This window comes from Brachionichthys hirsutus, chromosome 4, assembly GCF_040956055.1.
Source record: "Brachionichthys hirsutus isolate HB-005 chromosome 4, CSIRO-AGI_Bhir_v1, whole genome shotgun sequence".
Lineage (NCBI taxonomy): Eukaryota > Metazoa > Chordata > Actinopteri > Lophiiformes > Brachionichthyidae > Brachionichthys > Brachionichthys hirsutus.
In genome coordinates, this window is record NC_090900.1 from 14,373,086 (window position 1) to 14,444,887 (window position 71,802).

General features: G+C 45.1%; 2 protein-coding genes across 3 annotated transcripts in view; both read right to left on the reverse strand.

Moving 5' to 3' along the window:
* Positions 1–971: 971 nt before the first annotated feature.
* Positions 972–25,547, reverse strand: tncb (tenascin Cb). 2 transcript variants are annotated; one of them, XM_068760842.1, is made up of 22 exons: positions 25,061–25,547; positions 22,003–23,223; positions 21,459–21,722; positions 20,238–20,353; positions 19,663–19,816; positions 19,025–19,294; positions 18,513–18,698; positions 17,517–17,606; positions 16,736–16,999; positions 14,961–15,236; positions 11,616–11,888; positions 10,374–10,496; positions 9,050–9,193; positions 8,205–8,324; positions 7,454–7,597; positions 7,155–7,285; positions 6,413–6,545; positions 4,735–4,886; positions 3,861–3,957; positions 2,451–2,612; positions 1,636–1,799; positions 972–1,082 (listed from the first exon to the last, which is right to left on the reverse strand). In XM_068760842.1, the coding sequence occupies exons 1-22, from the start codon at positions 25,545–25,547 to the stop codon at positions 972–974; spliced, it is 5,082 nt and encodes a 1,693-aa protein (XP_068616943.1). The 2 variants fall into 2 exon arrangements, with proteins under 2 accessions (XP_068616943.1, XP_068616944.1); XM_068760843.1 differs by lacking the exon at positions 11,616–11,888.
* A 42,889-nt stretch (positions 25,548–68,436) lies between these two features.
* Positions 68,437–71,802, reverse strand: part of LOC137918223 (TNF receptor-associated factor 2-like) — an 11,412-nt gene continuing 8,046 nt past the window's right edge. Inside the window, exons 7-10 of the mRNA XM_068760985.1 lie at positions 70,462–70,944; positions 69,842–70,019; positions 69,138–69,286; positions 68,437–68,655 (exon numbers count right to left, since the gene is read on the reverse strand). Coding sequence (XP_068617086.1) covers positions 68,437–68,655; positions 69,138–69,286; positions 69,842–70,019; positions 70,462–70,944 — 1,029 coding nt within the window. The remainder of the gene's footprint in view (positions 68,656–69,137; positions 69,287–69,841; positions 70,020–70,461; positions 70,945–71,802) is intronic.

Here is a 71,802-nt window from a genome sequence, read left to right on the forward strand (position 1 = left end):
CTTCCAGATGTAATTTATTCACTTTCCAGATGCTTCCAGATGTAATTTATTCACCTTCCAGATGCTTCCAGATGTGATTTATTCACCTTCCAGATGCCTCCAGATGTAATTTATTCACCTTCCAGATGCTTCCAGATGTAATTTATTCACCTTCCAGATGCTTCCAGATGTAATTTATTCACCTTCCAGATGTCTGATTCCAGAAATTCTCTCCTGGAGGTACCTGGATGACGTCTGTCCGGCCTTGTGGTGCATGCCTGTCTTCTTTTCCGTGTTGTTGAAAGTTTTATAACACAATACTGTGCATGATGCCATTACAAGTTCACATAATTACACATTGTGCCCCCCCCCCACACACACACAATCCCATAGACATATGTTCCTGTTAGAGAAAAAGGAAGGAACCTGGGGAGGACAGAGTGGCTGATAAACAAGCCAAGCAAAGACAAGAAAGTTAGACAGAAGTAACATATCTTTTTGTGCTTACACAGACATGTTCCCACCATGCGTGTTATTTCTGGGATAATCCACGATGATCTCTGTATGAATATTGTTTCATAAACAGCCTGTTCTTTCTGTAAATGTAACTTGGATTTGAAACAGGAAGTTGTACACATTGACCAAGCTGCACAAATCCTGCAACACACACAAAAAAAGAGTTTTTCTTTTTTGTGTTACTCTCTTTGGCGTGTGAGTAGAATCTGTGTTGAATCTGCTTGATTTCAGTCCAGTTCAGAACGAGCATGTTGACACAGGCAGCCTTTTTACATCCGAATGAGGGCAAGATGGAGTCGAGGCTACTCTGCGAGCAAATGATGGGAGGGTTGGTGTGGTGGCTTTGCAAGGAGGCAGCAGGGCTCCTGGTCGAGGCTTTGGTTTCTGCGTGGATGTAGGAGACGAGGTGGTCTGTGGGGAGTCCAGATGGGGCAGCAGTGACGTTGCTGTTGTTGCTTCTGATGCTGGCAGATCATTTATGACCGTTTCCTCCTCCCCTCCAGGTTTCTAAAATTGGTTGGCCTGATCTTCATCTCAGCAAATGCAATTGAGTGTTCATGGCCTTTCCAGTGGAACCAGTTCACCCCCTGGAGAAAAGATGGAAACATGAAGTTAGTCGCAATAGCAGTGGTTCAGTGGAGGGTCAAATAAAAATGTTAAAAAGACATTCTGAATTCTGACCGGTGCCAGCGTTTCCGGGCTAGAAGAGTTTACCCCCCCAGATGATTTAATGCTACCTGTAGCACAGGAAGTTATATCTGACCTCTCATTTGTTGGTTGATAACGAGGGTCAACACATGGAAAGACAAACGGACACATTCCACCTGTTCCTCAGGTGGATTTGAACCCACAACCAACTTTACTGTGACTCAGAGCGACCCGCAATTTATCAATCATAATTAAGTCAGCAAAACGGAAACTGTAAATATATGCAACTAAATCCAGATCCATAACCTTTATATTTATCCGATCTGTTAATCTATTATGCGTTTGCTATTTCCTTATTAAGCACAAATCAAATTAGCATCTTCATTCCACAATAAGGTCGAATGCGTTTCTAATGACTTCACACCCTGGTTGTGTGAGAGTGCAACCTCCGGGCGCTGAACGTTCTGACCGACGCCGAGGGCGTCGCCGTACCTTGCTGTGACTGTTGTCGCCGTATCGTCCCATCAGGTTGACACGGTGACAGTTCTTATACCAGAATGCTCCCTTGTAGGACAGGGCACAGTTTGTGACAGCGATGTCGTTGTCGTGGTCGTAGGTGGAGAACGGCCGGCCGTGGTGGTAGGTCATCGAGTCGCCTGCGAAGACGCACAACAGGGAAAGGGTCGGCGAAATATTCCACAGCTTGTGAATCGCCACAGGAAGTCACTGTGGATTCAAACTCCGGTATGCACTCCCACTGCAAAAGGGGGGGGGGGGGGGGGGGTTCTGGCTGGAGTGTTGTTGTTAGTGTCCAAACGATGCAGTTGTCATCTTCATATTTGCTCTTATATGTTGTATAAGCAGCAAATACACTCATGTGGGCGTGGCCAGCTGCCCTGCTGGGGCACCAGAACGCACGTGAACCCTTTACTAGCAAACACTAGACTGCTTCACAATTCATGAGTAATACGACATGAGCAGCTTGTACTTATCAAAGATGAAATACTTATTTCTTTATTGCTTTCGCCACCTACTTTGCATAAATGAAGACAGTATTTTGGGGGACTGGGGCTGAAGGAGTCGCCTGACATCAGTCACGTAACACACCTCATCCTACAGTCGCTAATAAGATCCACTTCTGCAGCAAATGTTCCGACAAAAATAACATAGTATATAGAAAATGACATCTTTTTCTTGAAAATATTTCAACATGTATTTGTTCAATACTATCTAATGGACGAGGCTAAGTGACCTGGATGTCAGGGAGTGCTGTGAGAGAACCGAAGCATGTTGTCGAACAGTTTTACCTGCCGTTCCGCCGTATCCTCCGACATGGACTTTGTAGCGCGTCCGTGGTTCAGAGACGGAGAACTTGTCATAGTGAGCATAAGCCGTTTCTCCCTTATCTCGTAAGTCCACTCGCAGCTCACACTGACCACCAGCTGTGATCTTGTGCAGGTTAGAAAGCCCTGAGTGAGACAATGAATGCACATTGTTCAGTTCAAATAATGAATCGATATAGAAAGCTTATGATCCTTTCATGAATGGATGCCGTGTTTTTCCTGGTCGAGTTGTTGATTGGAATACTTCCTGTATGAGTACAGATACAATTCATTTCATAATGAATCAAATCTGCTAATAGCTTAAAAGATGAATGGATTTCACTTCAGCATAAAGACTGCAGTTCTGTCGGGTTGCTTCCGGTCATAAATCCTTCCTTAGTTGAACAATGTGCAGAATGCTTTAAAGAACATTTGAAGAACTTCTATATGTTTTTGTTTCCCTGTTGGTATATAATTCCCAGTGGCTGTGGTGTCGGGAAAGCTTTATGCTCCTGGTCGGGCCTCCCATTGCAAACAGGTCCTAGTTGATGGTCAGACTAAGAGCAGTTCAAAGGCTCCTATGAACGAATCAGAAATAAGGACCGTGATGTCACGAACCCGGGTCCCCACCTTGGAACTGGTCGCTGGGCCTCTGCCCAAGAGGCTCCGTCGGTCTCAGACCTCCAGTGTCATAATAATGCGTTGGTTTTATACAGCACTTTTCTGACACACAAAGGCGCTTTAAATTGTGCATTCACTCCATACTTGGTGGTGGTGAACTACTATTGTAGCCTCAGCTGCCCTGGGGTAGATACAGCTGCCCTGGGGTAGATACAGCAGCCCTGAGGCAGATACAGCTGCCCTGAGGCAGATACAGCAGCCCTGAGGCAGATACAGCAGCCCTGGGGCAGATACAGCTGCCCTGAGGCAGATACAGCAGCCCTGAGGCAGATACAGCAGCCCTGGGGCAGATACAGCTGCCCTGAGGCAGATACAGCAGCCCTGAGGCAGATACAGCAGCCCTGGGGCAGATACAGCAGGGTAATACGGTAGAGGGTGGGTTGATGACAGGGCAGGGCGGGGTCATAAAGGTACAAATACACGGAAAATAAGAACACCTTCATGGAACGTCACACCTGCGATAAACGAGGGACGGCTTTGTATTTCATGCAACCTCTTGACCGTTCAGTTGTGTATCGTTTGTAGTCTGCTTTACTCTAACTATATTATATTCAAGTTTTTCTGCTCAACCAAGGAGCGGCCATATACTGGTATCAAGTGCTGAGGTGTCTGAATACGTCTATGAGTACAAGTACGAGTACACAAGCCAGTATTGTACCTGATACCTGACACCGATATTGGTAATGCTGTGATCTGATGTTTGCTAGAAATTACCGAGCCAGAATTCATCATTCATGTCACCGAACCCAGATGTGTAGTTCTTCCAGTTCCGGAAAAACTCCAGTTTACCACTCTGACGTCTCAGGAAAACCTGCAAGAGGAAAATATCATCAGACAAGAGTAATGCGGATTCCACATGACATTTTTATTTATGGTAATTCTGTGACATAATTTTATCCTGACATTTTGTTCATTGAGTTTGAGACAAAGAGCGGCAGGTTCCACTAGCTTTATTTAAACAGGTTTAAAGTCGAGTACTCTTAAACCCAGGATTTTAAATGGCAATCTAGTAGATGGTGCTTGTAGTAGTGAGTAAATTAAAATACAATATGGATTTACTAATCAGTTAATGTAACTTTGGATTCTCTGCAACATCATCAACATCATCTGGTTCACCATGACTTTAATTCTAATCTAGAGCTTTAAAATGTTTAATTACACACATCTGATCATTTGGTTTTTGCAGCCATCATTGAGATATCTGAGAGCCAACATGAGGCTCATTGCTTTTAATTCAGTAGCTGCTTGCCTATCCCTGAGCTAAATTTAGTATCTCCTCCTCTCTGCTTGTGTATCTGTACGTGTTTCTGACTCCCTTCGGTGCTGTGAACATCGCTTCTCACGTCCGCCACTGCTTTATGTTCTACAGTGTTCTCACGCTCTCCATTATCTCAGTGTAAGGTGGTGAGTTTAGGAAACATCCGCCTGCTGTGACTGAAAACAAGGCAGATGAATGCAACTAAAACATTTGAGTTATGTGCCGTAAAACCGAAAGAGGCTGAAAGTGCAGATCTGATGGAACCTGCAGAGGCGCTCATCTCGATTTGACTTTGATTATTCTGTTCCGCTCTGCTAACCGGGGACTTACAATCCACCCTCCCCCATCGGTGCTCATGTCGCAGTAGACCTGGAGTGGCTGGTTTTCATCTCCACTCAGGTAGATGGTGTACGGGCCTGAAGAGGTGTTTCCATTCAGCAGAGCCTGGGAGCAGTCCCTGGGGTGTCTGTACAGCACGCCAACTATCACACACACACACACACACACACGCACACACGCACGCACACACACAAAATAGATTGCATGAATCATTAAGAAACCTGCACCAATAGGAGGGATCGTGTGTCGGACTGCTTGCACACATGGCTGCAAATGCTGTTTCTGATTTTGAGAATTACACCAACACGGACATTTCACCACATCTCTGCTGGTGCTCCAGAAGATATTTAATCAGGATAATTATTGATTGATGCATATTGGGCACAAACTGTGGACATGTTTCCACTGCAGGGAACATTATTGAGTTATGAATGAGAAAAGTAATGTGGTATTAGATTTTTAAGTTTTATCTTGAGGCTTTTCCATGCACTGGCTTCTCCTGCCTTCCAGATGCTCCTCCTGCAATCAGCTCATTCCTGTCACCTGTGCTCACCTGCAGCTCATCTCTCATGGGCCCGGACTCAGCTCAGACGCCACACCCTCCCATTCCAGCACTCGAAATCCTCATCCTGATTCATGTGTACCTGCCCTGCCTGTATCGACGCTGTGTCGCTCAATGCTGCCACCTGCTGGATCTCGGAAATCATTACAAGCAACCCAATGACACTCAACTGACATACTGCTTTAATGACCTATAGTTAGTATAGGCTATAAAATAATAGAGCTGGCACATGGTTGCTCCTGAATCCGAGGTTCAACTCTTGGTCGACTCTTCCTCTCCGGCACCCTGGAATAGACCTTCCCCGGGCGGTTGGCAGCTCTTCCCCTCTCTTCACCCGAGAGTCCAAGATACGTGACCGGAGGTCCGATGAAACAACAACAAAGTCGATCATCGCCCTCCGGCCTCGGGTGTCCTGGTGCCACGTGCACTTATGGACATCCCTGTGCTCAAACAAGGTGTTCGTTATGAACAAACTGTGACTAGCACAGAAGTCCTTGATCCCAGTCTCCCCCCGTCTCTCTCCAGGTCTCACTGTGGGCATAGAAGTCACCCAGAAGAACAGTTGAGTCCCTAGTCGGATAACTGTCCAGCCCCCCTCCCAAAGACTCCAAGAAGGCCGGGTACTCTGCACTACTGTTGTGTCTGTAAGCCGAAATAATGAAACATAATTTTAATAAATCTCCCTTTTCAAAATGAATGAAATGAAGCTACACTTCCTCTGTGAGAAATTAGATGAGAAGGGAAAAAAGGAAGCGGATATTTCGATAGCAGGGTTAAACTTGAGGTGTAATTCGCTGAACGAACAGACACGGTGGGTTTCGCTGCTGGCGTTGAGGAAATCATTTCATTTGTGTCTTTAGTGGTGGACAGGTGGAAACTGTCTCAGGTGTGTTTTATATATATTAGCCATAAGATTTAATCATACGGGGAAGTAGAGCTCATCCACATGAATGTAAACCATTTCCTTTCACCTCTTATAGGCTCATAATGTTATGAATGAGACACATATAGTATTTGTATTAAAATACACTACTTAAAGCTACAGGGTGCTTTTGAGATATTTGAGATATATCAGACACACACAGCTGTAAATGCGAGTCTACTCACTAGTGGTGAAGACGGTAGTGATCACTCTGCTTCTCTTCGGACCAGCAATTGCCTGCAACTTGACTGAATACTCTGTGGAGGCGCTGAGCTGCTGCGTGTTGTATGAGACGGCAGTGCGACTCAGGACCACCTCCTGAAGGAAGAGAGCGTTTTCATCCAAGGTGGAACGATAGATTTAAAGGTCACACATTCTACCCTTTTCCCACAAGTTAACGCTCTGAGACACTTCTATGAAATATCTGTGACAGTCTTTGGTCAAAATAGCAAACAGATGCTGCAGGACAGCGTCCCTCATTTCTGTCTCAAGCAGATGCTGCAGGACAGCGTCCCTCATTTCTGTCTCAAACAGATGCTGCAGGACAGCGTCCCTCATTTCTGTCTCAAACAGATGCAGCAGGATAGCGTCCCTCATTTCTGTCTCAAACAGATGCTGCAGGACAGCGTCCCTCATTTCTGTCTCAAACCGCTCTGTCAGAAAAGCCTCTGAAAACGAAAACGAAACTATGTTCATTGCGTGCGCGAATGTGCACACACACATCTTGTGCACGTTCTAACAATGTGACGTAACATAAACGAGGATTTCTTCCAGACGCATTTCAGTAGGTGATTACAGAACTCCGCGGGATTGACTGGATGGTTTATTGAGCTGTTTGAAAGTGAGTGTTTCATAATATGGGACCTTTAATGTTGCCTCCTGCTGACCAGCGCTACCAGAATCCGTGGCTTTGTGATGTCTACTCACCCGGATGGTGCCGTCTGCAGATTCAAAGCTGAGGATGTACCCAGTGATGTCAGCACGAGGCGGCTTCCACGTCAGCATCCCGCTGTCTGTTTGGATATTACTTGTTGCCAAGTCATGAGGAGCGTCCACATCTAGAAACACAGCAGCAGGTTCAAGTATCGCAGTTTTTGCTCTTTGCCTCAGCTGTTTCAGATAAATGTGGAGTCATTTATGCTTTGGGTCATTTGTGATTCCGGCTGGACAGACGGACGGAGGATAATATAATGTAAACGGTTGAGTTTGTTGGAAGGAACCTTTACCAGTTGTAAACTCAGTTGTGGTGGCTGCGCTCTTGGCCAGGTCTCTCACAGCATAGACCTTCACGGTGTAGCGTGTTGCTGGAGTCAGAGAGCTCATCTTAAGCTCCACGGTGTTTCCCGACACGCGCTCCATCGCTGGAGACACTGGAAGGACACAAACGGCAAGCATTCATTCAACACGGCAGTGACGTCTGATGTCTGACTTGCTGAAGAAGACGATCTGCAGCAACAGAGGCCAGCTGATGACCCGTGGGTTATGACTAGAGTGCATGTCTTCTCCATACAAGCAGTTAGTGTGTGAACACCTCACAGGAGTGTAAATGCCCCAAAACGCCCCACTTTCACCAGACAGACGGCGCTGAAGGAGCGATGACAGATCCTCACACCTTAAAAAGAAGTCCAAGGGTATATTTTTGCGTTTGAATTTTGATCAGCTTAAAGGCTCATCGGGATCAATGACATGCAATCACTAGAACGACTGCTTCATTTGGAGAGCCATAAACATGAAGTCATGATTACATTGTGTATTTTACTTCATACTTATTCCAACATTTGGAATTCTGGAGAAAACAAAACGTGATCATTAGAAATCTCAGTTGATTCATTCAATTCACATATTTTTCCTGCATCAAGTCCGGTATCATCAGTGTTTTCGGCACCTCAATCATTATACAACCATTGATTATGGATGAGCTCGGCTGTGTAGTGTGTTGTGTGGTACGGTGCACATGCACATGCATCCGCTGGATACCTGAGTCTGCACTACAGCTGATGACGTAGCCGTCTACAGTCGCGACGGCGGGCTGCCAGAGGAGCAGAGCTTCAGTGTCTGTGATGTTGACTGCAGACAGACTGCGGGGCTTATCCAGAGCTGTAACACACAGACAAACAAGTTCGCTACTGGACTGATAACACTTCAGCACTGCCCAAGAAGGCGTAAAAGCGCCTTTACTTTCTCCGGGAGCTCAGAAAAGTCCCCCCCCCCCCCCCATCTTCCACACCTGCCTCACCCGCAGAGCCCCCAGCGTTGCTAATGGCCCCTCTCACCTCTTACTCCCCCACTTCAGTCTCTTGCCGTCACAAAACAAAGTTCACAGTTCCAAAGCCTCTGGGCCAGGTCCTACAGCCCACCCCCTCCCATTACCCATGAACTCTACCTCAGCGCTGGTTTGCAAAAATAGGAGATCGCTTTCCTTTTAGAAAGAGAGAGAGAGAGAGAGATGGGTTTTAAATTTCCCCTGTATTCATTCATTTATCTTTTTTTACCGCCTTTGTCCGTTACCGGGTGGCGGGTCGAGCCTGTCCCAGCAGTCAACGGGCGAGAGGCGGGGCACACCCTGGACAAGCCGCCAGTTCATCGCAGGACCACACACAGACGGACAACTAAGTGTAACCAATTCTCCTAATTTACATGTATGTGGTGTCAGAGAGAACCGGCGCAGATAACATGCTAACTCCTCACAGTAAGGTTCGGATTCGAACCTTTGACCTTCTCTCTGTGAGGCAACAGCGCCACATCAGCTCGTCAGAGTTGATCAGGCCTTTGTCTTACATGCGATCCTGCTGAACATTGAGTTCTATATTATGCCGTCTTACCCGTGGTGACGCTGTCAGATCCGGGCTCACTCTCCCTTTGACCCTTGATGGCGATGACGGCGACCTCGTAGACGGTGCCAGGGGTCAAGTGTGGCAGCACAGTTTGTGACTCCGAGCCATCGACTGTCAATGTCTGAGCAGTACCTGGAGTCAAACAGCGATAAACTTCAGAAATTAAACCCACTAGTTGTTTCGATCAGTAGTTCTCAAACTGGTCCTTGTAGAAGTTCCCGGGGGGGGGGGGGGGACATTGTTTACACCCTGTTAAATGTTAATCGAGTCACTTTTCATTGACGAGGTTCTTCTCAAGAAGATGTGACTCTATTCCTCAATAACTTGACATGGCAGTGTTTTCTTTGTTCTTGGGATCTTTCCTGATTCTTTGGATTCTTGGTCATCAGTGAATTTTGTTGTCTGTATTTGGCTAAGCTATTCCTGTTTCTTTCACAGATGCGACGTTTGCATTGTAACTAGTTTTGCAGGGTCGAGGTGTAGTTGTGTCTGCGCTACAGACGGGGCGATGCATCTCCTTGTCCAGCAGCGATCACTACCTGACCCTTCCTTTTCCCTTCTTTCTGCTGCACTGCTGAACCTTTTCTACTGCTTTGGATTCAGGAAGGAAATGACTGAAAAACACCTTCAACACACTAATTGGCCGCTTTAAATATTTGGTAATGAGCACTGGATTGTACTGCAGACACTGGGGTCACTGCAGTCCTCTCCCAATGTCCTGCCACTGACCAGAAACTCCAACCGTGGCGTTTTCTTTAATTGCCTTTCACCTGCACAATGCAATTATGATGGCGATAAACATGAACTTTTTCTGAGGCCAATAAGAAGGCAGCTTAGCTACGGAGCTCTGTGCAACAGTGTCCATCTATCCATCCGTCTTCTAACCGCTTATCCGGGGCCGGGTCACGGGGGCAGCGGCCTAAGCAGGGAAGCCCAGACTTCCCTCTCCCTGGCCACTTCTTCCAGCTCTTCCGGGGGGGCGGGGGGTTCCGAGGCGTTCCCAGGCCAGCCGAGAGACATAGTCTTATGCAGCTAACCCTTTGTCGTTGTGTCCTTAGGCAAGACACTTAACCCACATTGCCCGGGCGCGTGCACACGCCGCGACCAGCAGCAGCTCAAACTGCTGTAAGCCAAATTTCCCTCCACGGGACAGATTAATAAAGTATTGTATTGTATTGTACAACCTTAGTGGTGAACCAAGGAGACTAATATACTTACAATTACAATTTTAAGCAGGCAGGAATGTTGTTGAGGCTGAAACCATCAGAGCTCCAAGTTTTTGCCTGACCTGAATTTGTAATAAAATACTTACCTCCATGAGCAGGCACATAAGTGACCCTGTAGCTGTCCACGCGGGCTCTCGGTACCGACCAGTGGACAGTGGTAGACGTGTCGGTGACATCAGAGAATCGGATACCCTTGGGTGACCCCAGAGCTGTCACAAAAAACAGACAGGTAAAATAAGTTATATTCACTATGTGAACTTCCTTCTTAGACTAATGAGCCACTGGAAATCAATAAATGCAGTAGAGTCGATGTACATTTGTGAGTCAGACAAGACAAACGTGTAGCCGGGGCTGATTTACTCTTGAAAGCACGAGGCAGACATACAAAGGAGGCGCCGAAGAGGCTCCGCCTCTTACAGAACGCTCCCCAGCGGAACAGAGAGCTGTGCAACAGAGCTGAGGAGATTGCCCCGTTACCGTGCCAAGACAAAAGTGAATCATGCACCAAGAGGAAAACCTCACCCCCACGGAGGACCTGGGGAAACCGCCAGCTCCGTGTGACACAGATCACTGACCCGAGCCCTCCCCACCGCCACGACGAATGAACCATGACGTTTGGGACGACCACCGGATGAAAGGTGTAGAATAATGAGCTGTGGGGCGGGGGGTGAGGTCATATTTGAGAGATTCTTTTAATGAAAATGTGTTTTTATAAAGATAATTTAAAACAAATCTTGAATCACATTTCCTCAATAGCGATTTTCAGAATTCCTAGTTTATGAATAAACATCCTCCTGCGTCCTGTTTGCTGGATCAACATGTCTACAGATGTTTAGTGTCTAAATGTAAAGAGCGCGTTCAATTCATCAGGGAAAGGTTGATATTTATCCCCTTATCTATCGATCCTTGCTCTTTGTACAAATTCAAGAAAGATCCTCCCACAAGTTATTGGGTCATTTTCCAACTAAATGTAAAATTGCCACTAAATGATCAATCAGTCGTTGGGGAGAGGTTGAGCGCCTTGGAGATAAACTATACAGAGTATCGGGATCACAATGAGAAACGCTCGCACAGACTGACACAAGCTACACAAAGCAACCAGAACTAGACATCATCCCAGGAATGTGTCCTCTACAAACATTGTGTCTCATTAGAAAACAGCACGATTTGTCAGACAAAACAAATGTTAGCACAGGAAACCGTGTTTTCATGCTGTCACCAGAAAATAAATATTCATGTGAAGGACACATCATTCCACACTGACGACGCTGACAAGGCCAGACTTTCAGGTCACAGCTCCCAATCCAAGTATCGCCTGGCCGTGTTACCTGTCCTCACCACCTCCAGGACAGACTTGGAGCGTCGCCCCAAAACGAGACCGAAGATTTCAATTGTGTACTTGCTATCTTCTGTGAGATCTCTGATGGCTGCACTTCGCTCTTCACCAAGCAGCACCAGCTCTGTCGGGTGGCTGAGGCTTTCAGACTGGCTGGTCATGATCACAAATGTGTCAAAGGCGTCCTCTTCAGCCGTCCAGGCCAGCCTAAGGCTCTCGGGGGTCACGTCGGAGATTAGGAGAGTCTGGACCTCTGGTTCAGCCTCTGATTGAAAGGGGAGAGTCAATTTTCCTCATCTGAGGGAAGACTGCGTTCACACTTGAGGGACATGGAATGACAGAGAGGATGAGTCTTCGTGCACATGCCAGAAGTGGTTGCAGGAAAGCACGGTTTGCAGACTAGAAAGAAAAGAGTTTTTTGCAGCAGGTGTTGCACAAAGAAGAAGGAACATTATTTTCAGGATTAGTTAACTCGATCTAGCAAAATCACTGCGGCTGGTAAAATGCACTGATTGAAATTAACTGCCAGGAGAGTGCATTGATCTGATGTAAGGTAGCTACTGTGTGTAGTTATTAAAGTATTATACAATGTTCACTGCATTAATATACTTATACTAGCGTATAAGCCGACAGAAGTGAAGTACAGAACATTCATGGACACAACACAGTGTCCCAGTGGCTTTATTGGAACCTGACAGGGTCGACAAGTCGCATTTGGACCCCAAAAAAATCCACGACATAACTCAACCAGCAGCAAATCTGTGGTCTGAGCAGATAAAGAAGCATATATCACTACTTAGTAAGCCCTCACTTAAAAACATCCTGGATCTGTCACTCCACATATGTAATATATATTAGGTATCACGAAACAAGCATAAAGTCCTACTCTTGTTGGCATAACAAATAATCCACCATCACAAAGCTACTTTTCACTGAAATGGTCCCCCAGAGCAGAACAGTGCAGCCCCGCAATGCAGAGCCTCAGTATAACGCAGAAGCTGCCGTCCGCCCGGTCATCTCCAACAGCTGATGGTGGGTTTGAGATGACATGAAGCTCAAATGCATCGTAAATTTAAAGCCAGAGGGGGAAAAAAAACATTCTTTATCCACCTGGTGAATCTGCTGAAGCTAATTAGCAGGATAAACTTCTGCTTGCTACACAGATGGAACCAGACGGACCTTTTGGAGCAGCCTTGATTTTTTAAAAAAAAGCGCATTTAAGTGGTCTCAGAAAGCCGAAATAAAGCCCATCAGTGATGCTGGTTAAAGCACGACACCGAAGGTGAGGGTCTCAGTGGTCCTTGAACTAGTCTGAAACTCTGTTCTTATTGTGAAGAGAGACCCATTGAGATATTTGTTGTGACAAGAGGCAGTGGAGATGAGAAGCGGAGCAGGAAGATCCAAGGGAGCTGTCACTCTTCATTAGTCGCCAGGCAGATTTAGCTGGGCAAAGGAGGAGAGGGGGGGGTCACATCCATCAGCCAATGTGTGCGACCGATTTCACCCTCCCACCAGCACCACGTCAGTCCCATATTCTTCTATACACCCCCCATGACCTGAGCTAATGCAATTCCTACTCACGAAAGGCAGCCTGCTATTGGAGGTACCAGCGCCAGACGCGACCAAAATAAGTTCTGCCTGAAACTAAAAGAGAGTCGCTTCACGCCTGTGTTGGATGCTCTCCACCAGTCTAAGTGGCTCCGCCATCTGTGTTGGATGAAAGGCCTCTCCAAGAACAAATGCTTCTTCACTCCCTTTTAAGAGGGGCCTTATTTTCCTTTCTTAGGTAGACTACTGATGAGCGCTATGGATGAGACGTTTCAATTTGTCATTCAAATGTCATTGTTTTGAGTAAAATTCAAATTGTGGAGATGGTTTCTCCAGCTATTAGCATGGAGACAATGGGCAATGTTGAGCGCATGCCATATTCGGCGTGGCCCCAGAAACCCCTGGCACTCAAGCCCCAGAGCCCCACAGGGGCAATCGCCTGAGAATGCAGACCAGTGCAGGCCCGGAGAAACTGGACATGCATACAGAATAGAGGCCTCACACAAAGCGGCAAAAGTGCCTGAGGGTTTGTTTTTCCTCCTCTGTCAGTGCCTCCATCTTTCTTCCACTAGGCCAGGGATCTCAAACTCGCATTAAGGATAATGCGGCCTGCGAGTTTTGTATGATTTTTTGTGCTTTTTTATTCAATGAATGAATATCTCAAGAATGTCTTTTGAGTTTTCGATTGTTAAAACAGCTGTGTAAGAGTGTAATATATATAAAAAATTCTCAACGCCACTTTTTTTTGTGGAATACCTGATGTGGCCCAACCTCACCCAGACTTTGCCTCCTGCGGCCCCCCCCAGGGAATTTGAGATTGAGACCCCTGCCCTAGGCTGATCCTCATCAGTGAAATGCTCCATGATAATAACAGTAGATAATGACATTAAAATGTCAATTTCCATTTTCGATTTCAGCGATTATTATTTTAACTGTCTTTTCTGGGCCACGTGATGGTGAAGTTGTTAGATGTAAAAGTTACAGTTTTCATTGTATTGTTGTTTTGGCTGTCCTATTTATGTGCTTAAAGTAAGTAAACACAAACAGTGTGCATCATCTCATATCCAGGATGCCCAGGTTTATTGAGGGGGGGCTCAGCACCTTAATCGAACAAGTTGTTTCTAAAATGTCTGGATGAATAAATGAACATGCTTCCAGTTGCTAGAGACCAGTCTCTGAAATCACTATGTTTGACTTTTGGCTTTTTTATATAGATGGATTTACTCTTCTAAAGTGGATTGTAAAAAATGAAGTGATGTAAAATGTTGTTTGGTCATCTGTGCCGTTTCATAGCAAGCGGTGGAAATTGCACTATTTAAAAGTGAAAGCCTGACTGAAAATAATAGAAATCTGAAAAACGTTGAATCAAGTGGCTTTTTTTTTTTTTACTTAACTTCAATAGTGTGTGGTTCGTCAATAATGCAGTATAAGTGTAGTGGTGTCAACAGAGGAGGAAAAGTATTTGATAAATAAATTATTAATGACCCTATTCCCATTTTGAACGTCTCTCTACAGTGAACAGATGACAGGTGGGTAATTCATTCATCTCCTTGTGTTAAATATACTGTGTCTGTTTCCCCCATTCTCATTGAGCTGGACCCCAGCAGACACTGGATCAACCGGGAAAGGGTGTCAATAACAGGTACGAACAGACTCAACAGGCCAAACAGAGCGATAGAGTGCAAATGCATAGTGAAAAGACAAGCAGCATGTTCACCGATTATTGTGAAAGCAGAAGAAAGGCAGGATTAAAAAAGAAAGAGCGGTCCCAGTTGTGATGCATTGATACCTGTGATGGTGTCAGCAAAGACCGGATCTAAGAGGCCCCCTTTGTACAGGCCATACAGACGGGCTGTATACCAGGTGGTGGGGGAGAGGCCAGAGATGACAATGCTTCGAGCCTCACTGGAAGTCGTCTGGTTTTGCCACTCTGCACCGATCTCCTCATTGCTAACCTCGATCAAAAAGGCCTGGAACACTCCGTCCTCAGCAGACCAGGACAGGAGGAAGCTGTCCCACGACACGTCGCTGATAGTTACGTTCGTCACCACAGGCGTCGCCTCCTCTGAATGACAAATACATTGTCATTGTATTGTCACGACATTGTTATTACACTGTCATACGTTGTCATTACACTGTCTCTACATGTGTCTCTACAAATCAGCAAATTACTCACAGGACCGGGACATCCAGAGCAAAATCCAAAAGTAAGACGGTAACCATATATATATTTTTTCCCTTTACTGGAACTCAACTGAGTAAACTGGATCCAAACCCACAACACGCAAAAACAACAACAACACATTGATGCACAATCTCTGAGCTATTTAGATCACGATGGCAAGAATATACACAATAAAACAAACAAGACAGACAGAAAGACAAATATATATATATATATATTCTTTATTTTAAAAGCGCGGGATTGATTCTTTTCTGTTAAGTTTAATGCAAACCCCCAATCTCCATCAAAGCCAACGCCCACTTTCCTCAGACCCCTCCTGTAAAGTGTTCGGTGACTTGCGTTTGTCCTGTGCGTCTACAAATGATAACGCCTGCAGATCGGCTCCGCTGGGGATTAGAGGTCAGATTATTTTGAGACAATGTTTTTACAGGAGTCCCAGCATGTGGTCTTTTATCTGACAGTCCAACAGTTCATTGTGGTCAAACTGCACAAAAGCAAAGGGGAGTGGGGCTCACGACAACAATTAGCACATGAATGAACCTGGTGGAGGGCGCACATATGTCCAAATCCCTGCCCTCACACACCCAAACGCACGCATGTGCACACACACTCATGCACTTGGACACAAACAAAAGCCTCGTGCTGTACGCTAGAAAAACTGTGTATCTATCTTTCAAATCGTCCCATTGAACAACCAGGTCAGACGTATTTCTGAATGGACTCGAGCCAGACTTAGGCACAGAATTGAAATACCTTGAAGTTGCTCTAGATCCAACACTTTAAAAATCATGTAAAAAAAAAAAAAGTGGTCAAATTTAATCTTCAAAATATCCAATATATTTGAAATAATCTAATATTCAGTGCTGCCAAAATGTACTTTTACTCCATGATCATTTCTCACATTGATTATTTGACTGTTTGACCACTTGGTCTTTTTCTTTCCCCAACAGGATGGATGGATGGATGGACCCCCCCCCCAATGTGCCCGCCATGAAACCGGTCCGTCGCAGGAAAAAGGTTGGGGACCGCTGTGGCATGCATTCTTCTAGACCCCCTACAAAAATATTTTTGACGATGTTCACACCTGCTGCTGTTCTTGTGAAGGGATGTACAAAGATACAAGGTGTCAAGGCATTGGGTGGGGGGGGTGGGGGGTGAATAACCTCTGAAACTATGGATGAGCTGATATTGTACAGATAGCGAGCGGCATGTGGGATTTGGAATAAATGGCAACATGATCATTCTAATCTCAAAGCCATTTCCTGTGTCTACTGGTGTCTTCTTTGTAGGCACGATTCAAACAAAGAACTACGTCATTGTTGGAAAGCAAAGCATCAGCAGAACGAGGACGTCAGCGGTGTGTTTCTTGCCGTGCTGACCTGTTGGGGCTGAGATGGTGGCAGGTCCGCTGGTCCTGGTTCCCCTCTCAGCGCTGATGTTGATGGTGTAAAGCATGCCAGGTGTGAGGCCCCTAAGGACGTGAGACTCCGAGCTACCTCGGACCACTTCCTCGGTCCTGTGGCCATCAGCAGATATATAAACCAGTTTAAAGGAGTCCAGTTTGGCCAGGGGGCGTTTCCACTCCAACGTCAGGGTGGTCTCTGTCACCTCCGCAACAGTCAGGTCTTTGGGCGCATCCAGGGCTAATTGGAGAGGAGAGACATTTTTTATATGGCTTTCTCTTTCGTGTCTAGAATGCCAATTCATTTGCAACAATTTGACATGAATAAAATATTAAATTTATGAAATTGTTGGATGTCGTATGCACAAACATATATATTTTTTAACAAATAAAAAAGTGGTCAGATCGCTAGATTGGGACATGATGGCAGCAGACTTTCATATTGTATAGCTGACGATAAGGGGCTGTCTGCTGTCTGACTTTGGTTCAAGTAGCTGCTGGGCTTGAATATCTCTGATGGTTTTATTATGTATGTATGACAGTTTCCTATTTGTAATGCCATCAGGGTCTTGCCTCATACCTGGAGGGGGGGGGGGGTCTAGATTAGAGCAGCTAAGTGAGGTGACATTATTACCCGGCCCCTAACAATGCTGTCCATGGCTGACATCACACAAGCAGAATATAAATACTTTGTAGAAGTGTAAAACTCCACATGTAAAACAATGTGGTTAATTAATCTGCAAATGGCAGCATCTCACCCGTCACGGCATTGGTGGTTGCTGGAAGGCTCTCGCGCTCATCTTTGACGGCGGTCACACCCATCCCATACTCTGTGCCAGGTCTCAAGCCTGGAAATAAATAAAAGTGAGTGTCTCGTGTGTGGAGACAACTCTCGATGACAATACGGCAGAAGAGAGGAATGTTGAACTCAGTGCACTATTTGCATTGGTGAGGCTTCCTGAGGACAAAGAATTGAGCCAGATGAGAACGGTTACTTGTGTCATGGAAGCTTTGCTTTTGCATCTCATTGACGCTGCTGCTGGTTTCTCAGACAGCGGGCCTTTGCAGACAGGCACATAATGTGTGGAACCGAGGCCCCCCCCCCCATTTTAGGCCGAATTTCAGCTCAACTGTTTAACATTTGAGCCCAAGAAGTAAAACTATTACCACCTCATGCTGTATAAATGCTCACTCACAAACGCAAGTTAAAGGTCAAGTAAAGGTCAAATGTAATGCATTTTGTTTTTAGCTATTACTGCTGCATCACACACCAGCAGCAACATAATGTCAAAAATGCAGATGTTGCATACCTGTTTGGAATGTCCCACCTGGTTTTACCTCTTCCCTGCCTACAGCGCTAATGCTTTTGGCTATTTTATTTTTTTACAAACTCTGCATCCTGGTCCTCCTTTTCTCATGTTTCCTGCTACTTTGTTTACTCAAATGTGAATGAATGAAAATGCTAATTTGAACGATATGTGATCTGGAACATAGTAATGTACTTACTACTTGCTCCTTTGCGTGAATAAAAGGCAGTAAATTAGTATGCAAATGTGTACAGTTGAAGTCATTCGCAAGCCAGGATGGAGCAAAGGCTTGCCTTCGGCTTTTAATTACTTTAAGCACCAGTGAAAATGGACCCTCAGCTTATATTATTCCCACGTCTTTGTTTGTAACTTGCACATTGTAAAGTTATATTCACCCAAATTAAGGTCTTGTGTGCATGTGTGTGTGTGTTTCTGGGGATCCAGTACCATTGATCTTGGCCCGGGTACTATCCTTTGGCCCTGGGTTGAAGAGCAGCTCTCCGTGCTCGCCTCCCGACAGAGGCCCGTACTTGATGCGGTAGTTGTCAACCTCAGCTTGGCTGTTCCTCCACTCGAGAGTGATACTCTCATCGGTCAGTTCCACAGTCTGCAGGTCTCTGGGTGCATCCAGGTCTGCAAGACAACCATGATCTTTAATTGGCTATAAGCTTGCCTTCAGAGAAAACTAACAGCCTCTAATGTAGGACCAGACCTTAAACAGAAGCCAAGACTGACATTTGGGGATTTCCCTCATTATTCTATGCTCTGAAAGACATTTTCCCTCCAGATATCAGCAAATTATCCCAACATATAGGCTTAATGAAAATATTTGTGTCCCAGGCCCTCGCAGCTCGACAGATAAAACCTCTCAACGCTTTGTTCTGGCAAGAAGGTTACAAGATTTGATGCAAAACATTCACAAAGGTCAGGAAAAAAACCATCAAATTTTCCAGTTGAACCTGTGAGGAAAGATTCAAAGACAGGGATGCTGGTCCGTTCTCCCCTGTGCGCCGTCAGAGACACCTCGTACTGAGTGTCCGGGGAGAGGCCGCCCAGGTGGTGCTGGGAGTCGGTCGCAGAAAGTTCCACCACGCTGCGATCAGCCGGCCTGGAGCTGGGCCCGTAGGAGACGCTGAGCCGATCCACCTCAGCCACAGGTTGGAACCAGGTCACCAGTGCTGTGGTGTCCGTTACATCACGTATGTCCACATGGGTGGGGGCATCGATTCCTGGAGAAGCATGGAATGGATTAGGATGGATTAAGGTTAGAGATTACAATTGCAGTGCACTGATACACACTGCTATCTACTTCTTATTACGTTCAGCAGTGTTTACATGTACCCATGTCTACGCTTTAGGCCAACGTTGCCACGTTGTAGGCCACAATGCCGTTAAGTGAGGAGCACCTTTATACCCAAATAGCACGATTCTCATCTAACTGATCACGTTTTACAACAGCATTCACACAGTTGTGGCATTCCATACAACGTGCCACCTGATCATTAGAAGTCGTAACCATTCACAGAGTTTGGGGCTCAGTACATCTCAAGGTGCAGGTCGCACCAACCTTGTGACAGTGTGGATATTCAGGACTCACTTGTGACCACGTTCTTGAACGCAGGTGGTCCACGCTTGTTGTTCTTCACCACCTCTAATTTGACCTCGTACTCCTGGCCAGGGCCCAGGCCCGACTGCTCAAAGCTCGTCTCTGGACGACCGAGGGCATTAAGAATCTCCCCATCCTCCTCTTTCTGCAAACACAGAACACTATCAGTCATACATGGCTTCAAAGTCTGCAATTGAAGCAGAATATGTGGAATAATAGGGGGAAACTGCCAGATGGATTAGGGTTAAGGTTTTTTTAGTGTATAAAAAACAGCGCTCTGATTGCCAATCAAAATGAAAATGAAATTTTAAAATGAACACTGACCCAAATAGCACATTTTGGCTGTGCTTGGTGGTCATTGTTGCAATCAGGAAAGTTTTTAACATCTGTTATTGAATTCTAGTGATTTTCCACGCAATGCTCATCCTGATCTCCATGTGTGAATTATTGAATTTGAAGTAGGTAGTCTGCAGTGCTTTCTTTAAGGTACAACATTTGTATAACAAAAGGATGTGCTAAGCTGCATGGTTCAACCACATTCTGAAATACAACACAAAATCACTCACTGTGTTTCTGAATACCAGATTCCAGCCATCAAAGGGAATGTCCAATGGGTCCCAATGCACCTCCACCGAGGTTTCCCTTACTGACTTGAACTTGAGGCCATCAGGCTCGGGCAGGTCTGGGTGATATAGAGCAAAACTGACTACAATTAAGTCAAAATTTCAATTAAAAAAATCCTTTGTTTTCAATTAAAAATTTTCATGTAGTATTATGTTTCAGTTATGGTGAAGAGTTCAATAAATAAAAAGTGGACAATAAGGTGAAATCAAGAAATGCAAGCAAATATCATGTTGGTGTTTGAAAAGGCTTCTGTGTCCTCTAGCTCATTTAGCATTCAAATGTTTCTCCACCGGGAATATTTGGAGACCCATACGCAAATTAAATTAAATTGTATTATAATTTAACCTCATTAATTTCACCTGTTCCATGTAATGCTACATGTAAAAGGCCAAATCCTTTCTAGTACCGGTAATAACGTTTACATGTCATTTATATATATAGTTCACACAAACTCTCCATCCATCTGTTGTTGGCCCCGCCCCCCTCTGGCAAATTTTAGATCCCATTATGGCCCGCGAGCAAAAAAGTTTGCCCACCCCTGCTCTAAACGGTCACACAGTGCTGATTACATCTCGGTATGTCAACCCAACCCAACCTAGGTATGAGCGAATGTCTAGACGTAGTAGCGGCTAAGCAGTCTATTACCTCTATGAAGAACAGACAAAAAGTCTGTGGCAATTTAAAACGCTGAAAGATATAATTCAGTATAAGAAAAACAGTCACTGCAGCAAAGTACAGAAAGGAGTGCTGGCACGGACCTTCTGACTGTTTACAGGCATTCATTCATCAGAATGTCTGTCATTGGGGCAAGGGTCTGACAGTAATACAAAATATGTATTCCATCCACTGAGTGCATAAACGTCCCAGATACATGAAAGCGGAATGCAGACTGTTTGTGGGACAGTGAGCACAGGACTCCTGCATGAGTCACCTGCCACATGTGGTTTGAGCATCTGGCAGAAGTCCCTCAGATGAAAACCTATAGTATATTTCTCAATGGGGGACCAATAGGGAGGGGGGGTTGTTAAAAATAATGCTTTAAAATAATAATTTAATTAACTGAGTAATTGGAAATATTTTATTTACATTTTGACTATGGCTATATGTACTCAAAACTTATATACTATATTTTGCTCTCTCTTTCACATAGAGGGTGAACATACATGTAGCCACCCTAGCACTGACAGGAACGCTCCTCTTGTTGTTGAGCACAGCGTAGACGTTGATCAAGTACTCCACGCCAGGCTCCAGCTCCGGGATAGTGGCCATCTTTTGGTCCCCAGGAACATGCATGTTCAGCTCTAGACCTCCAGGGCCAGTGGGCACGTATGTGATCAGGTACTCCTTTACACGCATCTCATTCACCCAGGACAGATCCACTGTCTCTGGGGTGACCTCTACGATTGTTAGGTCCTTGGGTGGAGAGACTGTGGAGAGATACTGAACAATTATTATTGGCAATGGGGTTTTTCAAAATGTCACTGAGTGCTGTACAGTAAATACTACGGGACAGGAAAATATGTGAGTTGGATAACGGATTTCTTAGATGTTTTGTTATGACAGATGACATTTTGAAGGAAGAAATCATGACAAGGATTTCAATTCTGCAATTTCAAACTAACTCTCTGGATTCAAACGTGTCACTAAACAGAGGTCAGTCAATAAAGAAAAGTCTGATAAACCTTTTTATGCCTGCTCATATCTTACCTTCTGAGCAATCCGGCCCAATGAATCCATGGTCACAAACACACTCTCCATTCTCGCAGTATCCCTGGTTTTGGCAGTCACCTGGACAGGTGAGTATGGAGCAGTCCAATCCAGTGAAGCCCTCATAACATACACAGTTGCCATCAACGCAGTAACCTCTATCAAGGCAGTTCTTGGGACATGTTATCTCACTGCAGTCCTCACCAGAGAAACCCTTATGACAGACACATTGTCCATTTACACAATGACCACGGTCCAGGCAGTCATTGGGGCAGGTCAGCTCGCCACAATCTTTCCCCTTGAAGCCATCAAAGCACATACACTTGCCGTCCAAGCATTCGCCTCGTCCCATGCAGTTTTTGGGACAGGCTTTGATGCTGCAATCCTCTCCAGTGTAGCCTTTGTCACAACTGCACTGTCCGTTAACGCAGCGGCCATGGTCCTGGCAGTTGTTAGGGCAGGAGACTTCGCTACAGTCTTCCCCTTGATAGCCTACTTCACACACACATTCCCCATTAATACACTGTCCGCTGTTGCTGCAGTTGTCAGGGCATGAGAGGATAGAACAATCCTCACCCTCAAATCCTGGATCACAGATACATTTCCCATTGAAACAATGGCCTCTCTCGTTGCAGTTCTCAGGACAAGTGAGCTTTGAGCAGTCTTCCCCACTGTAGTCTGGCTGGCACATGCAATGGCCATTAACACACAAACCACGGTTGTTGCAGTCTCCAGGACATGTGAGCTCACCACAGTCTTCTCCGATGTAGCCCTCTTCACACTCACAGGTACCATTGACGCAATGTCCCCGATCGTAGCAGTCTTTTGGACAGATGAGTTCTGAGCAGTCAAAGCCTGTCCACGGCTCCTCGCAAACGCAGTCTTCATCCACACAGTGCCCACGGCCAAGGCAGTTGTTGAGGCAGATGTTCTGGTTGCAGTCCTCACCGATGAAGCCCTCTTCACACAGGCAGGATCCATCAACACAATGGCCATTGTCGCCACAGTCCAGCAGGCAGAGCTCAATGCCACAGTCATCCCCGACAAAGCCCTCAAAGCACTCACATCTGCCATCCGTACAACGACCCTGGTCCTGGCAGTTGTTTGGGCACTCGGGTTCGGTACAGTTGGGACCCTTCCATCCGGGTTCACATACACAGCTGCAGGTGTCGGTACTCCAGTTTCCACGGCCACTACAGTAGGGCTTTGTGTACACTTCACCTGGAGCAAAGCAAGAAAACAACGGTCAGAAACCTTGACACTTGGTTGTACTTTAGTTTAAGGTGGGATTTGATGACAAATTGAAAATGACCATGACACCAATGGATATTCTAATTTTATGAGAACAGCTTTGTGCACATATCACGTCAACAGAACATCCAGAGACTTTTATCATTGATGTTTGTATTTGTCCAGTGTGACGACACACAATGGCATACCATTTGCTATTTTATTTTATTTATTTATTTGGTTTACACTCCAAAAAGCTTTTTAATAAGGTCAGATGATTTATTTGTTATGTGTTCTCAGACCAAGATGTTAATGTCTGGGGACCTGTCTGCCACGCAAAGATTGTAAAAGCCTCAAATTCTGCTTGCTTTTACAATTAGAGTTCCAGTTATGGCCACTTACCAAAGACTTAGGACTCTGAAAAATGTGAGATGTGAGGTCCTTCCATGAAAAACCGAAAACCCTATGCACGGCACAAATTTATTTAGAGATATAGATATAGATTTGAATGAACTCTTTCAATGTCATTGATGTATATGTAAGCCAAAACATTCACAGCCAACCCTGACATTTAATTCTGCCTCTCTTCAATGACCAATAACTGTCACAGCTTGAGGCGGGCCTGGGTTTTTTTCCACACTAACTTCTCCTGTTCCAGATCCTTCCCCTGTAATCAGCTCATTCCTGTCACCTGTATTTCTGCCATCACCTGCAACTCACCCCTCATCAGTCCTGACACTACTTCGGCCCTGCTCCTACCACGCCCATCTGCCAGATTGTTTAGTGATGACTCCTACTCTCCCGCATTCCAGGCTGACCTCCAGTGTTTCGACCCTGCGTGATCCTTGGATTCTGCTTCTTTGGATCTGTCTGACAGTCAGTTCTGATTACCTGGTTTGTGAACTGCCTCATGGATTTGTTTGCTGTTTTGGACTGAATACCTGGCTTCAGATTATAAAGCTCAATTATTGGATTTGCCCTCTACTGCCGTGCATTTGGGTTCTTACGTGCCTTGGCCTGTGACAATAACTTCAGAACGAAAAATGGTAGGAACACATTTAATCTTTCATTTTGTAGGTTTGGTATTTGCACAGTTGTAGTACAAAATGAGGGAAAACTGGGGCACTTGGCTTATAGCTGTGATGTGTTGTATCATTCATGACGCACTGACAGCGCTGGCTGCAGACGTGCAGGTGTTTGCTGCAACTGCTACAAGACATCTGGCTGTTAAATATCTTGCAATCATCAGCCTGAGATCTTGGACTAGTCTAACATAATTGTGTATTTTTTTGGCCAACATTGCATTAAGTACAGCTTTTAAATGTCGGGGGTTTTATTTTGAAAAACGCAGCCAGTCTTGCTGTCTTACTTTAGATTATATTTCACGTAGGTATCTTCCCACGTTTAATTCAAATTGCATATCGGTGTTTACATTTATTTTGTTATAGCAATCAAAGAAACAGACAAACCAAAAGTGCTCCATACCGTGTCATCATGATCTCATTGTGTAGCCACTATGCAAGGACAATAAAGGCTTTCTATTTCTAGTTCTATCATGATCTCAAATGACAAGAATGACAAGAAAACTAATTAATTTTATGTGAATAGCTAACCAGTAGATAATTTGGTTGATGAAAGTTTTATCGTGCTGAGTTCCATACACAACCCTAGAACATGTTTAAATCCTGCTCCTTTATTTGAAATCAATATTGATGACCTTTCTGCAGTGAAGATTATAGAAGTAGATTTCCCTTTGACAGACACACACTGACACTACGACCCATTAACTACCTTGGATCAGCATATACAATGACGTGCTTTGACCCACCTGTGACCTGGGCTCCACAGCAGCCCACCTCAGTGCTGCACTGCTCTCTGAGACGAGACAACTCCGACTCCAGCATCTCCAGTCGATTCAGAATATGCTTCATGTCTGGAAGCTGGTTACCACAGCGACACGCCTGCTTGGGGATACTGATGCGGTGCGTGAAAATGATCTGGTTGTCTCTGTCCTCGGTGTGTTCCGTCTGCTCGATGTGCTGCAGGTCTGGCAGGGCGCTCTGCTGTTTGAATTCGGTGCCTCCGGGCACGTCGACATCGACGGAGCAAAGGGATGAGGAGGGGACGTTTATGTTGTAGACGTGATTGAACACTACCGGCTGGTCGGGGTGGGGCAGGGTGAAGTTCTCCTGGGTTTTCTTGGGCATCAATGCCTCTCTGCGGTGGCGGATTATCTTCTTGACCAGACCAGCCGTTGAAAACTCAAGGAGCAGAACCAATGTCAGGCAACCTAAGAGGAAAACGTTCAGCCCCATGATGACTCCAAGCTGCTGAGTTTCTGAGGAAGAAACGATAGAGATGTTCTTGTCCTAGAATAGAATGAAACGCAGAGAAAATGGCCATTTTAAAAAGACTGAATCGTTTCATGAGTTAACTTTTCCTGGCAGAGGAATATTTTTGTTAGTCATGCATTTAAAAATGTGTTGGTTAGCTCCGACTTAAACTGAACATCACAACGCCATTCATATGGTCATGCTGTGTTAATCAGAGAGAGCAGGGTGGTCCCAAAACAATCCAAGACAAATGGAGCGCCATGGAGCCGAAGCACCGAAGGAAAAAAAGAGGTTTATATTATATATATATACAATATTCATCCATAGGATTTTTTATTTTATTTGGGGGGGCATGTTCAGACAAACAGCCCAGTAGCACCTGCACGTTGGCGAGCGCTGTCTTTTCTCCACAGGTCTAACCCGAGCTGAGAATGAATATTGGTGCATGATCAGGCCAACTGTGTCCGTCCTCGAAGTCACACGGACCTGCTCAAACGGACTTCACCTGTACAGCAGCCGGTCAGCATTCCTTCACTGCTCTCCCGGCAGCGAGCCGGGTTTGCCTTATTTCTGTGAGATGAAACTTATTGCTTGCGCCGAAGGTTTCTGAGACGCTGATTCTTCATAAAGGTCTGTGGGAAGGTTGCGCTGACTTGTGGAATATATTAACTCTTACTTTGGCACTAGATTTTTTACTTAATCCTGTAAATCCATGCATCCATTTTCTTCCGCTTTGCGGGTTACAGGAGTTGCTGGAGCCTATCCCAGCTTGTTGTGGGCGAGAGGCGGGGTACTACACCCTGAATGTGTCGCCAGTGCATCGCGGGACCCTGTGAAGTCAAGTGTATAATATTTTATACATGCGTCTCTACATTTCCTGAAGAACCTGATGTATACAGTCTGACCCATGCATTAGCATTTTAAGCACACACAAATGCCATAAGCAGAAAAGATGATGCAATATATATTTTTTTATGAGATTTGTCCACCGGTTCAATTAACACTACTTTAAAAAAAGAATCTGGAAATTATTTTAAGGTTCAGGAGTCAGTGATGTGACGTAAACTCACCTTTCGTAAACTACATGCGTACAATGTAAAACATTCGTATTTTATAGCAACATTTACTGCAATCTGTAAGATGAGGCTCACGTTTGTTCATTTGGAATTCTACAGGAAGATTGACTGGAAAAACAAATTAGTTTCCCGACGCGGCGGGTTTCTAGTTACAGTATTTACATATTGATGGATGTGGCAGATAAATTAAATCTGTGTGCCTGCCGGCACAGGTTCTTCAGGGAAAACACAATGATGGAAAACAGATTCTGCGTTCATGTAACGCACCACACCTGGTCAGAAATACAGAAATACACGCAGCGCTTCACTACATCAAGTAAACCAGAATGTGCTTCGAAAGCTCAAAACTTTAGCAGCCGAAATCCATGTTGGATTCCCCCCCCCCCCACACACACACAATGTCTCACTGTTGTGCCCAATTGTAACCCAGCATCACAAAGTGGAGATTAGATCAACAAAATAGCTTTTTCTGCTCAGGTTTGAGATCTGGCCAGCTGGCTGGCTTCCTTCCACGCCGACCTCTGAGTGAGGAAACCCACAGTGGGCCTTATGTGACAATCTGAGGCCCTGGCAAAACAAAAAAACACGACTTGATTCAGAAATGGAGATCATTTCTGATTTGCCATGAGCTCCTCTTTGTTGCCAGATGTAATTTTTGACGAGCGAACCCATCGCCACTCTCGTTCATCTTTTGCTGAAGAAGCGCTTCCCTGTGTTGTACTTTGAAATATAACAGGACATTTTCTGTGGAGTAACAAAATGGTACGTGTCTGAGTATTATTATAACCTAAAGTGTGATGCAGTTGTTGGTGCTTCGAGGAGAAGGTTTTTTTTTTTAAACTTTATCGTTTTAAGATCTGGGGCACATGCCCCTCCTTTCTATCTCTGCCTTTTATGACCAAGTCGTTGTGCTGAGCTACACGAAATCTGGCGGCGGAACAAACTGCTGATCTAATGTCTGAATAGATGTCGAGTTGGAAGACAAGACAAAGAGCCAATCAATTTAGACTCATTTCATACAAGGGAATCAAATGAGCCAAAGCGGTGTGCAGGACTTGCTTCTTTGATGGGAGTTTCGAAGTTTCCTCTTTGTTTGCTCCTCTGGAAAATCGGCCAGCTTGTCTTGTCTGATTTGCATATTTCAAACATGCATGGTGAGGCGAAACATGATTAAGAGAACAAATCCGAGATGAGAGATCTAAGAATTATAATATTCAAATGATTATCAATGAAACATTTAACCCCCTAAAGAAAAATACATTTGAATACATGCCACTCTGTAGTTTGTGGAGAGAAACATTACATTCAGGTGAACTCTCGACAACTGGAGAAGATGTTAGTACAAGACTGTTTTAAAAACTAAATACAGCATTATCTGATCTGTTAAAGACCCACAAAATAATTATAAGAATGGCATGAAATGAAGGAGAATAATTCTCAGTCTTATTTGTGTTATGTACATCGATGGCCCTGGACACGCAGATGTCGACAGGATGTGATCATGTGACAACAATCCTTTTCTGTCTCCATGATATGAAGGCTGATTGTCACCTTCAATGATTCAGTGAGTTCTGTGGCATTGCTTTACGCTTTTCAACAAAACATCTGTACAGATTGCATTACAGTTGGGACTTTTTGTGGGTTTCAGAATTGCATGTGCTTTAAGGTTTTTGCCTTTTTGTTTCTAAAAAAAATTAGATAATGTAAAACACGAATGAAATGGGGGGGGTAAGATGCTTCTGATGGATGAATAGACGGCTGGTTTCTTCAACAAAGGCTGCTCTCGCTGGCTCTCTGCTGTGACCCTACCGGATTTGATGGCACAGATAGCGGGAGGGGGGGGGGGGGGGGGTGCTCGTGTTCATTGCTGATAAGGTGGAGGGGGGGTTGCATCCGAGATATTGACAGCGACACTTTATCTGGCTGTAGCAGTGAGCACCCTGCCTGGCTGCTGCTATCATGCTAACGCCGGAGCCCGATGTGTGTGTGTGTGTGTGTGTGTGACTGATGCTGCATCCCCCAAAAGGTCCTTTAACCAAAACCAATTTCCAGCTTTGACGCTGAGATATAGCGCAACAAATGTTCAGGGCGCTCCGTGCATCGCACCTCCAGCAGATAGTCGGCTTTCCATTTCATTGTCATTTGAAGCATGGCTCATACCGGGCCCAATCAGTTTTCTTTATGCCCCCCCCGTGACACTGTCTTGCGCTGCTGTCCTCACCGTGTCCAGATGGAGAGGTGGCTTGCTCCTCATTGTTGCTGAGCGTTTTAACATGCTGGGTGCTGGTGACCTACTATTTATAGGCTTAACCCCTGTGTGGCGTTGCAGGCTTGACAGGCTCCTGCTCCGCCTCTGCAGCACGTCCACCTGCTGTTTTCTCCACACACTTGTAATTGTGTTGCCCTCCATTCAGCCTGCTTCCGCTCCTCAGCTTTCCACACTGCACTACAATTACTATAAAAACCCCTCCAGCTGCTGCACGCGTTGTAATGTTACACAGCCGTATCGATGTCACGGCCTGGGTCTAAACTCGCCGTGCAGCAAACGCCGTCCGTCTCAGGCCATCAGGTTGGCTTCATTTTCATGAACGCTCGGGAGCTTTTCAACAGGATGCGACAAATGGCTCCACAAAATGTGGAAATGTTTGCACATGAATAAGTTGGAGCAAACCAAGAAACGTATCACAGGAACTCTAACCAAATAAGAAACTTGCATTCAGTTTTTAGTTTTGCTTTGTTACGGCAACTTTCATTCAAAAATAATTCTTGTAATTTTTATCTCTAAGTGGAAACAAACATGTTGGCTGTGATATCCAGACATCTGTGAATAAAGCCTGGAGTGCGTTAACTATCCAAAGTGGACGTCCCTTCCATTGAAGCATTTATACAGGCCTAATGACCCCAGACTTGGTGTTGTCCGTTCAGTTTTTTATCCTTTTCCCTCCATGTAAATTATCTTCGCCTCTAAAAATGGCTTGTTTCACGAACAGTATCCCTTCATGCATTCAAATGTGCAAGGTCACTGGTGGAGGCAAAGTGTCTGCCACATGCACTCGTCTATTGGACGTCTCCAAAGGAGGGCTGGGTGCTATAAAGGCATCCCGGGTCCGTCCACACGTGAGCATTAGAGGAAGGTGACCAAGCGTCCGAGCTGCTTCAACACTGGGTTTCTTAGAGTAGGTCTTTGACAGCAGATGACGATGATGATGATGATGACTTCTTGGGCCACATCTATTGACTTTCATGCATGCATTCTTCAACATTTCAGAAACAAGATGGAACAGAATTCTATATTTTTCATTTTTTAAATGATTTAACAGAGCAGTGACATCATTACTGTCACAGATGGGTGTGGGCTATTTGATCCAAAGTGCAGAGTGAAAAATCTAAGTGAAATTGTTGAAAATTTGCCTGAAGAAATAAAATGTCTATTTTTTGTATTTCATTTGTTTAAATCAAAGTAATTTTTTTATTCTTTTGTGTCATATTTAACTATTAATATAAAGTTCATACCTGTTTTTAATGTAAATTTTATAGTGCATGTATGTATAGTGCTAAACGTCCACAGACCCAACATGGACTCGTGGACGTTTAGCATCACTTCCAAGTGTAAACTGTAATTCTGCAGGCTTCGGATCCAGGTGTGGTCTTGTTTCTTCAGGTGTGTGATCTCCTTTGTTAAATGTTATAATTCCTTTGCGTACGTTCGGTCAGTGTTTAACTTGGACTGTCAGGTGCCACTTTTTTCCTTTTCCTGAATTATTGTGTAATTGCATTGAGCGTTATTATAATAAAGTATTTTCCAGACAACAATGTGCAAATCCTGTGCTTTGTATTTGCTGAGGCAGCAGATGGACACAGGCAGCAACCACTGTGTGGTCTGGTCTCTACAGGGAATGCATAGATGCTGGAAAACATTCTTCCTGCACACCTTCATTACGCTGACATGCCAGATGGTTTGCAGAATCCAGCAGCCTCGTAAAATGTTGCGCAGACATTCAGGATTCAAGGAACTGGCTGACGGTAAATACAATCTTTGACCTACTACTGTGACCAGAGATAACGTCGGCTGAATGAGCGGACTAGATCTGCTAACCATGGACTACTGTTACCGGAATGGACGGCACTGTGGCGTAGTGGTTAGCGCTGTCGCCTCACAGCAACAACGGGATCGAATCCCATCTGTGCAGAGTTTGCGTGTTTTCCCCGGGTTCTCCAGTTTCCTCCCGCCTCCAAAAACATGCAATTTAGGTCAATTGATTACTCTAAATTGTCCGTCGTGTGTGCGTGAGTGTTAGTTTGTCTCTGTGGCGCCGCGATGCACTGGTGACACATTCGGGGTGTGCCCGGCCTCTCATCCATAGCAAGCTGGGACGGGCTCCAGCAACTACCGTGACCCGCTGAGCGGAAGACAATGGACGGGCGGTATCACTCGATTCATCCTGGGAGAAGAATGAATCTCTGCACTTAAGGCATCATTTGTTTTTACTGTTTGAACCACATCATCTCCACTTTCACTGTGCTGAGTCTGCGTTTCACTGTGTACGACTGGATTCACGGTACTGCTGGCCATAAACACTTAAAAGTACTGGTAAAATCCTAAATGATCCATTCATTCATCCTCCTGACCGCTTTGTCCATTACCGGGTCATGCTGGAACCTGTCCCAGCAGTCAACGGGCAAGGGGCGGGGCACACCCTGGACAAGCCGCCAGCCCATCCCAGGGCCACACACACACACACACACTCACACCTACGGGCAATTTAGTGTAACCAATTCACCTAATTCGCATGTTTTTGGTGGTGGGAGGAAGCCGGAGAACCCGGAGAGAACCCACGCAGACACGGGGAGAACACGCAAGGCGCCGCCGTGCTGCCCCAAAATGTTGAAGATAAGAGACCAAAGGAAGACGGGTCCGCTGAATATCCGTGATTCCAGTTGGCTCTGAATCACCAGTAGAGGAGTGAATGACGGCGACCCTCTCAGAGCCTGGGGGGCGCGGAGCATTGACAACCAGCAGCTGTCCAAACAAAGGCCCGTTTCCCACTGATCACTCACAATGTCGCCAGAGCGTCATGAAATACTAATGCGCCACCCACAATGGGGCAGCACGCAGGCCAAAACTGAAATCTGATGAAGATCGAAACTCTTAAATTAACACAAAGTTTCTTTGTTCTGTCTGGAAAGTTTTACTTTCCTTTTATATTTTACTTTTGACTTCTTTCAGATTTAGTAACTATTAAGTAGCTAATTAATAATCTATTAACTATCATGGTAACTTTTGCTTTCTGGTTCTGTAATGGAACATTACAGAACACGGATACATTTTGGCCTACAGCTTCAGGTGTTCACAGTATGAGAATGTGAAAACGGCGATAAATCCGGCATCATTCACGAGCTCTCGATGGAGAGTCAACGATCGAGTCCTGATAAATAAGATTTGAAGCTACAGGCAATGTCACGTAAACAGAAGCACATTGACGCGTGTAAATTACATGTTGAAATTGTGAATACACTTGAGGGAGCACTCTTTTTGTTTTTTTTGTTAGTGCCTGAAGGTCTCGTTGTGTTTGATGAGTGCCAGTAACCCCCCCCCCCCTATAAGCGGGAGCGCATGTGGCAGCATGTGGTAGTCATCCTCTACTGTTACGTTATGGTAGAGCTGCACTAGGATTTCAGTATTTTGGGGGGGGCATAGTACTCTTTGCCTTCCTTGGGGGTTACCAATTCACATCATAGAGGAGACAGACATCTAGCTGTGGAAAGTTAGCTGCACCTGGTTGAGTGTAGCACTTAAATCTTTGATCTATTCTAATTTAATCACGTGCAACAAAGTTCTGTATCCAATCTGTCATGTTCCCCCTTTCAACAGGGTTCACGTCTGAACTGAACAGATCACATGACTCTCGTGTTAATATTCTCAAATCTGATATTCTGAAAAACGATTTCCCTTTGAAGAAACGTCTTGTTTAATTGTCAGTTGTAGTAGATATTGTTATTTAAAGAAAGATGGAGGCACACTGCAATGACGATTCATAATTTTGTCTCAATGGAAAAGTCCTCTATCATTTCGAGGTTGAGATTAAACAAGGCAAGGATTTTCAGCTGTAACTAAGGTGTAATATTTTCTATTTTATTTTACTTATTATTCCTTAATTTTACCAGGCTTAATGTGGGGGGGGGATGTTTGAACTCTTTTTTTTTTTTTTTACTAATTTATAGAATATTATAAGAATTATGATAAAAAAATTAAAGAATGGACTAGTTATGTTTGTGGGCGAGATGGGAACCCACAACTTTGCTCCTAATAGTTAAGGTCAGGAAAAACTAACAGGTAGGTTTTATTTGCACAAACATCCCTTTTCATGGTAAATAGCTTATGTTCATTAATAAAATTAAACATTACATATCTACTGTCGCCGTGCGATGACCTGGCGTCTCATCCAGGGTGTACCTCCACCTCTCGCCCGTAGCCAACTGGGATAGGCGCCAGCAACACCTGTGACCCGTTGCTGAGGTCGATGGATGGATGATGGATGGATGGATGGATGGATGGATATCTATTGGTATGCTTCACCTTTTACAATTATCGTGTAATTGCCACTGATGGCCACTGAGGGTGCTATTCATTAAAAGTTGCACTGGTTCGCGATGATTGTTGAATGATTTAAAAGCCAACAATTATACTTTTAAAGGTGATGAATTATGCAACTCTCACCAATGAATATACTTTATATTCAGCATCTAACACCCATATCTGTGAATAGCAGGAATTCACTAATCCATCAGTCTGTAATCACTCTGTGGGAAACCATCTGACAAACAACTGAAGCGGAGCTGGAGGTAGAAGACGGGGAAACATATGGAAATGAACAGTGGAGATGAACACTGTGTGTGTGTGTGTGTGTGTGTGTGTGTGGTGTGTTTGTGTGTTTGGAAGAGGGACCAATGAGCAGCATCAAGTACAGAGCAGCTGTCTGTCTCCTGGGTACACAAGCCGTCTGTCTGCTGGCAATAAAGTGTACAGCTGGACCTACTCCACACACACACACACACACACGTATGGATGTGCATAGAGAGCGTGCCCATTTCTCCTCTGTTATCCCACGACATCACACTAATATCGCTTTTTTTACCTGTTCTGCTAATGAAGAAAGAAAATACTCAGGAAGGGTAAAAACTTCTGCAGTAAAACATAATTGGCACCCAGGTGAATGTAGTAAAGACAAAAACACACATTCTTCACAATGTGGTTAGAAAACAATCCAATATAATATATAACCTGTGCATGAGCCACCAAGAACTCCACTGATAAATTCCAAATACAGTGACATGGATGTTAATTATCAATGAGCTCAATTAATCAGATTAGTCAGATTTCACAAAACACAGATTCAAAGATTACGCTCAGAAATTGCGATTAGCATTTTAGTTTACATTTTCGTTTTTGAAACGATGAATAATCGGTAAGAAAATTACCCGTGGAGAGAATCCGTCATTGTGCACTTAAAGAAACAACTTTAAACATGAGCACATATAAGTTTGTCCAAATTACTTCAATAAGACCTTCAATGAATTCTGTTCCCATTCAAAGACGGGTAAAATAGAGAGGCTGACTTACCTCAGTGTACACTGGTTAAGGACCGGACGGAGAGACGGTGCTGAGAGCCTCAGCTGCCTCAGAGCCCTGACAGCTCCGTCATCCTCCCTCGTCTCTACCTAGAGAGCTGATGCCGTGCTGCTCAGTGAGGAGCGAGCGAGACGGAGAGAGGACGTAGAGAGAGGACGGAGGCAGGGAGAGGGAGTGAAGGAGAGAATTTCCTTCACTCAGACTCCACTCCCACCTACTGCTCTCTTAAATGCCCCCCCCCACCCCCACCCCCCCACCCATTCAACCTCTCCTCGGCATTGTGACTGAAAGCAAAGGAGCTGAAATGGGACAGATCAAGGTTGGAAATAGCGAAAGAGAGAGACTGAGAGAAAGAGAACGGCAGAGGGAAATGAAACGTTGATGGGTTTGGTGGTGGTGGTGGGGGGGGGTCTACCATTAGTAGCAAATTATACCAGGCGAGCCAATGGAAAGCAAGACATGAGTGAATACAGCGCCTACATTAGCATAGCATTTAAGGAGCCCAGCGTGAATGGAGTGCCTGACTCTACTTATCAGACTGATGAGGATACGGATCACAGCAACGAATAAATAGAAAGTATAATTATTTACAGAATCAAAGTTGTTTCAGTAAAACATTTAAACCATTTTAAGCTGCCTGGTCAGGGATGAACGGTGAGGTGACTCCACCTCAGTGTTTTATCTAAAGATAGACCTACACTCCAAGAGAAATGTTGTTAAGCCATGACCTGACTACTCTCATTCTATGTGTGACGTAGGCTTCAGGCCCCTGAGGTGTGGGTAGAAGCAATTTACAATTGTTAATAAAAAATATATATATTTAATTATTATACTTGAAGAAACCTTTTTGTTCCCTCTTCTTTCCGCCTTGTTTGACAAGTACAATCAAACAATAGAATGCATTTAAGGGTCTGCTGGGAACGTCTGGCAGGGGCCTCTGTCAGTGCGGTCTGACTCCCACCGCCGGCAGAACTTCTCCCAGATCGCAGAGGAGTTCGGGGACATTGAGTCCAAATGGAGCATGTTCTATACCTCCATTGCTGAAGCAAGCTGCTTGGAGCAATGGTTGGAGAGTCTCTGGTGCCTGCCGCGGCAGCAAGCCCCGAACCCGGTGGTGGCGTCCGGACGTTAGGGAGGAGTTTGGAAAGGCCATGAAGGAGGACCTTGAAGAAATTCAGGCAAACCCTCCGGCGCCTCAGGAGGGGACAGTGTGGTGCCGCCACAGTGAAGGTGGCAAGCAGCTGACCTCGACGAGGGATATTATTGGGCGGTGGAAAGAATACTTCGAGAGTCTCCTCTATCCCGTTACCATGTCTTCTATGGAGGAAGCGGAGGCGGAGATCTCAGAAGTGAACTCGTCCATCACCCGGGCTGAAGTCACTGAGGTGGCAGGGCACCGTCGGTGGATGAGATTCTCCCGGAGTATCTTACGTCTCTGGCTTTGCAGGGATTGTAGAAGGCATTTGATCGCATCCCTTGAAGTATTTTGTGGGGAGTGCTTTGGGAGAATGGGCTCCGGGGCCCTTTGCTGAGGGCTCTCCGCTCCCTATGTGAACGAGATTGGTTCACATTGCCGGCAGTAAGTCAAACCTGTTCCAGGTGCATGTTGGACTCTGACAGGGCTGCCCTTTATCACCGGTTATGTTCATAAGCTTTGTGGACAGAATTCATGGATGGATGCTTATTTGGGCATGAAGTGATAAGAATGCTGATAAACAAAGTGGGAAAAGGGGTCTGTGGATGTAAGATCTTTAACCTTTATACCGATACCAACTTTAATGTTACAATACTCAATTGGTAATTGATGATTTGAACTAAAATGTACCAACCGATACAACCAGAAACAGAATATCCCCCAGAGTTCAACACCTTTTACGTACACAGCTGGTCCTCACTTAACAGCGTATTCCTTTAATGATGACTCGGAATTATGACGGGCTTTCTGAAATTTAAAAGTATGTGTACTTAGTGACAAGGAATTGCTGCTCAGCCGAGTGGAGTGCACTGGCTGCGGGGCTGTGAGCGAGTACGTGCATATTCTGTATGAGTCGGTACACAGCATGGAAGAATTATGTCTGAAGATGGAACCGCTTTATGGTGTATTTATGCTGAAATCATGCTCAACACTGCATCAGAAGCTCAACAACACAAGGAGTTGGATTGGCTATTAAACCTCATGCTATGAATTAGTGGAAACATTCCCACAATGATTAACTTCATCCACATAATTACTTGCTGCAGACACATTTAACTGACAAAACAAATGACTGGGAGGTTCAAACACCAAACTGTTTGGAACACTGACTATCAGTGCTGCAGTGAAATTATAATGGCCTCCAGCAGATTCAATCAGAGTAAGAGATACAATGGCAGAAGCAAAATGCATGGAACTGCATCAAAAACGTCATTTAATTTCAACCTTAAACATCCAGTGTTGACGGAATGGTGATGTCTGCCGAGGACTCACTCGTTCGACTACTCGGATGATCAGGAAGGAGAAACTTGGCAAAATCAGGCCAGTAACCATTTTTTTCATGAGAATTTCCTCAGGGTCAAAATGCAGATAATAATTTCCACTGGAAATGTTCCGGTGGTTTTGCACTGCAGAATGCAATGTAAACAGGCAAGCGCTGACTGCAACAAATCGAGGAACAAAGCGTTCAGGAGGACCGCTGCTTCAATACGCAAACTTTAAAGGGCAAAGAAATGGACGTCAGGAGGTCTTTCATGGGAGGAGGTATAGGATGACACTGATTTATTCAGAATATGACCCCTCAGATCGGTCTTACAGGGTTTTTACCAGTGAGATCGATGGCAGGAAATGATATTGATCTTCATAAATAGTTGTCTTTTCAGTTGATGGATCTTTTCTACAGGAAATGACCCTGGTCCAGTGACACAAGCACTATCGTTCTATTTTTATTTATATATATATATATATATATATATATATGTATGTATGTATGCAGCACGGCGATGGGGTGATAAAACGTTAATGACTTGTGGGGCCCTTAAATCATCTTCTTCCCCGTTCCCAAGGGAGAAGGAGAAACTCTACGTAGTCTGGGGGGCATAGATCTTTTTGAAATGACTTCTGGCAGTAATGATATGATTCAGAAGAGATGATGGGTTGGCTGCTTGGTTCTGTACAGCACTTGCCTTAAATGGAGACTCTCTGCATCTCTCCATCCGTTCCTGTTCTCGCCCTCATGTTGCAGTCGCTCTTTCGCTCGCCTGTCTTCGCTGGCTTACCAAAGAATTGCTGCGAGAGTTCCCAGCCTCCCCGTTTGTCAGGGCGTGCCTCGTCGACTGTCGGAGCAAGTGAACTGAGCGAATTTCCCAAATGACACTTCACGCCTGCATCTTTGCCTGTCATCCAGTTCAATTATTGCCTCTCCAGAACCAGACATCTGCTTGGTGGAGCCCATTTTCTTTCCTTCAAAGCCCAGCGATATTCAGATTTAGTAGCTGCCATCTATACACAGAAGAAGTGCTACAATAACGATAAAGAAAACATGCTCAGACTGGAACTATAAACATTTGTTTCTGTCTCATGCATGCTCAGTATTATTTTTCTGTGGCCGTGTATTTGTAGAATCATCAGCCAGCCTTCGCTATCCAACAGTGACACACCTTAGTTATCAGTATCATCTTGTTGCTGTCATCTCCCTTTCAAAATCACTCTGCTAACCCGCAAAAGAGAGTGCTCCAGCCTTGCACAGCATCATCATCATTGCAATAGCATTGGGGTCAAGACTCGTGCTTTCGAGGGAAGCTGATTTGTGTAACACAGCTCTCCTCACCTGAGCTGTACATTTATGTTTATTTTTCTCTCTCTAATGCAACGCAATGTCTAAACTGTGACAATATACTCTGAAAAGTAGGAACAGGGTTGTTAAAATGTATTTGATTTCAACTTTTTTCCATTAAACACCTGCTGCAAACGATCATTGGATATTCATTTGAAAAGGAAACTAGAAAGAGTGCAGACCTCCGCCAAGCAGCTCATTCCCCTCCTAATTAGATCTACACCGTCCACATGGTGATCTGGATCAGCACCAAAAGGTTCTAGATTGTTCTTCTTAATCAATATGAACACATTTTGAAGCGCCATTGACTGCCATGTTTATGAAATATTCAAAGTGATCCAGAATCCAGGATCTCTTTTGGACCATCACCAAAATCAAATCATCTGTTCCTGGTAACATTCCCAACATTTCCTAAAAGTGTCATCAAGAGCCGTCTGTAACTTATTGAATTATCTGAAAAACAAATGTCCAATTTATTATTGTAAATATGTTGGTCTTTGGTATTTTAAATGCGGTCATAAGAAAAACTGCCATATCAATCTTCTCCAGTTCACTTTGTTAGTTATTTATTCCTCTAAATCAAGGACATGTATTTTACACTTTGTTCCAGCCCATAACTCAAATATTTCGAGATTACTCAGTTATCTCAGCTTCCACTCTGTGTTTAAAATGACTCCATAAATATACCTCAAATTACTGGTGGCAATATTCCATCAATCTCTTTCCTTTGCACTTCTAATTTCAGGTATTATATTCCTGGAAATACTATTTATTTGATTTCGATCCAGCTGTCAACAGAAATACTTCAGCTACTAGGAAAAAGCCTCTTTAACTGCAACTAATCGCTGCCATGGAGTATTTGGTTCTTGCTAATTGCCATTTTGTTGTCATGCTGTTAATTGCTCAGTCTTTATGACTTGCAATTACTATTCAATTATAATCTCCATCTGCATTGTATCTGCTCAGTTCCATAATGGTGTCTCATTGCTAGAGGCCTATTAGTTGTGTCATCATCATTCACACTCAAGAATTGCAGACACTTCTCAAGGTTCTCGGCATCTAGCATGCACTGTGTTTAAACCAGTGCTTCTCAATTATTTTCTGTTTGCCCAGGAAAAAAAAATATTTTGCGACCCCCCAACTAAAAATAATATAATTTGTCAATAAAATTGTTCAGTGTACCTCTGCATAACATTGTATCTTTATTAACAATAAAGAAAAAATTATAGATCAACTTACTACAAAGAATAACTTTATTAACATTGTTTTTAATTTGCCTGAAATTAAAATAAATAAATGTATTAAATCCTTATTTAAACTACAAACATTTTTTGACCAACTGAACCATTTGATACTGAAAAATAAAATAAAACAAAAAATAAATTAATTAAAACTGATCAGCATCATTAACTCAGGAGCACAATATATATATATTTTAACTTGCTCGTCTCCCACCGTCGTCACCGTGAAGCCAAGCGCTACAGACGCTTTCTCATATTTCCTCGTCTTAGCTTCCGCTTGTCTAGCTACCTCCGTCTTGCTCCGCCTCTCTTTTCATTACTGTTAAATATTTGTCCATGCCGTCTCTTGATGGGTCCGTTCGTTCACTGACTGCAAGTTACGTCATAACTCCCGCTCTTTGCTGTGTGCGCGGTGAAAAAACACATGTTCACCACAGAGCTAATACTCCCTGCGCACACTCCGACAATGAACGCACCACTGCCACCTACTGTAGTGGATGTACAATTACACTTTAGTCTAGTACACCAGCAAAAGAAAAGCATGCTCCTCGGAGGGTTATCGGCCCCACTATTTGAGAAATGCTTGTATCAGAATCTGTCATAAATAATAGTGAGCTATTCCTTGCATCCAATGCTGGCCCTGAGTTCATTCCATCGCCTGCTATCTGCTCCATCTACAACACTGCGTTGCTCACACACTGTCCTCGTTCTGCATCTATCCTGTGTCATTGGATATCCTTTCCTTTCACAGGCCACTCCTGACACTATCCTCACAAGCATCTGTTTACAGCCACTCCCGGCTTGTCCAAGCATTCACCACATATGACACCTTCACAAGCCATTGTTCTCTAATCAGAGAGAGAGAGAGAGAGAGAGAGGGGCATTCTCCTCTATCACACTGCATCTTCCACACACCACTGCCAGCACCCTCATCACATTGCATTTACCCGAAGGCACTGCTGGCCTACAAAAGGACACCGCTAGTATCTGTATATCGCTCATTGCGTCTGTCCACCTCTTCACATTGTACAGTCCTAGACAATCTATAGCTGACTAATCAGAGTCGCCTTGCAAACAAGAAAGTTCATGCCTGGACCGGCATTCTCCCCGATCTTCAATACTGATCTCTCAAAATAAACATATTGCATTTGCATCAAGCTACTCCTGGCTCATCCATGCGGCCAGGCTGATCTTCATCTTAAGCCAACTCTCCAATGGCTTGCTGCATCTCCCATAAGCTCCACACTGCTTCTGCTTCTGCCTCCAGCTCGATTGTGTGGCCACTGTTGGCACCCTCATCGTGCTGCATTTCTCTTACATCTTTGTTGGTGTAAGACCATGTAGGCCACTGCTGACCTTCAAAGCCAAATGCTCCTACACCCAAAGCCATTCGGTAATCCAACACCGTTCCTTGTTTTGCACAGTTCTCCATCATCCCAGCCTCCAAAGATTCACCAGTTATCATGCGTCATGTTCCATGTGCTATAAAGGTGTTAAATCAATTTAGAGAAACAAAAAACACAAAATTAATTTTTGTCCATGTTGTGGGTCTTTTTTGTTTTTGTTTTTTTTGTTCCCCTGCTTTCTGTACAGTTTTGTGACATTTACAACAAATTTCCACATTTGGCACAATCAAGTAAAGTCTGTTAGTTGAGTCAGTAAATCGTTCCATCAGTGCCTGAACTCCAAGGGGGGTATATCCTGCTTGTGCCCATGACTTTCCCTTCAATCTCAATCTTAATGAAGAATCTCAGATTTTTCAGTCTCACTAATTATCCCACATCACTTCACCTAATAAGCGTTTCTACACTCTTAATTGAACAGACTGCATGGCCTGGTGTAGCAGCGTTGTGGCAGTATGTTGGGGAAAAAGGTTGGCTGTCATCCAAAGTGATTTAACGCTATTTGAAATCCAATTTATGAAATGCAAAGAGCAGCTCAATCAATCAGTAGCAATATTCAATAACTTCACTGTGGCGGTGGTATTCAAGTGACGAGAGCGCTGCACAAGTCAATCTACTGGCAGCAAGTTGAAAAGTGAAAGGTTGCCTGGAGCACTTATAATAGGGCCGCCGTGCCGCTGTGTAATTGGTGGCATTCACACGAAGGAAAGAGCAGACCGCTCTGTGAAGAGAGACGATCTTCCAGTGAGACTGAGACCTCATTATGTGGCCATGGAGGATGTCAGTCGGCAGCAGTATGGCAGCCACAGATCACATGCCACCGGTGTGTGAGCTTGCAGGTGACCTGGGAAGACCTGTTTACCACATTAAAAATTTATCACAAGGTAATAAGGGCCTCACTTCCATTCCTCTCTCACTCCCAATGTCTGTCCGTCATACATTATTCAGAAGGGAGGAGGTGGAAAGGTGCAGCTTGATTCCCTCAGGGAGGGTCACTTGTCCCCTCCTCCTCCCCATTCTCCACCATCAAAAAATGTGATAACGCTTCCCATCGCTGTGTTATTATCTAGGTGATGAGCACTAAAGAACGGAGTCCAAGAAAAGGCCATCTTCAGGCATGCCAGTGGCCGCAGTAAACGGCTAAACAAGGGAGAACGCGGCCTATTAGCAGCAATCCATAAGTCAAACAAACAGACCTGAGGTCTGACGGTCACTAACACCCGGTGGTGGGCAGTCGGGGCCTGCAAGGCCTTCTCTGCTGGCCTAAACACTAACAGGATTACTGGCTTACATTTACAACCAAAAGTCAAATAATTTGCTCATAGAATTGTATTAATTTATTCCCTATAGTTTATTCTCTTCATCTCATAGCATTGAACTTGGCTGCACTGCTTACAGCATGTGTTTTCCAATCAGATTTCAGCCCAGAATGTCTTTTAAACTATATTAGCAATGGGAATATTTTTTTAAGCAATCAGATTTCCCCTGACAGTCCCAGCTAGCTGGCCCGGAACAACGTCACTATTTTTCCTCCTCTGATTGGAGGGTCAGAGCGAGCTACTACAGCCAAGATCGACGAGCACCAGATCTGTGGCGATCCGTACACAATTCATTTGAGGCAAATTTTACACCCACAATTGCTGATGGAGGAGAGAATACGGATTTGGTCTTAGATTTCCTTACAAATTGACTTTCTAGGTGGGCTTTCCCAGAAAAGCGGGATATGAGGAGAAGTCAGCCAACCCCGACACTAGCTAGTTCGCTTTGGCCTCCATAGCTATCAAAAACGACTTACTGATGGAAGTGAAACACAGAGATCCTGCACAAAGAATGAAGGGTGGATTTGTCGCGGGTCGTGGGTGTTTCTGGAGTCTATCCCAACTGAGGCAGGGTACACCCTAGAAGTGTTGCCAGCTCATCACAATCATACCTACGGACCAATTTAGAGTGGCCAATTCAACTAAGTTGCATGTTTTTGGAGGAAGACGGAGAACCCAGAAAGAACCCCCCGCAGACACGGGGAGAACATGCAAACTATCACGTGGAAAATTTGATCCATGTGTCAATGAAAGCATGCACATTCAAATGATGTGTGAATATGTGAATATGGGCTGTTAAAGCAGGATATAAAAGAGCAAATATTATTCTTAAAGTTGGGATTTGGAGAGTCTGTTTGTCCGTTTGCTACTGAATATATATATAAATATAAATATATTCCAAGAGAGCACATGAGGTGAAATGATCATGCCAGACTGAAACTTGCCCAGGAGCGATGGGGTGAAGACAATCTCTCACAACCCCACTGGGACAGGTGAGGCCAGATTACAGGACTCCTCTTTCAGCCACTCTTATCGTCCTACAACATAAAACAGAGACCTCAATTACAAAGATAGAAGGTGTGGACGAGAGACCATTATCAGAGAGACAAATAAAAGGTTTCCATTTAAACTTATCTATGTTCTTTGAATAAAATCAGCATTAGTTCATGTGATGCAGCTAAATTTCTGAGGCCACATTCTGTCATTGCACGTGTTTGGTAATGTCCACTGAATTTCGATATGCGACTGTCCACCAAAAATAACAGTGGACAATGATATGTACCTTCAGAGTGAGGAGTTGTTGGTGCAGCTTTGGACTGTCATAGCAGAAAAGCTCAACTAGCTCATGCAAACGGGGGGGGAATCCTCAACAAGCATCCGACATTGAGCACATCCCTGTATGCCACAGAGCTGACTCCGCACCAGTCACCAGCCGGCTAGAAGGTCCTTGGTTCGATCCCACCAGCGACCTTTCTGTATGGAGTTTGCATGTTGTCCCCGTGTCTCTGTGGGTGCCTCCTCCATAGGTGGATTAGCCACCCTGAATGGCCGTCCTGTGGCCCTGCAATGAGCTGGTGACTTCTCCGTGGTGAACCCCCCCCCCCCCCCCCCCCCTCACGCAATGTCACCCAGGACCCATGACCTGGATTTGGATGAGGTTAAATACGAGACAATTTCGGATCGTCTTGGCTTCAAGAAAATTCACGAACGGATGAACGGACACCCAAAGAAACAACCGATCTATTACTCCTCCTGCATCTCGAGTCACCTTCCGAAGGGTGATCTTTTTACGGCTTTGCTTGAGAAAGCCTTTCTAAAGTAACAATGGGTAACATACATCACTAGCCAAGGTCTTATTTTCTATTTGCCATTCTGCGTGACTCATTTCTATGTGGAATACATATTAGCACACACCGTGTACTTGCTGAGACTCGGTCCTTATCTCGTCTATTTTAAGCCTTGCAGACAAGCGCCTATGGAACAGGATGACGGATCCCACCCCCTGCATCCCAGCGGCTTTCCAAGCTTCACACAGATGGAGGCAGATACACAGCGAATATATGTGACAGACTTTATCGCCTTGTAAATTAGAATGTCAAGAGGTTCAAAGAATTCCTGAAAAGCCAAAGCCAGAGTGACAACGCTTATGATTTTAATCTGATTTATGTCATAAACCACAACAGTGGAGCTGCAGTTTTAAGCTGACAAGTTTGATCATTTCAAGTCGGAAGCAAGCTGCACCATCACAAATAGAATTCCTATATCTTGTGTCCTCAGCTTATTAACTCGGAGCGCTTTCCCCTTGCCCTTGTCACGGTTTTCCGTGCGGGGCAAAAAGAACACTGTAAATCACGAAGCATTAGCAATTAAAGGTAGTTGTGCTGTACAGTGTATTCAACTTTAAAGCCAACTCCTATTCCAATTTTAGCTTGATTGCCATGATTAATGTGTGTAAATTGTTTTGCAATAAATGTAGAAATAAAGCAAAAAAATGTTGGCATTTCTTCCCTGGTCTAGTTGCATCTGCATTTCTTTTATTCTGACAACGAATTGTGTATTTCATACATGCAGGTCATGCATTAATCAGACAGCCTTGCCACGAAATGCTTTTGCACCTTTTCATAGACCTGACAAAGCTCCATTTTGTCATGTTTATTCAGACCTGCTTCATCTCAGTCCCTCTAAAGACTTGCGTTGCGGAGGCATGTAATAAAACCACAGAAGGTAAACCAAATTAGACGGCTCTCCAGGGTAGTTTTCATCCAGTGTGAAGTAGCCTGCGAAGCTATGGTTGTAAAGTGGCATATAGTTGGTGTTTCAGGATACACCCTCCATCTCTTCCATCCTGCACAGCGGCTGTAGTCAATGCTGACGAGCTCCTGTCACAGTGGAGCGCCATTCAAGCCCAGAATCTCTTTATGGTTGCTTTACCACAGTCTGTCTGGCCAAAGGTTTCAGGCCTGTGTTGCCCCCCCCCCCCCCTCTGGAACATGAATGAGAGCTTGGGACCCGAACAAAGGGCAGAGCATGGGTGTATTGGAGGGACAAATGAGCTTAGTCTGGGTAATGGCAGCCAAAAGGGAAGGGAGGTCTCGGGAGGTATTGAGGCTTACCTAACACCAAGGCAGGAGGGGAGATGGGCTCTCCAGGACAGCGCTGCTCTGTCGCTGTCTGAGACAACAGAGCCGATACTGTCTACTCTACAGGCGGAGGAGAGCAGCGAAGCAGAGGGGCGTCGGTGGTAAAAGGAGGAGGAGCTAATCGTACGTCGCTTGATGATAACTTTGATGATCAGCTATGGGTTGGGTTCAAATCATAGTCCGATATGAACTATCAGGACAAATGTCTTCTCGATCTGATCCGGACTAAAATAAACAATACATTTTAGTATTGAAAATCCCATTTAAAGATTCAAAAATCACTTAAAAACACACATCGCCTCCGATTCACTTTTACTTTACTCACTTTTATTTGAGTTAATGTCACACCTTAAAAGTTAATACAGTTTTAAGCCCCAAACATTTTGCATAAGTAAAACCAAATATATAGACCTGAAATAAGCTGGCATGTTTAATGAAAAGTTCACTTACTATTTTGAGAATTTATTCGGCCACTGTTTTTCTTCACTGTTTTATTTGCTCTCATAAGAAGGTTTCTGAGAAGGCGACGTCGCTCTTCAGTTTAAGAATTGGGTTTTTTTAGCAATAGGTAATATTCATGTTTACAATATATCTATCTTGTGTTTGCATGATGTAAAATAAATTGTCTGTGCTTTAAAGGCTTGAACAAATTTCCTCTTCTTGCTTAAATGCTTAAAAATAATTTGTATTTTCTCACGCTTCCTGAAACATTTTGTTTGTTTTGTTTTTTCTCTCAGGCGTGTTTCTATGTTCATGATTCATTCTGCTGCCCCGTAATGGAGACAATGTGGCGTCAAATTAACTCATTGAGTGCCAGCCATTTTCAACTCAGCGAAATGCGGAGTGTCCCAGGTTTTGCGCATTTTTCCTGATTTTACTGTGACTATGCAAACAAACCCACCAAATGAAAGATAAAAGTATCTTCTTTCATCCGGAAAAATAAAGTGTGTTCCGACAATGATTCGTTCCGGAGTTATTGGCCGTTGAAGAGAGGCAGATTTCAATGTCAGGGTTGGCAGTGAATGTTTGTGTTTCAAAAAATGTATTCGGCACTCAAAGAGTTAAAGAGGGAGGGGTTTTTTGGGGGGGGGTGGGGGGGGTCTATAAGTGTCTATTAATCACAGCTTCACAGACTCCAGAGGGCTCACTGATCTCCCAAGGTGTAGACTTGAGTCTATTTATTCTCTCAACCTGTCAGTTGTTTGAAGCAAAGAACAGCTATATGTGGAACCCTGCTGTGTTCACTTATGGCGCCTCACAAATGTCTCACAAATATGAATGACTTCCAAATATACCCCATATCCTTTCTCCGAGGACGCAGATTTGCGATCTGAATTTTAATGCGCAGAAGCGACGGAAGGAGACACACGCAGAGAGGAGTGCGGATAAATGTAAACATTCAGTTACAAAGCTGCCGCTGGCGGTGAAGTACTGAGGCAGAACGTATCGGTGTGTGCTCAGTCAGTGGCGGGCGCCATTACCCAGAGCGGAGGCACTAAACTCCAAGTGTCAGAAAACAGAATCAATTAAATGTTATTGTCTAAATCACATTTAGGACTTTCCTCCCTGGCAGCCATCTTGGACCGTTGTCCTATCCATCCATCCATCCGTCCATCTTCCACCGCTTATCAGGGGCCGGGTCACGGAGGCAACAGTCTCAGCAGCGACTTCCAGCCCCCACATATCCTCAAAGGCACCAGGGGTTTGTTTTAATGAGCATCTCATCGTTTCAAACTTTAAACAGGACATGACGTCCTGCAGCCACTTAACATATATATATATATTTAAACATTGACATTTGCTATGTGCAAATGGAGAAAATGTCTTTGATCCCAACATTTCCTTCCTGTTGACACAAGGATGAGCAAATTAGATCTCCTAGCTGATAATGTGATGACCACTGAAATAAATGAAATGTTGACCAAAAAGATTTAAGTCAACAATTTGCATTCCACTGATTCAGTTTACCGTGGCGCGCTGGCGAAGCAGCCGGGGTGTGCCCCGCCTCTCGCCCATAGCCAGCTAGAATAGGCTCCAGCAACTCCCGTGACCCGCGAGGTGGAAAAGTGGCCGAAGCTGAGAAGATCGTCTCGTCTACAAGAAAATGGATGTATGATCCCGTTTAATTACGACCGTTGCCAAAGTCTAATCCCCTGTTCCTCTCCCAAGTGCACAAGATGTGAAGTCATTATATTTTCCTCGTCGACAACAACACACTTGTGGGAAAACTCTGAGTTGTCCTAATTATAAACATGCACACAGGCTGGCATGCACACGCACACACACACACACCAATAAACAGCACCAACGTCGTCTCCTCCAGCTCTCATGGTCGGAGGTAAAAGTTATTTTATCAAACCTTTCTGAACGTGATCTCAGCAGCTGGACAGCACATCTGTGTCTGAAACGCACTGAATGCGACCTGCTGACTGGACTCAGTCTCAGGAGACGCAGAATGAGACAAGGTAATGGTAGGCAGTGCAAAGTGGCCTATCATTAGCATTATGGCATACAGTACATAGTATAAGCGTAGTACTACATAGTACAAGTACGAGTGGTGAATGTACTTTAATCCAGCTGTGGGTCCTATAGCTGTTTTGGTATTAAAACGAGGTGTTGTCTGGGACATTGTTGGCTTAATTCTATGGCAGACAGTGAAGGCACCATTAAACATAACAATCTGGTGTAAAGTCAATGGACCAGCATTTTCCCTCTCTATCTAGAATAAATGTTAATAATTAATGGCGCTAACCTGCTGTGCCTCAGCAATCAGTGCACATATTTAGAATATCTTTATCACTATCGCTTACTCAGCACCAAGGAGTCATCCTGACGGCTGTATTAGTACCTGTGCAATGTCTGCTTGCCTCAACACATGGCAATGACATCATAAACTATAGTATTAACATAAACAAACTATATATGATGTTATATATGATTATTGAGATCGCAAAAAAAATCGTGTTAGCATCTCAAGAAGCTAGGGTTCTGACCAAAAAACAACAACAACAATGTTTTTCTGAATGAAAACAGATAAAAGTAGAGAAATGCAGTCCTATAGTCAAAATGCCAATGTTCAGTAGTTATTCATAACCTCCTTGGTGAAGGTAATGATATATCAAATGCATGTATTAAAAAAAATCCTGGATCCACATGGTGATCCAGATTGTCATTAAAAGATTAGACATTGTTCTTGGTATCGTTATACACTAACCATGAAAAGTAAAAGTTGATGTGTATTTTTAACAGATTTTTGAATCTGTAAATGGGGTTTTCAATGTTAATTTTGTTTTGGTTCATTCTGGATCAGATTCAGAAGACATTTTGCATAGTCGTGCAATCGGACCCCTTTATTACTTTGATTTTTGTGAATGAATTGAATGTATATTTCACCAGATGTTTTTTGTTTTTTTGTTTTTTAAAAGCCAATTATAAGTAAAAGGGAAAATCCAGAGTTTTTTTGGTATCCAGACAGATATCCGGGTCGCTCTCAAAATTTAATGCGATCTGAGTTAGACCAAGACCAATCTTCAGATTTGTTTTTTTCCCCATCAAGATCCATCCATCAGTTTTTCCAGGATCCTGCTAACGGATAAACAAACGCCGTGAAAAACAGAACCTTCTCGGTGGAGATAATAAAAGAGTGTTTGGAGTGACACTGATCATCAATCAGGCAGATCATACAACACTGGGCCACTGGAATGGCGGCCTGCTGTCTGACCTTCTGCACATCATCACTTGCAATTAACCTGGCGGAGTGGAGGAACAGGATCGTGTTTTAACAGCCACTTAGTGAGAGTGCACTGCAGCCCTGCTGTGTAAACACATTTATCTGGGGATGTGTGGACAGGCATCAAACTACTTTACTGACCGTTTGCTGGGGCCGGTCTGGAAGAGCATCAACACAGCAGCACTCAGCCATCACTCGGCTCATTACCGTCAGAACGCATCCTGATGCAAACATGCTGCATCGCTCAATAAATGTGTGCAGCAGCCAGGCTAAGCTATCGCTAATCCATGCTAAAATAATGTATTCCGTTAGAATAAAAACTGGGACAGCTCTACTGGCAGACGTGGCAGGTCTCCCATTTTTGGGGGGATGAGATGAAGTTTTGTGCCAGTTTCTCACTTTTCAGGGGTCAGGTAGAGAAAGTATTCTTTTTGATCCTGTGGGACTTCCAGATCCAGACAGACAAGCTGGCGATGGCCAACCAGCCTGACATAGTGGTGTGAATGGTCATCTTGTAACTAAATTGAGGCAGATTTGAGATAGAAAATGTATTTCTGTATAAAAAAATTTATCAGCTGTTAGATACCAAACTGGTCCAGGCTCAAAGCTCGGCTGATGACGGCGACTCCTAACTTTGAAAATCAGACCTTACCTCACAAGCCTTAGTTTGGAATCCATGCCAACCCTGCACCCCCCATGGCCACCCACCCCCATAAACAGGGAGCAGCCCACAGGCAGGCAATGGTGTCTAAGTGTAGAGGGGGCTTCTACCGTCAAATAGCTGTGAGGGGCTAGCACTGAGCGGCGCAGGGTTTCCTCTGCCTGCAGCGCTCTTCCCAGCTTTGTTCTGCCCGTTATCTTCAGCGGCAGATAATCCTGAATGAGCTGCATAAATCACAACTGCGTTGCCAGGAATCAGCCAGCAGCTTATCATGCATGTTGGACTCATTACGTATTCAAAAGTGAACTAAATCTTCTGCATATCTGCTGGCTGGAGGGGCGTGTGGATGCGTGTTCGCACGCACGTGTGTGTGTAAGCCGCCTTCTGCATCCTCAAGCAGGCTTTGCTAACTGCAACCCCTCCTCCACCCCACCAACCTTGTTTTAACCCTGTAGAGGTTAACTCTAGAGTATATTGCATGTTTGGATTTTAATTACATTTGTTATTAAATGGTAAATGGATTTATAATATGAAGGACCAAAACTGCCACAATTAAAAAAATTATAAATAAACAAATATATATATACAAATAAATAAACAGTTAATATAAATAAATTGATTGGCATGTGGGAGCAGAAATCGACGCGGTACTCTTGACAACAGCCACAACAAGAGGAAGTCGCCACACGACTCTCAAGCAGTAAACATGGCAACAATCTCCGCTCGTTATCGGACATTGCTGATAGTTTACTGAGTCCCGGAGTTTAAAGGGACTTGTGTGAAGTTGTTGAGCAACTAAATATTCAAGTTGCAAGTTCTGCTTAAGGGTGGGCAAGTTGGTCGTCCAACGCTGGAGCTCTCCATGCAAGCAGTGGAGACTTAACTTGTTGTTGTTGCTCAACCAATAGGCGAACAGTTCAACCCAAGACACACTTAAGACCCGTCCATTTATTGTCTGCAGCATGAATAAAATAAGTACAGGAGCAGAGCGCTTTTATTTATTTATTGATGTTTACTTATATTTATATATTTATTTTCGTATTTATTTCTACATATATTTTAACTTTCTGAATAAAGCGCCTCCTAGTTTTTATTCATTCACATATACATTCCTATGGCGGTGGCAGCATAACAGCGCCAGCTTCCCACCCCGAGATGACCACTGGCTGGTTGCATATACAAAACTACGTAGTGGTATTTTTTTTTTAATCAGTGATTGAAAATCAATAATTACAATATTTCATTTGTAAGAAAATAATGCTGTGGTCGGTCTCTGGAACCTCTGGACTCATCGATCGACAAGACGATCATGATGGGGGCTCATACTAATGCTATGACGTAATGAGAAAGCGATCAAGGAGTAAACACTTCCACTGGGTCTGGACGCAGTTTCCAGAACAGTTAACAGCTATGAATATATACTATGATTATTTATACATGTTGTACAGTTGCATAAATTAACCTGCACTGTAAAAAAAAATGTGGCAGAAACTGTGTTATATTTAGTTGCAAAAATAATTCAAGAAAATAATCGGGACACAGAAGTTTCTTTCTTCTGCCGACGGTATGTCTTCTTTTATCCGTACTTGTGCTTGAAATAGATTAATAAAATCAAGTAAGAATAGTTGGTTGTTAAATATTGGTGAATCTAAATCTCCAGATCAAACTTCCCAATCTACGTACTGTTGTTTTATCAGCGTCCATTTAAATGATAAGTGGTTGACCCTTGTCAGACTTAGGTTTGTCTTTCCTCAGGCAGATGCCGTGCATTTGTTGCAGAATTATTGCTCTACTCTCCTCAGATGACTTCTGTCTTTCACTGGCATCTTTATGTCTTTCTTTCTGGCTCGATGTTACAACATCATCTTCTGTCTGTCGAGATGAGACATCTCCAAAGGCTTGTTAGATTTTCGGTTCCTCTTTGGGACCGATGGTCGCCGGGCCAAGGACGATTATTAGATGCTGATCCTGAAGTCGTCCTGAAGATTAGCTTCTTAACATCTTGAGATAGTTTCTCATTTTCATGAATTTTCTGAGCTCCTGGTTTCTTGTTGAATGCTTTTTCTTTGTTTTGTTTTAACTCTCCTAAATGATGACATCCCTCATCTGAATAGTGTACCAGTAGTCCGTACCGTTCATAGGACTACAGTGATCACAGCAGGATTGTACGACTCTTCACTGTAGGAGCCACAATGTGTTCAGCATTGTTATCCCGATTGCTCCTGTTAATATCAGGCTTGTCTGTGTCGCTCTGTGAGTGGACGTTCATCTATCATCTCAACACTGCCTCTCTAATCCAGTTCCCAGACATTGTGAGATCACCTCAGCCCCCCCCCCCGTAATCCCACTGGGCTCAGGCTCAGCCTCCATAAGTAACCCTCCAGGGTCCATTTGTCCAAAGACATCTGAAAACCAGCAAGCTGCATTACTATATAGTAGTACTATACAAATGTGGGATCTGTCAGAGTTTATCATCAACACAAAACACAAATATCAATTGCATTATTTTGTATTTGATTGTGTAGAATTATACATCTTCTAACAGTATTCCTGTTACAGGATTTCAACAATACAGTGATGCACTGTTTAAAAGCTGTGTCTTGCTTTTTTACCAAACAGAAAGAAAGAAACAAAAGGCAGAATATTCAGTATAGTATATGTGTATTTATTTGATACAGCAACTGACATTTCTTAAACATACTCACATCTTCTGGTGTATATAAATAAACCACTAAAGGAAATATTTTAAATGATATATAAGGAGAATTGTACCTCACTGTCACCTGCGATATACGACTAAATGTAAAAAAGAAAAATGCTATTTCTCTGAAAAAACAGGCAAGCCACGGCGCTGCCGTGTGTGTGTACATGTTGCTGTGTTTACATATGTGGCATTGGGCATACGGGGCCAAACGGTCCGACCTTTGCCGACAACGCCACTTTAGGACTTGCAACCTAAAGATCTATTTTTTTGTTCCCCAGCTCGTTCTAGCGGGTTTCCCGACGGCACTTACGCACAGGTCCGCTCACACTGAAGACCAGCACGGCATTAGTAATTCAGAACATTTATTTAATACTCTAAAACAAGCTTTGCGTTAAAAACACTATAAGCACGCAAACGAAAAGGAGAGACAAGGCAGTGACAGTCTACGGCCAACCTGCCTTCGACGGGGAAAACACAAAGACAGGAACGAGGGAAGGGAAGCACCTATATACGCCACGCCCCCCCCCCCCAATCAGTGGCAAATGGGCCACAGGTGCTCCCTCCCACATCTGCCTGCCTAATTACATCCCATCCGGTTACACATACATCATGTAGTTATTTTTAAAGACTGATAAGAGCTTTCCAGCAATATTCTGATTACAAACTTTGTCAACCTCTAAAGAAGCAGGTTCAAAATCACGGAATCACCACAATCAGCAGATCATTATAGACCAAGCGAGAACCGTTCACCAATAAATACAACAACTGAGAGAAACGATAGCCAGAGAGTCCAAAACAGCGACGTAGCACCAGCAGGATGAATCGTCCACCAGAGACAAGTCAGCCAGCAAATAAAGACGGCTTACTGGACGGCACAGAGAGCCTGGAACACCAGCAAATGGTGATTCAAGTGTGTGTGTGTGTGTGTGTGTGCGTGCACGTGCACGCTAGGGTAAGGTTAGTTACCAGTCATATCTACATTGCAATTAGACATAATTCTTATTTAAGATGTCTATGTCATTAACCAAAATGCTACTTTGAAATATCAGCAGTTTAATTTTGACTCATCAGAAATTAGAATTCCCCCATTAAAAGTGTCAAAACAAAACCCAGACTCCATCTCCAGTTCCGTCTGGTCCGGCGTCAGCCAGCTTGTTCTCGTAGTACCACCTGCTGAGACTGAAAGCGAGCCTCTCAGCGCCCACTAGTGATAGCCTGTTAACACATCCAGGAAAAGCTAGCTCCAGTCTAAGGTACCGCTAATTACAAGTATTTTAAGAATAGATATATAGGCAGCACACCTACTTCTTGCTATTTGACCCAGAGGACACTCTGCTGTCAATCAGCTCCTGAAAGACCAAACATCCAGAGCTGTCTGGAACGCCGGATCAGTTCCACAACTCATGTCTGTCAGATACTGGGTTACAGCTCTCTCTCTCTCTCTCTCTCAGGATGGTAAACGCCTTTTCTGGCGAGATTATTGATTGACTTATACATTGCTATACTATATTTGGAGCGCATCCAAGTCGATTTTGTTTGCAGGAAATGACTGCTGTCAGTAGAACAAACACACAGCTGGCCTGTGGAAGCAGAACAAGAGGACGTGTTCCCTCAGCACTGGTGAAAGGAAGACAAACATTAGGAAGAACGAGAGACAGCAAATACTGCACCAGTCATACAAATACTGCGCCAGTTATACAAATACTGCACCATACAATTACTGCGCCAGTTGTACAAATGGGCATCGGAACACTGAAATGTCTGGTGGAGCAATCTCTTCTTCTTCTTTTTTTAAATCAAACCGACTGAAGACTTCCCCTGAGAATTGAAACAGGTCAAATTACCGTGTTAAAAAGATGCCGCCTGTCATTTACACACACACACACACACACACACACACACACACATAGCCGAGGATTCACTGCTGCCCAGTGCATGCTCTGAATTTCTATCAGGTACTCCGGTCAACACCCCCCCCCCCCCCCCCACCCCACCCTCAGCTCCCTATACATCTATCTCATCCCATCACCTTCAAACCTACTATCATTATATTCCATTATATTGTTTGAGGAGCCCACAAGCAGCTCAATGTGCAATTACAGCGGACACACAAAGTAAACATGTCAGAGCTGTATACGAGCTACAGTAATATATATATATATATATATATATATATATATCTGCTGAGCAGGTCAAGGGGTCCACAGAGCCTCTGATTGCAGCACAGTGTCTTTAGAACTGCACACATGAATGTGGGATGATACCACGTCTGAATCCCGATCTCCTGGGGTTTGATTAGATGCAGCAGGGAAGTGGGTTGATGAGTAAACACGACAGTATCAATATTGAATGAGACTGAAAATCCACAGATTTATTTTCTCTTTAATGTTTTGTAAGAGATCTAGGTCGAATGCTGCTAATTTATGCTGGGATTAAGATGCCACGTCGGAAATAAAGATGGAACAAAGAAACTGTAACAGCAATGAAGGGAAGTCAAAGTTAATAACGGCAGCAAACAGGCAAACCCCCGCAAAGGAATTGAATCTGAAGCCTCATCCCGATAAATCCAGAGATAATCGATAGAAGCAAATGAAGATAACAATCTACCTTGTCTGTTGCTGGGGCTCTTCAGTGGCCTTGTCAGAGCTGCAGGTTGCTGGTGTTCCCCCAGCAGAGACACCTGCTCTGGCTTAGCCTCCTCCTCAGCTGCCTGCCACTTCAGATGTCGGGGGGGGGTCGCCGCCCTGCCCCAAAATACACCCATCTCTCAACCCCCTGGCACGCTACTGTCTAACGCCAGGATTTACAAACTTAGGGTATTTGTACACATTTCTTCATCTGTTGCATGATGGCTCCACATCGGGAATCACTGAAATGGGTAAAAGGCCAATCCGAGCGTCAGTATTGATGAAAAATACGATGGCAATGTGATCACTTTGATTAAAAAAACGAAATTAGTAGTAAGCATAGATTTTTTTAAAAATTCTAAGGAGCTTAAAGTCTCTAGCCAAGAGACCAGATCCATGTTAGGGGGGGGAGGTGGCGCCTGGCCATCTGTTTGGGATGTTTCAGGGTGGGTTTGCATCAGTGCCCATATGTAGGATTGACCCAATCTGGTCAGTTCTGCATGAAGCAAAGGTTGTTGGGAAGGACGGACATTGACTCAGAAAAAAGTCAAATGCTGTGCGACTGGGCTGCGTAGAGATTTTTTAAAAAAAAGGCCTTGCTCGGCACAAGCATGAAAACAGTGACCTAGATCCGTCCTCATCTGCGTGACAGATGTCCCCATTTCTTTGCTGTGGAGTAGTAGTGTGTGCTCATTCTTCAGCGATTACTAGCTGAGAAATTCATTAATACAACATAGAGATCATGTACAAAGTCCAGCCTCTATTACTTCCATGGTCCAGGGCGCCCACTGAGTTTGTCGACTAAAATGTCTAAAATGATTAAGTTGCACCTAAACAATGGTAAGAAATACTTACCGGGAGTAAAAGGTGAAATGTCCTGTTTTGATTGGTCCAGACTTGAAAATAAGAATAGCCTAAGATAAGCCTTTTATTTAGAAAGATAATTATGTATAATCAAAGATAATGTTATGGTCATTCATTGTCAGTCCAATAACTGGGTGGGTCCAGGTTAGAGCTACCAACTCCCTTAGAAAACAAATAAGGGGCATCTAGTGGGACGGGCTGACCAACCAGATGGGTGAAAGAATCTGGATGAAATTGTTTTTGTAACTATTGAATGAAAGGCTGTAATATGTCCTATCCATTCCACACTATTACAATAGTAATAAATGAATGCTACGAATACTGTACTTTCGGCTTGTCCCATGAGGAGTCACCACAGTAATTCAACCTTCTCCAGCATTTAGATGAGGACGACCCAGGAGAAGATACATGGACGTAGTGAGGGAGGACATGAGAGTGGCTGGTGTTGGGGAGGACGATGCAAAGGACAGGCTGAAGTGGAGAACGTTGGGTTGCTGTGGCAACCCCTCACGGGACAAGCAGGAAGTCCAGTAGTAGTCGTATCCCGCCTCCCGCCCAATGTCAGCTGGGATAGGCTCCAATGTAAATCCCAGATTTAGATAAGCGGCTGAAGACAAGTCCATTTCTGATCGTCTCTGCTTCAAGATGATTAATGATTGAATTAATCTTTAGATTAATTGATTACTAAAATGATAAATTACAGCATCCTATGCTGGATGCAATAAGAACTGTCTCTCCTATCCTACGTCCAAGTTACCAAGCCTGTTTGTCCTTGAGCAAGGGCAGTTCATTATACCATAAATAAAAGGCTTTGTGGCGAGAAAATGAGGCTGCCACTTTGATGTGTTAACCTATCTATTCTATTCTCTATTCTATATCTCAGCTTGCTGATCATAGTAAACCTCATAGCCCTGCTTTATCTTTGATGTGACAAATGACGGTGTCGGTTCATTCATCTCCAGAGTCATTACAACAGAAATCTGCCTGCTCAAAGGTCTGGCCAAGCTGGCCCCATTTATCATGTTACACACCTGTGCTAGTGTTCTACACTATAAAGGCAAGGTCAGATTTCACGATAAAGTACACACACACAAGTAACATCAACCGTCAACTCCAGAGGACTGTCAGAAGGCTGGCCAAGAACAGAAATAAGCTGCCGGGGTGATGCTAGTTTGAATCGAATCCTTCAAAACGCTTGCACAGCTTGCAAATAATCAATGAATAACGCAATGGCACCCTTTGAATTACTGATAGGATTCCCATTCCACCATCTCGATAAGCAGTCAGAGCCAGGAGGAGCCAGGAGAAGAAGATTGTGGCGACCTTTTTAATACCTGCATTCCAATGGAGCACTTCGTGTCAGGAAGAAAGTCCGATTCCCATGAACCCTGGCCATAGCTCCACCCTCCTGCTCCACATAGCGCCACCCTCCTGCTCCATATAGCTCCACCCTCCTGCTCCACATAGCTCCACCCTCCTGCTCAACATAGCTCCACCCTCCTGCTTGATATAGCCCCACGCTCCTGCTCCACATAGCTCCACCCTCCTGCTCCACGTGGCTCCACCCTCCTGCTCCACGTAGCTCCACCCTCCTGCTCGACTCTCGCTGCACTGCCTGCCACACCCGTCATCAGCTCATCCACGTCACCTGTGCTGCTCTGGACACCTGCTGCTCGTCTCCTCATCAGCCCCCCTGCATTTAGATTCTGCTCAGGCCTCTGCTGTCTGCCAGATTGTCAGTGACTTGTTCCTACTCTCCAGAACTCTATTCCTGATTCTGGTTCACGTGTACCTGCCCTGCTTGTTTTTGGGGGGGTTTCTGTTTGCCTGCTCTTCTGGATTTGTCTGCCTGATTGATCTGGTTACCTGGTTTGTGAACTCTGCCTGTTTCCTGGGACTCTTCTACTGCCTGCCCACTTCTGATTTGTCTGCTGGAAACATTAAGGTTACGTTTCTGGATTCCCTTCTCCTGTCTGTGACCTGACAGTAGACTAAATATTTTTCTTTTTAATAAAGCCTATAGTTAATCCATACAATAGTTATGCTGGCAAAATAATCAAAAACACATTACAAAAAAGTGATAAACCAATTTGTATTTGATTGACTGAAATAAGGATTTGATCATTTCTAACTAGGTTATGTCCATGAGGCACACATATTAATCGTAGTAGATAGTTATACGGTTACTACCTATAGATAGTACTCCTAAGCTGTATGCAAGCACTAGGAGAAAAAATAAAATCAAGTTATGTGGCATCAATTCGACTTGGCGGAAAAGGAATGTTGACAATGACCTCAAGTACATCCCCGCCCTGAAATGCGGAGGTGGTAGAAGTATTATGCTTCAGGGTCTTTCTCTGACACGGGGACAGGACAACTTCACCACATCAAATGATAGATCTTCTTCTAAGATTATGTCAGTTAAGGTTGGATGCATAGGAAGCCATTTGACAAGAAAAGCATGGATGAAGAGTTCTCATTGGGCTAAACAGAGTTGTCATTGGGCAATAAGATGGAATCAGTGTCGTTTGAGCGGTGGAAAATATCCCATACTCCCATCTTGCTCTGGCAGCTTAGAAAGCCAACACAGCCAGCTTCTCTGAATGGCTTAAAGAGGGAGACTGTTGCTATGGGAACTAGATGGTTTTCTGAGAGGAGGAGGAGGGCTTTGACCTTTCAGATGTGAAAAAATTTCCAATTGAAAATTCCTGCGCAAACCAGGAGTCATTAAAGTATCTCCGATGTGCAATCAGCAGGGACCCAGAGAATTTACATTAGAGGCACGAGCCTTGTGTGGGTTCTTGACAGTGACAGTATAAAAAATGGGCGGGCTGGCCCACTTTTTACATTTCTTTCTGATAATCTATTGAACTTGCCGTGGGTAATGACCTAATTCTCATTGAATCTCCCAGTGAGCTACTGGGCCACTGTCTTCTGCTTCCCTTTACTCATCCCTGCATTGATTGACTTCCAAAAGATTCAAGGAGACAGGCATGTGGGCAAGAGAGTGAGCCATTAGCTTGATAATGGCTACATGAGAAGGCTCACATGCGAGAGGAGTGTGTGTGTCCTGTCACGCCTGGCTTCACCATTACAGGGCTGACCAGATGAGTTGTGAACTCTGGTGGAGCATAAAGAATGACCTTCTACTGTAAGTTAAAGGACATAACGTGATTATTGATCGTTATTTCTCTGAGTAGCAATAATGCTCTGTCCTCATATCTAACAACAGAATAAAAAGTAATTTACTGAAGAAAAAACTCCATAGAAAAGAAATGGGTGAACATCTTTTCTTGTTTAGAAATAATGCAATGTTCGTGATGAAGCACACTATTATAATTATTCCAGCTTCCCTTCTTCAGCTTGACGGCATCCCTCACCACCAGTGTCCACCAAGAGATTCGGGTATTGCTGCCACGACAGGCACCGACCCGAACCTCTTAACTACCACCTCCGGGAGAACTTCGACCATGTACTGGGGAGAGGTACTTTGTTGAAGCGGCCGGTCGGTGGTAGTTAAAACTACTTCTGACAGGAGATTCTGCCAGACATTCCCAACAGACCCTCACAATACGTTTGGGCCTGCCAGGTCTGTCCGGCATCTTCCCCCCAACCATCGGAGTTGACTCACAACCAGGCAGTGATCGGTTGACAGCTCAGCCCCTCTCTTCACCCGAGTGTCCAAGACATGCAGCCGCAAGTCCGGCGATACGACTATAAAATCGATCATCAAACTGTGACCTAGGCTGTCCTGGTGCCACATATGGACACCCTTATGCTTGAACATGGTGTTCGTTATGGACAATCTGTGATGAGCAGAGAAGTCCATTAACAAAACACCACTCGGGTTCTGATCGGCGGGCCATTCCTCCCAATCACGCCCCTCCAGGTCTCACTGTCATTGCCAACATGGGCGTTGAAGTCCCCCAATAAAACGAGGGAATCCCCAGAAGGAGCACTCTCCAGTACCCCCTCCAAGGACTCCAAAAAGGGTGGATACTCTGAACTCCTGTTTGTACCATAGGCACAAGTCAGGATCCGGACCGCCAAGGTCCCCGCCTTTGCCTGCCGCCCAACTCACTAAGCACCGGCCCCTTTGGGTTATTACTAGCGCTAAGATCACGCGAGTAATAAATTTAATGAGAAAAAATGCATAAAACCGAAACGGTACGCAAGTGGACCGAACCGAACATGCAGAACCGAAACGGTTCAATACATCACATGAACCATTACACCCCTAATAATTTAGAAACCACTTTAAGATGATGATGTTGATGATTCTGAGGCAGAACCAAAATGACCGGTAGACTTGTTTCATCAACACAGTCCTTGTGTAAGAGGGATTGACCAAGGTCACAAATCCTGTTCACAAGAGCAGCGAGACTATGAACACGTCTGGGTCCGGAGACAGGCAGACAATAGTGCCACTGTGAGGCAGACATCTGGGTTTCCACCCCCTCTCTGCACCCCCTCACCCCCACAATGCAGCTTTGTTCCAAAAGCTTAGATAGAGGCACATCCAGGGCTTCCCCCAGTCCCCGTGACATCACTGCCCAGCTGATGGGAATTGTGAATGAGTGTGATGATTCTGCCACCTTTTGTGTGAACACTGCCAAGAAATAGTCCCCGCGAACTTCAGTGATCCCTTCTCCTTTTTTCTCACACCACCGGTGGGTACGTCTCATTTTTGCTTGTTTCAGTTTGCCGATATTTTTGTCTTTACCAAAGCAAACTGGAAGGCAGAAGAAGTGTTCAAAAGGAGATCAACTCGAAACTGAAGTCCTGAATTTTAGCATCAATGAACTGTGTAGCTATTTGGAATAAAGTTTTGTCTGGGCATGAACATTGTTGGGAATGTAATGTATGCAGGGAATGTGTTGCTCATTATTTCCCCCTAATAGATTATTATAATTAAAGAAATTTGTTTTCTATAATTCACACAAAACATACTATTCTTTGAATATTTTCTCAATTCCTGCTCAGCAGTATGAACCTCAGTGTAGTCAGTCCTCTTGAGAGGAAGTGATTCCTTCAACAAGCTGAATGCAGTACGGGAAGCCAGAATAAAAAATGACTTGATAAAGACAGAAAAAGTGACAAATGCTGAATTAAAATGTTATCCACATTCATATTGTAAGACGATCAAAATGAAAATCAAAATCTAGAAGTGCAGCCTTGCTATGGAAAAGGTGCTCTGTTGCATTGGACGAGTGGTGTGTTTTTAAAATGTTCTGGATCAGCACACTGTTAGCAGTTAGCACAGAGCTGCACGTTTCAACTTGTCTCACTGCAAAGCTTTAGTCCGTCCGGGTTCCCAGAGAAAGTTGCCACCATTGCGTAATTCGACTCTCTGGGAATGAGGCTAGTTTCAGAGCGAGCAGGATGATGCATGTGCTTCGGTCATTGTGGAAGAGCGTGTCTGTGCCTCTATTTGTTATTGGAGCTTTAAAATGATAACTACTACCTGCACTCTCTCTCCCCCTCTCTCTCTCTCTCTCCAGAGCCAAACAATTCCACAGACAGGATAATTGATCTCTCCAGGGGGTCTTGATGCCTTGATGTTCAGAGATGCCTGTTTTTACTGCACGTGATCTGTGCCGGTTTCTGGTCATGGAGGAGGGACTCTGCTGCAGGAAGCTCGATGCCAGACGTTACTGCAGCTCGCTCTGAATCAGCCCACTGGGAGCCTCTCAGCAGGGTGAGACAGTGATGCCGTTCAAATGCCTCCCGGGTTTACACAGAATTACACATCACTTTGTTTAACATCCTCCCGACGAAAATGAAGTCGTAAGCAACATGCTGCTGCTCTTCATGTTTCCTTTGTTGCTCTATAAATTCTGTCTGCTTGTTTATTTAGGAAAAAAAAAAAATCCAGGATTCTGTTGTTGTTTTAAAGAATGAAATGACCATTATTATTATTAGTAATGAGGAATTACTGAAGGTTCTGAAGGTTCGGAGGAATGTTGAGGAAATTTTGATTTCAACTTCCCTTCTCCCAACGTTGTCAGGGTTTTCCTTGTCATTGATCATTCCTTGCCATTCAGCTACTATTATCTACCATCGCCATGTTTGTCTCGTATGGGATTGTTGGGTTTGAATGAGATCAAATAGATGATATATTGCTATAGTAAATTGTGCAGCATGCCGGGGCTGATGATGCTCTGAGAAGAGAATGTTGAAATGAAAGGGGGGGGGGGGGGGGGGGCAGTGTAAGGGTTATGAACAAAGCAAGCAGCACAAGGAGCAGAAGGAAGCTCATAGCCAGAAGGAAAAAAAAGATCTGACAAGTCTCACAATGTTTCAATGTTATGGAGGTTTGATAAAAAAACAAATAGATGCGGAGTATTTGTATTTGTGTTTGTATTTGTGTTTGTATGTGGCAGCCTGCATCCAGATGATGAAGGCATTCCTGTCTTTGCAGTGTTTATGGAAAAAGTCCATCACAAAAAGGAAGCTTTGTTAACATTACGAGGAACCAGCGGTAGACTGTTTAGCAAAGCATCTTTTTGAAGGGGGGGGTGAGGAGGGGAATGGTCTGACCTCCCACCATCCATTTATTTTTTTCCATTCCCAACATTCTCATGCAGCACATCTGTTTCAAAGTGTGCCTTTGTGGGCCTTGGCGAGGACTAATGAGGGCCACGGTGAGAACGTGTGAAACAGAATCTCACCACGAGCTCAGGCCACCAGGATGCGGCTCACGCTGTGAAGATGCCACAAGAAAGGCGCCCCCCCCCCCCCCCCGGGCGGAGCGGGGAAGCAGCTTTTTTCCGATGACTGCAGTTTTCCAGGGCTCGTGGTTACCCAAGGTTCGCCAGCGCTGCTGGGCGATATACGTGACCAGGGCCGACCAGCTCCCCTCACCGTGGCCTGCGTCCACGTGTGCACGAAAAGGACCAGATAAAATGCACACTGACCTGCATCTGTCTCATTGATGGTAATGCCAATCTTGAACAATCTTCGTGAACAAATCTTCGTGAAATATCTCTGACCAGCATGCTGACTCCCCAGAGGACGTACCTTTCGTATCAGTGATGTTATTGGCTCTCTCTCCACCAGTCGTATTTCCAGGCTGGCTTTTATTACGGCCGATATTGTGTTCGGGGGACGAGGAGTCTCAGAGACGGAAGCTCGGTAGAATTAATAATGGCAATCGGGATGATGAAACAGCTGACGGCAACATGATATAGCTTTCTGTTATAAATATTCCTCAAATATTAAATCAAGTTAAATGGACTTTTATTATGTGTAGTTTTTTTGTCTCTGTTACAGATTATACAGGCAGCAAAGCGATGCTTCATGGCCAAAGTCCTATCAGAAGGCAGCTTGAAGAGGTTTCTGGGTTCAAATCCACCAGAGGGCCTGGGTCGGAGCCCGCCACCAACAAGAGCATAACATGTTGTGGTCGTTGCCGTTCTGCTGCTTTGTCCGGGCTGAGCCCCGCCTCCTGCCCACAGTCGGCTTACAAAAGAAAACACTAAAAGTACATTAACTTGCATCCTTGTTGATCAAATGTTGACATTGATAATGCTGCTGCGAGAGACACATCAAGATTAAACACAAAATAGAGTCTTCAGAATCCTCCTTCCCACACAGGAAGTCAATATTCGGCGAGCGCAGCGGCATTTCCTGAATGCAATTCACTGTCTCAGCTGACGAGCAAAACAGATGCTGGTCCACAGAGAACGATGCAGCGAAATGCATCGTCTTTCAGCCCCAAAGGGGACAGCAGTAAGTGTCCAGCACTGGTGATCTAAGACAGGGGGGGGGTCCCAACCACGGCCCGCGGGACACGTGTTTAAACGCCTCTAAAAATGGAATGGACTGCAGCCCGTGCAGGAAACATGCACTTGGACCGAGTCTTAGCTTCGCCACACGCCTCTCCCTCCAACCAGGACAACCAAGATGGTGGAATCAGGGAAGCGCGAGCATCAGACCTGCTGCTGTCTGCAAGCGGAGCTCGGCTGAGCGAGCAGAGAAGGCAGCTGGCCTGCAAACGCAGTCTCTGCTGAGAAACTACAGGGGCTTGCTCGCCATCTACGAGGCAGCGAGACACGGGGGGCGGGGGGCGACTTCATTCAACAGCACCTCGGTAAAGCGCCTGACTACTTTCCTCTGATGCGACGCCACGCAAAAAGAACAAACGTGAAAGAAGCTTTTCTCTGTTAGCGCTGAACGAAAGCAGATTGCGAACCAGAATGGCTGACAGCGTCTCGGAGACGTCCAAACTGACTCCAGACCTGCCGTCCTTCGGTCCAAACGCAACGTCGCGGCTCCCGCTGAGAACAAAACGCTCCCCATAATAATACTCATTTGCATAACCTAAATATACCCCCTTGTTCCCTTATATTCCCTCTTACAGGGATGTGACAGCGGGTCCACTTCCTGTCTAAGACCCAATCAGAGGCTGCTATTTAGAGAATGCGCTGTTAATCCTTTTTATATACAAAATAAAGTGAAAATTAAAGCCCATGAATGAAAGTTGTGATGTCGGCTGTTCCCTTTTTTATTTTAGGAATATGGATTCTTACATTTGACTGACTGTGTTCATGTGACTGTGGCCCTCGGTGGAAAAGGTTCGGGCACCTGTAAGGCAAACATCCTGAGTACAGACCTGCAAGGACAGATTACATACAGCTTAAAAAGGCATTCCACCAAAAACAAAATATTCAAGTCAAATACAGAATAGCAGAACTCTTGCTGAAGACAAAATCTACACTGTGCTTCGTTGTGGGCCGATTTATCGCTAGCGTTGATTTGAGAGGAAGCTGTTCTGTGAGGGTTATGTGGCTGCACTGGCTGATTGGCCTACGACTCACACCTGGTTGCTGCCTCTCATCCCAGACACACCTGAGGCTGACTACGACCGGCCTTCATAAGCCCTGCTCCGCCCGCTGTTCCTAGTCGGACTATTTTTCATGGATCGCGTCCCTGCGTACAGAACGTCTTTCTGCCGCTCCTCATCCCTGGGATCTGCCTTTGTTAGAGTTTTGTATTTTGAGCTTGCTTATTTGGTTTGTTCTTTTGGCTGTGTCTTTTTGTTTAACAAGATATTTTCGTTGGGCTCCAGCCACCCCGTAACCCGTGCGCAGCTCCGGGATAGTGACTTGACTGATGAACATTCCAGTAAAGCTTATAGTCACGTTTGTACCGTCTCCGTCCTCTGTTTCTTGGGGTCCTCTCGCACCAGTCCGTAACATGTTCTCTGCTTAGCCGGCGAGGTTTTCCTCCTCATCGTGAGCCCGTCCAACAAATGTCCCTTCAGTTCGGGTTATTGGGAAGAACCGTTGTACGTACATCCATCAATCTGCCTTCAATTTGCACATAACAAAAAAACACTCACACTTCTCACCCACATAATCCAGTAAAGGTGTGTGTGTGCGTGCGCGCCTGTGTATCATTTTGCACTTCCAACATAAGGTGACTTTAATAATACCAATGGTATCGAGTATTGTAGGAAAAAGTGATGTCTGTGAAGTATTCTATATTCTATAGCATCCATTGTACGACCGTTACCAGCAGGATTCCTTTACATGTCGGTCAGTATGGTAATGATCATGTTAACAGTTATTAGCATCCATCATCATCATCATCATCTTCAGCCACTTCGAGGTCGACTGGAGTCTCTCTGCGCTGGCTGCAGACGAGACGCCAGCTCATCAGGAAATGTGCGGAGCCCAACTGCTGAAATACAAAACCGCTGGCACACAAAAATCTGAATTCAGTGCACTAATACTAAACAACAGCGGCGTCTGCAGTTCTCTGGCTGCATCCCGGCGGGATGATGAAGTCACAGCACGATCAGTGGCCGACCACGGTTTACATTCGAGAGGCAGAATGGCCGCCGGCGCTCGCGTGAGGTAACACAATAGTCTCTGAGACCACTGAGATGCTGGAAGGAGACAGAAATCTGATCGCTTGGATACTGCAGGCCGAGTGGAAGAGGGGATGCGGTTAAGCTACGGGCAGCAAAAGGATGACGGCTGCTGTCCACAATGTCTGACCTCGCCAGGTCAGCAGGAGGACGGGAGGGGAGTGATGGATGCGTGGGTTGTGTGTTTGCATCCTCCATACTACAAGCCCAGGTGGAGTAGAAATAATATATAATAAGAAATAATGATGCATATAACAAACAGAAGCTAAACGGTGCATGGGCATCACTCACTGCAGCAGCTGTGGGTGATGCTGTGAAAACTGCGACAAGCCTGCCCCCTAGAGGAGCATGATGTAAATTACACCCCAAGACAGCAGTAATGGTCCGTTCACACAAATTTGGACAATTTTGGCGGGCCGGATTGAAAAACCCAACGGGCCGTGTATGGCCCCCGGGCCGTAGTTTGCCCATGCCTGGTGTAGGTAGTCTGTGTCATGAAAGAATAACTCACATACTGATTATTATTGCAAAATAAACGCCACAACTCCACGTTTGAATATCACAGGCATCAATTTCAGAGCAAGTGTACAATAATAAATCTGAATACATTCTTTGCACGATGGCCACAGAAACTGATAATGTACAGAAAACAATCACTAAAAAATGAGTTTCATATCAAAAGATATTTATTGAATTTACGGAACTTGTATGCAAATATACGTTTTAATTGTACTAATATATGTTGTTTATCCGTGTGAGAAAATCCGCTTGACTATCAGCAGTTCCAAAATGCCAACACACACACACACACACACACACACACTGTAAAATTCACACGCGAGATGCTGCACTGAGAATTCACGAAATTCCAGCAACGTTCACCACAAATGATTAGCGTAACAGAGAACGTGAGAGCCGAGCAGAACTCAGCAGGCTGCAAGCCTAAAACGGGGGGGGGGGGGGGGTCAGTCATGCAGTACTGGATGAGATTCAGCCCTGTACACGTATCAATAGCATCTCCTGGCATGTTCGTGTGTTCTTCAGGGTAATTCTGCAGCGAGACAAAAACCCTGAACGACGGATGAAGCGTCACTTTGTCATGACCTCATTGTGTTCCTGGTCCTTCAAGGGAAATGGCTAATCAATAACACAAGATGGATTCTGGGATAATAGTGTAATCACATATTTTTTTACGTTGGCCCGTCGTGGCTGTGAGCTCGAGACGCGACTAATTGTTTAATGATGATAATAATATTCATCTTAAAATTGTTGATCCTCTTGTGAGCCCTCGAAAGCATCAGGAACAATTATAGAAATTACATAATACTGGACTTTGCCATCAATTACTGGGTTTTGAAAAGCATCATTTCCCATCATGCACCCCACGAGGATGGACATGTTCCCATACAACAGGTAGATGAGATCAGGAAATGGAATCTGGGGGCACGAGTCAAGCCGACCCCCCCCCCCCCCCCCCCCCCCCCCCGGTGTGGTCGGGCATTAGCAGAGCTGCATGCTCACGCTTTGTTTCACTTTGACACTACACAAAGCACCGACACAATAAAAAAGGAGGATACCCCAAAAGTAGGGTACTCAGTCATTCTTTATTTAAATTTAGCTTGCAAGCGCGTGTGTGTGGCACAAATTAGTTGTACAAAACAAAATAAAAGTTATTAATAAAAGTATAAATATCCATCAGTTATGTTCATTGTCAGGTGTCGAAATAAATAAAACATTTGGAAATGCTGTTTCTCAGTTTCAGCTGAGGGAATATAAATATATATTTATCGTCAGCATGTTTTTGATGAAGTCCAAAATCGTGATGCTAAATATACAGCATTCATTACTGCAGCAATGAAACACTTTCTGCTGCCAGGCAGGCAGGAGATACTCATATATGTACAATATTCATTAGGTACTAAATGAAAGAGTACTTTATAAGTCATGATAAATCATGTATCCTGAAAACTATGTTCACCTCCGCTAACTTGCTATGAGAAATACCTCTGTGTGTGTGTGTGTGTGTGTCTGTAGCTATGTGTGTGTAGGTGTGTGTGTGTATAGGTGTGTGTGTGTATAGGTGTGTGTGTGCGTAGGTGTGTGCGTGTGTAGGTGTGTGTGTGTAAATAAAGGCTGTCAGGCTAAAGTTTTTCAGTTTTTCAATATAAAAATAATCAGGATTTTTTTTTTTTTCCTACAACCTTGAAAAACAAAAGCAGGTGTTCCACAGGGCTCCATGCGGCAGCGCACGGCCTCTTTCAGCCGCTGTTTCAGGCTCTGGCGTCGTGGTTCAGGAGCCTCTCTGCCTGGAGACTCATAAAGTTCCAGATTCAATGCACGACTCCCAGCGGGGCTGCTGTAGCGCTCCGTTGGACGCGCTACCGGCTAGTCGAAGCCAGTCGGACAGAACTAGCAGCAGAACCTCATTTAATATGTTCAGACTATTTTTCTGCGTAAAACTGAACATAACGCGCTTCAGCGCCACACCGGCCGTCGTATTCGTCCTCCGACCTCGTCCTGGAATGCTCGCCCTCTGAGGGTCTCCTTTGATGAGGACATCAAACACACCTGGGATGTCTGGAATGTGTTCACCGGTCCGACCACTTTTGTTGGACATGGAAGTCGAGTAGAAACTCAAAGCAGAGCAACATTGGCTGGAATGTGGCCACGCCCACGATGACTGGACTCCTGCTCTGGTCATTCCCAGCAGCAACGATCCGCTCCCGTCCAGCCCGGCCCCCGAGGAGCGCCGGGCTTCACTGGAGTCAAACGGCTTCTGCCCTCATCGTCTGACTAGAGCCCAGTGAGGTCCACGGTGGCTTTGATGAAGATGGTGTCGTCGCGGATGTACGAGTTCTTGGAGTCCAGCTTGGGGAGCGGACAGAAGAGCGGGCAGCCGCTGGCGATGTTCATGTCGCTGACCGGCCTCTGAAAGGACGAGGAGGAGATGTCGGGCCGGAAAGCATCGATGATGTTCTCCCTGTTGTTCTGGTCCAGCAGCATCAGGGTGACCTGGGAACACAGAGTCCAGCCTTACATCTGGAGCGGGACAAGTGAAGCCTGCAGTCCACGCACACACACACACACACACATGCATCATTCAGCTCTCAGTTCGATGATTCCAACGCACCCTCGTCCAACTCCCCCCACCACCACAAAAAGGCAGAAAGACTGCTACAGCGCCGCCGCTGGCCTGGAGGGCGTCTGGCAGAGAATGGCTGGTGATGACCCCCCCCCCCCGCCCACCACTGAGAATGTGCCGGTTGAGTGAGGACGACGGTGGGAACAACGGCGGAGGCTCTAGCAGATCGGCCACCGTTGCACAGGATGACATCACCAAAGGCTGCCCATTGTCCACCGGGAGGACAATTAGCGCCGCCCACTGCGCTGGGGGGGGGGCGGCCGGCCACTAGCCCGCATGGTGCTGTTTCTTGTTATGTGAACCATTTCATTCTCACGCTACATAAATGAGACGATCAACGCCCTGGCGTTACCTTCTGGTTGAAAGGCCACTTGAGAAGTGCGTCGCTGTGTCCTCTCATCACCACAAAGAACAGCGACAGGTGCGTCCCTCGGCCCGCCCCGTCGCCGCTCAGGTAGATCCTCAGGCACATCTTGTAGCCGTACTTACTGGTATAGAAGGCTGGAAAACAGGCCGGACAAGAGCGACACATTTATTCACCCGCAGAAGGGAAATCGGACAGATACTCAAAACCGGTTTGTCTTATTGCTCCGATGTTATTAGTGAAAGGTGAAGTATCACAGGAATGAAGTATCACAGGACTGAAGTATCACAGGACTGAAGTATCACAGGAATGAAGTATCGCAGGACTGAAGTATCGCAGGACTGAAGTATCGCAGGACTGAAGTATCGCAGGAATGAAGTATCGCAGGACTGATGTACCGCAGGACTGAAGTACCACAGGACTGAAGTATCACAGGACTGAAGTATCACAGGACTGAAGTATCACAGGACTGAAGTATCACAGGACTGAACCAGAGACATCCGTTTGGAAGAGTTGTGGGTGCGAGTTCCTTTGTTGTTCGATTTGAATTTTGCGCCAGTGACCTGCTTGAAATGTGCCGACATGGCTGTCCACATAGATTTGGACAAACTCTGACATGGGAAAGGCTCAGACCGAACCGTTTTCACTTAGAAGTATTGAAGCAGTACAGCGTACCACGCTACGCTAGTTACCAGGGGAGAACATGGCAGGGGCGCGGCCAGCCACGGCGTCCTGCCTCTTCTTAGTGAAGTCGGAAATCTTCCAGACGAAGGTGCCATCGTAGGTGGCCGCAGACATCTCCCTCATCTTGCCGTCCATCTCCACAATGGACAGGTCCCTCAGGCTCACCGTCCTCTCCAGCTGACGAACCTGCAGCACAGCGACAGGCGGCGTGTCAAAATCGGTGACCCGCAGAGCGCAGATACAGGGACGCACGTTCACTCAACGGTTCACGGATTGGCCCTTTCAAAAAGGGGCAATAAATGTGCTTTGTGCAGGGCAAATCCCGCAGGTAGAGCGAGGACCCGCAGAGCGCAGACACAGGGACGCACGTTTTTATCAACGTGACGTAACATAAATGAGGATTTCTTCCAGAAGCGTTTCTGTACCCAAACTACGCAGGATCGACTGGATGGTTTATTTCACTGTTTTGGGTTTGATAAAGACCCAAAATCACCAGAATAGTGTAGAAACATGGGAAAGTGAGCGTCTCATAACATGGGACCCTTAAAGAGTTTCTTTGCATCACATGCGGTTACACATCCGGACCAAAGGTAGAGCGCCGTCTTGTGAAAAGCAAAGCATCGGGAACCTTATTGTTGAGGATCTCGATTTTATCCTGGTCCAGTCGGTGTTGCCGGTTGTACGCCTCCATGCCGGCGCAGGACCTTTCCATTTCTCTGTTGAGGACGCAGACAATGTCCTCAAACGTGCTGACTTTGAGCTCGAGTTCCTGGCATCGCCGGCCCAGCTCGCCCACTTTGGTCTTCTCTCTCCGGAGCTGCAGCTCCAGAGCAGCTCCCACGGCACTCGGCGGCGGCGCAAAGGAGGCGCCCGGGGTCGGGGCGCACGCACCCTGCACAGGAGCCCCGCCGCCTCCACCGACTCGGCGCACCTTCAGCTCCAGGTCCCTCAGGGACTGGTGGAGCTCCCGCAGCTTGTGGCTGGCCGCCTCCAGGCTCTGCGGCTGCAGGCTCTCCAGGCTGACCTTGATGCCCATGATGAAGTGCAGGAGCAGGTTGAGGTGTTCATAGGAGCACTGCCGCTCGTGGTCATGAATCTTCTCCTTCTCCACCTTGGTGAGACACGAAGGAAAAGGGGAAAACACGCAAGAGCATCAATAAAGCTTTGGAGAAATGAAGCAAGAGAGAAAGAGCATTGTTAAATCACACAGCAAAGCAATGAAGCGGGTAATAATGTATGTCCGCCATGCTTTTTCATACACGGGCGTGTCCTCATCAAGGGGACATGCAACATGCGAGGATCGTTCACGAGGCGCCATCCGACGCCACCGGCTGAATGAATCCGATCCTTCATCCACTGAACACAAACAAGATCTAAAAGGTAACGACGACAGGAAGCAGTCGGCTCGGCACGTTTTAATGTTCGCAGGGAGTCAGCCATCTTTGTTTCACGCCTCGGAGTCCGATGAGAGGCGCTGGTCGGACACGGGCCAAGACGAGCGGCGATGCGAGGCAGGTTTTTGTCAAAGGCTTGAAGCACTCGAGGTTTACGTTGGCACAACGGTGGGCGCCGGCCATCGTGGCGAGGGGGTCAGGGTTCGACTCACGGGCCGCGCTTCCGTGGACAAGATGTCTTTCACCCGATCAGTCGATCGGATGCACTGCGTTCATGATAGCTAAAAATAATGATCCGATTAGGACTTGAGTAGTAGAAGAAGAAGAAGCCGTTGCGGCTTCCGTTGTGAACAAAAGATGGCTCCGCCCTTTTCCGCTTTTCCCCAGTTTGCGCTGTTACTTTGCGTTAAGTCTCCCAAACGGAGCTGCACTTTTGTCGATTTTAGCGCCACAAATCCAGCCAATAACAGAAGCGCGTATCGCTGACATCACAGACACGCCCGGTGAGGACGGGTTATGCCGAAAGTTCGGATCACGCGTTTGCATGTGCGCCGATCGGATTATAAATCGTCATA

Excerpts from the sequence above, each read along its gene's own strand:
- tncb (XM_068760842.1), bottom strand. The coding sequence starts at position 25,547 with ATGGGGCTGAACGTTTTCCTCTTAGGTTGCCTGACATTGGTTCTGCTC. Across the intron at positions 7,598-8,204 it reads CAGCTGTAGTGCAGACTCAG|TGTCTCCAGCGATGGAGCGC; the intron begins GTATCCAGCGGA and ends GTGTCCTTCCAG. Across the intron at positions 3,958-4,734 it reads CCGATGGGGGAGGGTGGATT|GTTTTCCTGAGACGTCAGAG; the intron begins GTAAGTCCCCGG and ends TTCCTCTTGCAG.